Consider the following 60948-nt stretch of genomic DNA (forward strand, 5'->3'; position numbering starts at 1 on the left):
CGGCCCCCGCGGCCCCCGCGGTGACCTGGTCCACAGCGGCGGATGCAGACGTGCCCGCTCGGTCGGGCTTCTATCAGATCTGCAGTTCAGAAATCAAACCAGGTCTTGTTAAATCGCCGCGCAGGCGTTCAGGGTGTAGACGGGTGTAGATACTAGCGGGAGCCAGGTGCCAGGTGCTGAAATAGAACGACGGCCCGCCATGAATACTCGCACTCACACCTACGGGCCGTGGGTGGGAGGAGGAGCGCTCGCAGGGAGCGCAGACGGCATGAAAGGAACATAAAAACCGGCTCGGAACTGAACTCAGGACCTCTCCATAACCTGATGCAGAACACGGACAGAACAGCACAGATACCTCCAGAGCATCCTGGCAGCCATTTTCTTTTTTTTAGTGGTTGTTGTTAATCGTCAGGAAGCTTCCAGCAGTTGAACTTTGATTATCATTGGTGAGTAAAGACAGATCTGCACCTCCCTGACAGCAGATTATTGCCAGCCCTGGTACCTGCTTCAGCACCAAATTGGCTTAGCCACTAAATGAAGGATCTGAATAATGCTAACATCTATCTGCCTGCTTCCTGGCTCCGCCCAGACGACCTGCACTTTATTTAATGACACCAAAATCTTTTCATTTGTAACATTTACTCATAATTTACACGAGGCATAGCCAGCACCCTCAGCTGCCGCGTTCATTCATGATTGAGAGTATAAACTCCATGTGTTCCTGTACATATAGGACCGTATAGGACCTGTCACATGGGTGGTGGGAGCTTTTCTCCGTGCTGTTTCTCATGTTTGTTAAAGTAATCAGGGTTATTGTGGAACACACGCACACCCAGGTGATAATAAAGCGGCGAAGCCCTCGAGGCCATTTCATCTGAAAGGCCTCATTATGGAAGCCCGTCACATCTGCTCCATTAACAAAGGTGAGACAAATGCACAGACTGGAAAAACATTCGAATGTCGGCGCAAGCGTGGAGCGGCGAAGGTGATGCTCAGCACAAATGTGACATTGACCCGTCTTCCTTCATTCTGCGCCTGGGGGTCCCGATATCGCTTCAAAAGGCCTGTTTTTAATGTTGTTATCATTATTTTCCATACAAGGTGGCGCGTGGTAGCAGCGCCAGGCGCCACAGCACGTGTGTGCGGGGTCATGTGACTCCTGCCTGGAGGGGGTTGAGAGGATATTAGGCAGCCTGATATAGTGCGACTGTCATTCCCACTGCTGTGGCTTCCTGGGCAGGGCCACATCTCTCAGCTCCAGAGCGGCTGCTGCACCAGACAGGACGGCTTGTCCAGCGTCTGTGCCGAGTCCTCACGCCCTTCCTCCCTGAGACGAGGGCCCAGCAGCCCCGCTCCAGAAGCGCTCGGGCCCACCTATCCGGTTTCCATACCCGCCGTAGCTACGTGGAAGCAGGGGACATCTGTTAACCCCCACCGAGGTCATTAATCCCATGAAAAATGACACTGGGATCATCTCAACCATGATCCATACATCTTTATTAATATCACCATTTGTTTCCCAAACATGCCGGCAGGTGGGACCGACTCCGGCCTCTGCAACTTCCTGCATCCGACCATTTATCAGCGGTATATATACATATTGATTTGCTGTCGCTGGGGCCGAAGCTTAACCTCTTCAGTGAAGTATGGCTTCTTTCAAAAGCTGCCCTGGCTCCTTCCTTCCATTTAACCCTGGAATTTACAGACCGGTGCCATCTGAATGTGCCCATCCTTCACTTGTCTGAGGGGATTCCTTAATGGCTTCATCCTCCATCAGCACGCCCATGCACGTGTCATAACACAGCAGCCTGTGGCTAATCGAGGGTCCAAGGACAATGGCTGCTATGTGCCGCGCATACGAGGCTGCAGGGAGTCCAGATGGGACACAAATATTAGTTATACGGTAAAAAGCGTGTTTATTCGTCCCTGGGTCGCGTTGCTTCCACATGGCCGCATGAAACATTAAAAACCAAACTTTTAAAAGCTCCATCCTATTATTCGGGCTATTGGTCAAATCAAGCAGGTTTAATCATCATAAATATAACACACGGGTCCGCGGGTGCAAAATGCCGGAGGCGATTGGGAACCTTTACTCCGGTTTTAAGTCAAACTCACCACGCGGTGAGTTAAATGAGAGACGGTTATGAAAGGGCCCCCTGCCGGTGGGAGCGGGGGGGGGGGGGCTTTCTCCTGGAAATACAGCGGCCTTTCATGCGGGAAGAAATGAGACACAGCCCCAGCTAGGTTGTGAAATTGAGCGATACAAATCCACGCCCCGGCGCCGCGGTGCGGGCAGCGCGCACGCACGCACGTACGCACGCACGGGAGGGGAAACAAGAAAAGTTTGCCGTAGAATTAATGACTCGACACTAACCGGATGACGTCGCCGAGTCTTAATTAACTTCACTTTTCAGCAGCGACTATACAAGTTGCCAATAACCCTTTAGAGGATCCGCGATGAACCCGTCACCATTTATAGCCTCACGGTGACAAACAATCTTATTATGAGATTTAAACTTTGCCTCGGCTGCAGGAGGATCAGCGCACGCTCCTCTCGCACTCGGTGTTGAGCGCGTCCGCCCCCCCCCCCCCCCCCCCCCCCCCAACGCGACTGTGGTTCAACTCCGCTGTCAGATCTCAGTGGAAGAGGAGAAGCCAGGCAGGGCGGTGAAAGGAGCTCAGCCCTGAACCGAATCACTCAGCGCTCCGTGGATCTTTGAGACTCTCCTGACGCAGCCCGACGCAGTTCCGCGCGCCTCTCGCACGGAACCAGAAATCTGGAATTCTTTTGTTTGTTCCCCCCCCCGCTTGCTTTAATCTCGCCCATAGCTGCAATGATTCATGTGAAAATGACCCGTGTTCGCGACCTACAGTGAGCAGCCAGCGTCGCACCAGGACGAGGCTCCTGCTCCGCGAGCTCCAGGCAGGTAAGCGGCTTCTGCTCCATCTTACATGTTCACATGGGGGGGACTTTCTTTACATTTGCAGTTACGTGGAGCAGCGTCTGCTTCTAATCTCTTGAAATGACATTTGGGTTGTCGGGACGGGGAAGAGAAAATTCCAACTCTCGCGTCCCCCCGTCACGCCGGTGCCTGCGCACCTTTGCAAAAACGCGCTGGCGAACATGAGCTGAATATATCAGAGGAGAAGAAACTCGAAAAAGGTGCGAAGTCTTTGGGAATCGGCGCGGAGTGCGGCGCGCGCGGGACGCGGGGGCCACTTTTCTTTGCTTTGACTGCGCTTTATCGTGTGACGCACGCACGGATTTGAAGTTTTTCCCACCCCGGAGGTCCGCTTCCTCCCACTGCGTGTTTGCTTTTGCCTTTAACTTCCTCAGCAGAGGACCGAGGGGACACTTTGGACATTGTGAAGCTCGAGGAGGGCTGAGCCGCAGGAGCCGCTTCAGCACCGCGGACAGCTCCACACGCACCTTTTAGTCCAAAGCCAAGTTGATCTCATCCCATCTCCTCACAGTCTGATGTAAGGACACCCAAGACCTTCCTCGGAGGGACGTTGGGAGGATTCTCTGCCCAGAAGTGTGAGAATTTGCAGCATGGAGGGTGTTTTATCATGCACATGCACAGGCTGGTGCGGTAGCCTGCTCATAGTGGAGTAGCCTTGTCCTGCCTCATTCAGATTAGGAGGATTTTAGCGTGTCTGTGCCATCTGTCTGGGAAACACACACACACACACACACACACACACAGACACACACAGAGACACACACACACTAGCTGGGTAGTGTGATTTTTCTTGATCAGATGAATATTTGAATCGCGGTTCTGCTGCATCATCTGGGTTTGGCTGAATTTTACTCTCCAGCTCATACAAAAAAATAAGAAGGGGACAATAATCGAGGCAGCCTGAGCAGCCTGATTTACCCCACTGAACTTTTGCCACCGTATTAATTGTTCCGGCCATTTGCCTCAGCAGCTCGGCCTCAGAGGAGCTTTTCCAATCAGCTTGAATTATTCCACAACTTTTCTTTCTTTTTTCTCTTTTTTTTTTAACTGCAAAAGTTCCGAGCGTTCGTAAACCTCGGCGCTGTTGCTGAGGCTGTCTTTCACATTAGCCTCCCCGTCTTCCTCTTCCTGTCCCCGTCTCCCTTATCTTGATTATGCAGCTGGATGTTTGAGTCAGCTATTTTGTATGCAAGTTGCCTTAGCTCGCTTCTTTGTGGGGAAGAGAGGGAGGGAGATCGTGCCAAGGATACTGAGAGAGAATTACAGCTTCTCATGACGGTGAGGGGTGGGAAAGATGAGGCTGCCCAGTTCAATAAATTGCTGTTTGAGAGAGACGGATACCCCCGGGGGACAGCAGTTTTGGAAATGTGACCAACCCTTTCTAAATGGAAATGGAAGCTCACGTTGCATTTGATACATTAGAGCGTCAAAAATTCTTTGTCACCAGGTCCGACAGACCTGGATCTCCATCTGTTATGCGTTATGTGGCTGGTGTGATGCTTGCTGCACCCACTGTTTGCATTTTTATGCGCGCACGTCGTGGTCGTACAGACGCCGTAGAGGAAAAAAGAGATTCATTAGAAGCACGGCCCCTGTTTGTGATGTCCTGTTGTTTGAAAAGTTGCACCTAAACACACTGGTTGCGTAGTTAACTGTGTGTGAAGTGTAATCAAAGCCAGTCGTTAATGATGATAGAAAGAAGCGGGGGACATATGGCACAGCAGCGTGGCGGCGCCCCGCTCCACATCGCCACAGCAGAGCTGTAAAAGTCCAACGGCAGCTTCTGGTGCTGCATGGTCGGAGCTTGGATTCACACGCGCTGTCACTCGTTGCTCATGTATTTAATAAACCGTCTAATCTTCACAGAGCAAAGCCGCAGAGGCCGAACCTGTGATGTTCTCTCTGTGTAGTAAAAGTCAGGGTCATCAACGCCGCAACCCGGGAAAGGAAACGCTATCAACTTAAAGGGTTTGAGCGGGGGAGGAAGTCGCTGAGTATTTCCAATCGCCAATGAAGGCTGTAGCTACCAGATAAGACTTACAATGCAGAACCCGCCGACCCGTCGGAGCCGTTGCCGTGCTTCTACCTGGCGCCGGGGGCCACTCTGATGACCAAGAACGATACATTTGTGCTTAGCGGTTAGCCTAACTGGCAGTGGTGGATTCCAGGGCACACTTGGAGAATAAGCCAACATCTTTGTTTTTGCCTGCTAGCATCTTTGCTACATTTCAGAGGAACGTCGGCAGATGACTTTTGGGGGATTCTTTTCATATTCCCCACCAACTGATTAGACCACAGGAGTATTGTAGCTCCTGTCCGTGCACGCGCTCACTCGCACGCGCAGCCAGGGTACAGTTGACAGATTGCGGGGATCAAAAAAGAGATCTGGGGATTCAAGCGCTGGCATAATTAATAAAGAAATAAACAAAACTGAACCCACCCGGGGCTGCTAGCAACATTTCTGCGTCGTTTCCCCAGTTACCTGCCGACTGCCTTATGATAGATGAATCCCTTCAGTAAACAAGCATCACGGAGTGGCAGCGAGTGCCGCTCTGCCTCTTCCTCTTCCTCTTCCTCGCCAACTCCTCCGCACAGTAATTACATGCTGGGATGCAAAGCGTGGCGGAAACATGCAGGCACCTGCTCTTCATGATGAATCTCCTGTATGAGAGAGGCCATTAAAGCTGATCCGTGACAGTCGCCTTAATGATCAGAAAGAGCGCGCTGGCCGCCCATTTCCACTGTATCAATGTCAGCTCGCTTAACCATTCAACATTTTCTGTATTTACAGACTCGAAGGGTCCTGATATAGAACATCATATATCAGCGCTGTTGTTATTTATCACCATTCTCCAACAGTCAGGCACCATTGAGGGATTCCATTGTGTGATTAAGGCGTTACCAGGCGGTAATATCTGACTCTTCCACATTTCTAAACGTGTTTAGGCCTTTATAGAGAGCAAGATTAGCATACGAGGCTATTTGGGTTAATATCCGAGCATCGCTGTGGATATAAATGTGGAAAGTGACAACTACTCCTTTAAGAAAGTCTGAGTGATGACATATACTCTCTCTCTTTCCCTCAGATACACACACACACACACACACAGACACACACACACACACACGCATCTCACTGAAAAGATAGGACACCAATCACATTAATTGGATCCTTGGGGAAATACAAAGCTCAGAGAGTATGTCTGTAAAGTCCGAGGCAGTCAAAGTCCACAAAATAAGAAAATGCATTTAAAATTGGATCCTGTCACTCTTTCAAATTAAAGACAATTTAAACAGACACCATTTTTTTTTCTTATTTCCCCTCCTCTTTTGCGCAGATGCTTCTATCAGGTTTTAGTGGGGCTGCAGATTATCTGAGAATCTCAGCATGACAGGACGATTCGCCTCCTCAAACCCGCTAGGACATTTAAAGCAGCGGCCTTTAAAGTGGACATTCTCCACAGATAAAGCCCCAAACCTCTATTTCACTTTAATAGCGCAGCGTGCGTGTTTCATTAAGCACTGCAAGGGCGCATCATAATAATCAATATGCGGCCTTCGTCCCACTGAATAATAAGCCTGCGTCCTGCAACTCAAGCAATATTCGCCTGTAGCTTTAAATGTCTCCAGATGTCTGCGTCCCCTCCTGTTGTCCATCAGCAAGGCTGAGAGCTGGTGCTAGACTCAGTCCTCATGACAGCACCGTTGTGTTAGCATACCAACGGTAATTGGCTAATCAGTCAGGTGCTCTAAGACCCCCCCCAAAGAGAAAAGAGACAAATCAAAGAGTTGATCTCCCATTAGCTCAGTGCCGTTGGTGGACCGCAGATCTGACGATGATGATCAAAATGCTAATTCACGAGGCAGATCGGAATTAAAAAGCAGCCGTTTACACGCGACCTAATAAAAGACGTTCAGCGTTGCCTCAGATCTCCAGCCTGTCGAAGGACGTCCTGCCAATCAGCATCAGCAGAAGAGACTTGGATGATGCTATTGATTGATTAGACTAAATTAGTGCATAAACCTCGATGAAACCTGTTGATAATTGAGGAATTATGCGTATTTGTTATCAGAATCTTATTAAATTAACTAGACTGTGGCAGCAGCTCAGCATAGCGGCATCCCGCAGGGTTCTGTCCTTAGTTACATGCCTGTTTTCCAATCATTAAACTGTTTCCTCCTTATTTTTTATTTTCTTTTATTTTTTACTGGCCTCATTCCATTTAGAGCTGAATCAAGTGACCTGGAGATGCTCAGAATGACATCCACCCTTTTGTTTTGGGAAAATGATACATCTAGCCATGGAGATTGATGTTAGCTCCGTGCATCCGATCACCTGGGCCCAACAAACATTTCCTTAAGTGTACAATCAGCCATTGGAGGGTTCATCCACGCTTCGCTTCGATTCGCTGCTGTGGGAAGGTCGTTCTTTAATCGGCCTGTTGAGGCCTGACAGTCACAGTTCCACAAATGTCCGGTGGATCGGTGAAAGAGAGCCGATTGCTTCCTATTGAGGCAGATCCATAGAAGAGCCTGATGGCTGATGGGCGGCTTCTATAAATAGCAGGCCTAAATAACAAGGTTAGTTGGGTCAGCAGAGTAGAGCGGCCTCTGCCATTAGATTTATGAGCGAGACAATGTTCTGCCGCTTATTATTACCACTTTTCTTGGGTCCTCGGGCAAAATAGCTCTGGTAAACACATATTTAGTGATCTCATATATGTTCGGCCATGATATTTGCACTCGGGCATGTTGTACAGTTGACTCCGATTCACGATCCCCTCACGAGCGAGGAAATAGGCGATCATTTCCAACCGCCTCTCGAATCAGCGTGCAGCTGTTGCAACAGAAGGCTTTTCACTCCCCAAAATCCCCACATCTGTTTCAGCGCCGCCGTTCCCGCATCTCCTAACGCGCTTCTCATCCTCCACCTTTGCCAGTTTTAGGGAGCGGGAGCCTGCTTCACACACCGAGCCAGGTTGTAAGTAATCGGGTGACTGACTCATCAATTATTTGGACCGCCATATGCCGAGCCGCCCTAACCTCCAGCTGACCCGGTTTGCTCTGCTGTGGGGAACAAAGGTCAGCCTTGTGTGGAAATAATTAAGGAAAACCTCCTTTGATGTGTGTTGACTCCTAAAGTCGACAGGCTGCTAGCTTGAACGCATTTGAACGCTTACCTCAGCCCACAACGGCACTCAGAGGCTGAGTTATGAGGCTTCCGCTGGGTTCCATCGTTTTTTTAATTTTTCCACTAAATCAGTTTGTCACCGAGACAGTGGAGATGTGATAGCGTTGCCATAGAAACTGGTTCCAAACTTGGACCGAACGTGCTAGCGTCTACTTATAAAAATGTGCCAGCATTCACACCATTAGCAGGCCGCAGTGTACCATAACACTCCCGCCGGAGAGCGTGGCTGCACACTTGACTTATTGTTCTTCGGCGTTATCGGGCACCTTAATGTGATGCAAATGGCTCAAAGAGCCTGGCCTCCCCGCGGTGGCGTGCACGCCACGCTGAACTGTAAGTGCTTCACACGATGACCTGCACGAAGGGGGCCGAAGAGGCCGCCGTGATGAATTAATGAATCCACACGGTGTTTGTGAACAGTCCTTCTGAGTCAATTCTGGATCTTTGTGAGTGACTAAACAATGCAGTTGTTAGAAGGGCGAGAGAGAGTCAGAGAGAGAGAGAGAGAGAGAGAGAAGTGTCCTTTCGGGATACAATCAATTGCACAAAGAAACGGAGCCAGCCACATCAGCCGAAAAGTAATGTTCAGAGCGAGCGGAGGGCTGCGCCAAGCTTCCAGAGGGCTGCGGATCATGACTCAGATCAGTTTGCTGGACTTTTCTTGGCAGCATTCTGGCTGCTTACAGCAGCAAACAGGGGAACACTGATATTTACCTGAATTTCCGCCACTTCACCTGAACCGATGCGTCTGAGCAGCAGCCGCCACGTAAACCTCGACGCAAACACCCTTTATTTTTTAGTGACCATCACCCAGACGGCTGGAACGTGGTCCGTCCCCGGCTGCAGAGCATTAATCTGTCGCCCCACCTGTCGTCTCTGAACTCGCGCCCTGCGCTGCTCATTAAACAGCGCCGGCTTTCAGGCCGAATCATCTCAGCCTGGCGATCGCCCGCTGTGAGACCAGAGCGCCGTGAGAAAAAAGGATCTGGGTGCCAGATTGTCAGCCTTGTGAAGTGTTGTTCCTCAAATAAATATGAAGATTATGTGCAACGCCAGCACAGCCATTGATGCTCCTGGACGGAGCTTTGATGTGTGATGATGAACTCTTCATTGGTTAACTCTGAGCTTTGTGTCTCTCTGAAACAAAGTGCATCTGCGAGTCAGGAGCAAACTTCACCCACCGGGCAAACGGACCCACACCGAAGCCTCTCAAGACATCGATAATTATGGCGAGAATAAATCTCTGGGGCTTGACGGACATCCCAGCATTTATGACTGTCGGGCAGCTGAGGGTCTCGCTTCAACTGTAAATCAACAAACTTTTTGGAGACTTCTAGACTCCATTTTGTGCCGTTCGAACCGTTTTTCCCCCCACAAAGTAGAAAAAAGTGGAGATTGCCTTCCCGAGCTGCTGCTGCTGCTGGGAGAAGTGATAAATACTGAAGCCTCGTGGTGTCGAGACAGGAAGTAAAGCTGAAATAAGGGCTGGGATTTATCCGGCTCTCTGCTCACCTGGCTGCAGAGCTCGTGCTGTCGGACGCAGTTGGAAATCTGCTCATGTTGTCCACAAACGATCAGGGACGCCAACCTTTGCTGTTCCATTAAAGGAGGCGTTCCCCGCTCACGTCCTTCAGCACCTTCAGACTGTTCAGAAGTAGTTTTTGAATGAAAACTTTCTTTTCTGCTGTGCAGTTTATGGCAGGACCGGTTTTGACCGGTGGGCCGAAGTGCCCATGAGCCCGCGCAGGCTCCACTCCCGTTGGAGTCCCACCTCCAGGGAGGATGTCCAAGAGTTACACCTGCTCAGAATCATCCCCCTCACGATATCATCGTTCTGTCTTTTATCCCAGCATATGAGAAGAATCCTCTTTAATCTGCCACCTACATAAATGAATCTATTAAAAATCTATAGGCTCGTTTTCTCGACAGGAAGTTCCACGCAGTGGAAATCTGATTAATTTAACACAACACATACAAGAGGGACACATTTCAATTAGGCTTTTTTTTTTTTTTTCGCCAGAGTCGTGTGAAGTGAGCCAGATCTAAAGGTTTAATGCGTCTTGACCAGCGTGGAAATCCACATCAGACGGAGCGGATATATCTGCGTAGGAGTGCAGAGCGGCTGGTTGCACGGCCGGTTAATGGAGGCTCGGGCTTGACTAAACGCATCCTTTTCTGTCTAATGTGATTTACACAGTTAAAGGCAAACGCCTGCTGCTGCTGCTGCGCGCCAGGCCCAGCAGCTTTAATTAAAAATGCTAGCGCCCTCATTTATTCTCACTGTTTAAGGGCTTTTCAATGTTCCCCTTTGGTTGTTCTAATCTGATGGCCGAGGCACGGCGGGGGAGACACCGATTCCTGCACCCGTTACCCAGATACAATCATAGCTCCCTAAATTAGAAGCACGTTAACGGCAGCCACAATGGCGTCGCTCTTTGTTTATCTCTTTGTCTGAAAGTTGAGGAGAAAGTTGCAGCTTGTGCCAACAGATGAAAACTGTATCAATCCCTTCCAGACCCCGGGATGTGCGCTTGATGGGAATGATTAAATAAAAATTACAAAAAAAATATCAGGCATGAATGTTTCATTGAGGGAGCGTTCAAAGGGACGACAGGACTGTCGACAGGACGTTTCAGTTGTGGGAAAATAAATGCAACCGAACCCAAAGTGTCAAAGCTTTTCCGGGTTTCAATCTGAACACAGCCAGATCTGAGAGATACGGGCCGGCTTCTGCTTGGCCGCGGCTCTAAAGCTCCGACGGGCAACAGGAGAGGGACTTTGGGTCGGTCACGGATGGACCGCCAGCGTGTTGCTGTTGTCTGTGGCCAGTTAAGCTTGAAACGTAGCACCAGGAGCGGTCACCAGTGGGGCGCTTTGAGCGCGTGCTCCATAAAACCTCTCCAGTGCTGAAGTGAACCAGTTCACGGAACCAAAGCCCGGGCCGCAGCCTCGTCCTGCGAGATGTGTCCATTTTGTGAGCAGGAAAGCATTAGAGAATGAATATTTCATGGCCCGTTTCCACAATCTCAGCTCAGTCGTTTTAATACCGCAGAGCAGCGCGCTCAATATTTATCCAGCACGTACGTGTGACTTCATTCTTCACACACATTCCGCTTGTTTTTCCACCAGAACCTGCGTTTCCGTGAGCCGACAGCTGGAAAGGAACAGAGCGAGTGCTTTCAGAAAGCTTGAGAGATGCCAGCACCTGTCTGGAGGGCTCAGCTGGTCCTGGACGGCTCTGCCATCCCTCAGACACGCGTTATTTTGGTTTTATGTCCTTTGGAGTTGGCTCGCCGATCCCCCCTATAGTGTCTGAAGCCCCGGCGACGGGTTTAAGTGCTGTAGCTGGAGTTCCACTCGCCCTCTCATATCGCTGGTATTGACTCAGACAGTTTGACGGAGCGAGCGAGTGACTCAGTAAAACACAGCGCGGGAGGCAGTTTAGCCAGAACTGCGGGTCAGAACGGGCCAACCGCTGCGCTTCATTAAAGACAGAGAAAAAACAATATTCTCGATTAATCAGTCCTGATGATCCAAGAGGTGGAACAGAGGAGATGTGACCCGACACAAAGACTTCTTTATCCCTGAGAAAGGTCCCAAAAAGAAGCCTTTCGACGTGAGATCCTGTCGATTTTGTCTGGGTTCTTCTCTAATAACTCCGGCCTCTCCTGCGAACTCTGATGTATAAGCTCAGCAAACACTCCGGAGCTCAACTCTGTCAACTTCACACCTCCATTTCTTATCCATTCGTCACCATCAGGACCGCGTTGCCTCGCAAAAACATGCTAAATATTACAGCTGTCAGGCGCTTTGATTGGGTGTAGCAGGGCCACACGGGCGCTCCGCGGCTCTGGGTGGCTGTAAGCTCCCTCGTGGACTTCTCTGAATTACCTGTCAGCATTGATTACGGGGCCTGAGTGGGGATAGGATCCTGGATATTCTCTCTCAGAATTAAGATAAGCTCCTGCCTGCCTGTGCGAGATGCCCCTTATTGACCCACCTGTTGGGAGCGATGCGAGGTGTGCGTTCAAACGCCCGGGCCGTATTATCCTCCGGAGAGACATGCATGCAGAGCAGGCAGCACCCACTGTCCTCATCTGTTCACTCCTCCCCATCGACTCCCCATTCCGCGGACTCGCTCACCTTTGTTTTCAGCTCTTGTTTTTCATCTGGCTCACGCTCACCTCCATTGCTAAGCTATCCGCCTGCTTTCATTCAGCCTCGTCGCTCGCTCTCTCCACACCTCTCTCACGGCATATTTCCGAAGAGAATGTCCCGTTTCTGCTCTTATCCAAGCAGAAGTAAAGCAGTCAGCTCAATTAGCTGGTGAAAATGAAAACATGCATTTGAATAAACAGTTTCCCCCAAATGGTTAAGAGTGCAGAGTCGCTAGTCACGTTGCTAAATATCCGCAAAGAAAAAACACATTTGATGTCATTTCTAACTTTGAAGCTGTCCATTTTTTCATGAATAAATGAAGCTAATAAAGGGTGTTTTGCTAGCATACGATGGAAACACCATGTTTAGCTAGATTTCAGCTAATAACTGCACTGATGGTTGTAACGTCTTTGCTGGGGTAAAACTGAGGAACCGGTGATGGATGGTCGCGTCTGAGTGACCTTAGCGGTGAGTTTTTTCCCACCCACTGTTGTGTCACTTCTCCATTACCACCAGAATGATTGTTTCCCCTCAATCACCGCAGACCATAATTAATCAGTATTTATTTCGAGGAGATTTTTTTTTGAGTGGGGGGACGACTGCGATTAATTAATCAAAATGAATGTTTTCTTCTGACAAGCCTAATTTAAATATGAACTGACTCCCCAGTAATGATCCCATTACTTAGCTATTCAATGGCTCCACAAATCACTTTTTTCGGGGGTATTTTTACTTAAATGTGTCCTCAACAGCCACATATAGTGACAACCATTGGCGGGACACGAAGTCTACATTAAACTTCCTCCTTGTGAGCTGCTGATAGCTGTAAAATTCTCTGACTTCAATAATATTTACACGCCCGGTGACATTTGAAACCTCAGCCCTTCAGAGCTTTGACCTGACTACACTGTTATTATTATTAATTATTCATGTTAGAATAATAGCTTTCCCTGACCTCTGGTCTCATGAAAACGTGACTGCGGCACCAGAGTCGAGCGGGTTGTCGTATTAATGGACTGCTTTTTGATTACAACTTGAAGCTAATTGACCAGCGGAGGCACAGTTTGGAGGCTTCTCCTCGCTTCCACGCAGCAGAGCAGGGCTGCGTCTGCGAGGAGGTTTTACCTCGAAAACAGATGTAGGTAACGTTGTCACGTTCTCTCAGCCATCTGCTTCATCGGGGGGGGGGGGGGGGGGGAGGGTCCTTAGACCGTGGCTGCTATAATTTGCACAGCTTCGCGTCTGATGTTCCGTTGATGAGAGTCTCGTGGCTCCGAGTCTGGAATCTAATGTAATTCCGTCAGAGGCCTGATTACACTCTAAATGCTGGGCAGACTTTTCAATATGTTGGGTTAAGTAGATACCGGGAAGATATATTTTCTGCCTTTTTTTTTTTTTTCCTCGGGGATTTCAATTACAAATAGTGATGGGTTTTTCAGCAGGAGGAAAGAAAAAAAAAACTCTGTGACTTTGCGGTGATCCTCCTAAACTCTTAATGCAATTTTCAGGTGCAAAGAAGGCAATTTTTAAAAAAACAAAACAAAATATCGGCTAGAGCCTAACAAATGCATGTTGGAAATGAGAACCCAGGAGCATTAAAAACACACTAAAAACCAAAACGCAACCGCTGATCCCAGGTCTGTATGTTTTGTTACCACGTCTTGATCTGCAGTAATAAATGAAATAAAAGATGAGAGTGGATGCCTTCATAATGGGAGTCCTTATCGTGTTCGCTGCAACGCGGCAGTAGTAATTGTGCCCTCGCCATGGCATTTTGTTATTGTACTTACAGTTCCTAATCCGGCAGCTAATCCCCCTCCACTTCGCCACAGCGCCCTGAATTATCCCCGCCCGCCGCACTTTCCTGGGCAGCTGTCATCTGCTCGTATTTACCTGTGCGAGATGTGTGTTTAATAGGGAGCTATGGCGCCGTCAGCAACATTTTATTGGCTTTTATCCGGCTGAATAATTGTGCCTGTGACGCCACAGAGCCTGATGAGGCGTGAGAATAACAGCCTCCTAATTGGATTCATTTGCGGATGATCATTGTCTCCATTATTGCTATTTGTGTACAATGATGTGGACGCAAGCTTTCATTGGGCCCCTCGGAAATGAGAAATTAGCGGGCGTAAATTGTTTCGAGACCATTCAAAGCACACCTTTGCCTCCCCGGGGTCGCGTGCGCGCCGAGCCGCGGCTAGCCTCGCGTGCGCTAGTCAGCGCTCCCCTGATTTATTACCCGCCACCCACAGAACATGTTTGTGGACGTCGTGAAGGGAGCTCAAGGACGGGGAGCTGCGGCGTTATCGCCCGACAGTCGACTCAGCCTTGGGCACATCCCACCCCGAGGTTGACACCGTTTCCATGCCGCTATCGCTGATCGAGTGTGCCCAGACTCCCTCGGCGAGCCAGGCGTACCAGCCATGTGTTCAGAGAGGATTTTATGGCACAGTTGCAAATCCTCCAGGCTAAAGAGCCCAACATAACAACATACTCGAGGCCGCAGCTCCGCAGATCTCAGGGAGAGCGAAGCATAGCAGCAGGAAACGTCGGCAACCATCACTGACGTGTTCGGTGAAACGTCTCTACTCTTCAGAGCATTTTTTTCTGAATCTTTATCCTCTTGTCATCTCCGGTTAATTACTCATTTCATCGAGCGGCTTTAGCATGTACCACAAAAACAGAGTCGGGAAAAGTTTCCTGCTTTCAATCCTATCGATCTTTCCATTCCTGACCCTACCTGAAAACACGGATCTTGGGATTTTGCAGCTTTTTGGTTTTTATCAAAAATAATTTGTACCCTCAAAGGAGCCAAACACCAAAGTTGTGTGGCAGATCTGCTTTGCTTCGCCTTACAGCCTCGCGTTGAGGATTAGAGACAAAATCCACAACAAAGCAGAGAACAATCTTTGTTTTATGTCTTCATAATCTTGAGCAGCTTGGCGGCAGCAGCAGAGGCAGAACTTTATCAACCAAAGTGCGTTTAAATTCGTGGTCGGAGCGGTTGCCAAGAGCCCAGAGATGCTCCAGCAGTACGCTGAGGTCTGCAGCCAGAGGCGGATGGAGCTCCCTGAAAGCTCAACGGGAGCTGCTGAAGATGGAGTTTAAGGCCTCCATCTCTGCAGCGCTGCTGCCTTCGGGCTGTCTAGCCTCAGTCCTACAACACAGACGTCGGCTCTCACAGTTTGTTTATCCCCTCTGCCTCCGAGGATTCCCACCGCACTGAGCCGGAGCGCTGACCACCACCGACTGAGAGAATGTTTAATAGTCTGTAAGAAGCAGCGAGCCGGAGTCTCCAAAGGAAAACAGTTGTCTCCATCTTGTCAAGTTTGTTTCCGCATCTTGACAATGCGTTAAGGTTTTTCCTGTTCCGCCGTTTCCACGGGAGCGGGAAGCAGATCGTGACACGGCATTTATACGGTGTGCGCAGCGAGAATATGGCAGATAACGTTAGCCTGCTCGTACCTACGGACGCTTGACGTTGGGCAAGTTGGAGACCGCGATGAGGAAAATGGCCGCCATCAGAAGCAATCTGTCCTCCCGTCCTGAGGACTGAGGCTGGAGCCCATCACCACCCTGGAGTGTGTGTGCGTCCTTTGATAGATTTCAGTGACGGATGCGTATCCGTGGACGGGAAAGGATGGAGTCGATGTTTGCTGCCTCACCTCTTGGCAGCCAGATGGGCCCATGTAAAGGACAAGACAGGCAGTGACGCAGTTCTTCCCACAAGTTACCGCGTTGACCACGTTAACGGGAGGCCGATGTAAACGCGCGAAATGAGCCGTTTGCGCTCCGAAAGGTGTGTCGATCCGTTAGCCCCTCACGTCACAAGTGCCGGCTTCACTTTGGTCCTCGCTCGGCAGAAGACGGATGGAAAAGCTACACATGCAGAAAACGGGACACTCACGGCGATGCCTGCAAGATGCTGCTGACATTGTAGCAACGTGAGATATGCGTTTAATATTACACACCACGCTTTGTCTTGAAGAAATAAGCACGCCATCTGTTAGTCATACTGCTGATTCATCGGCTATGAATCAATAATGTATTGATAAAGTGAACCAGCCCGTAGATCCACAGCAGGCTTGTGTGTTGACGCCATTTAAAGCTGCCACTGGATGAATTAGTGCTCATATTGAACTCGGTAGATAAATTTCAGGTTTATTTACTGATTGCGCCAATGATAAATAAAGCCAGCAAATTGACAGTCATTAGGGAGCCGGGCCATTTGTAGAACTGTGCAGCGCGCTCGCTTTTATAGCTCTAGACTGGCAAATTAATGTTCTGAGGTATCCATTAAGTACAGCCGCATAGATTGGCCAGACTTTTTAAGAGTGAGGCGGAGTGATGACGCGCACAAACGGCAAGCGCCGCTTATTTAATGGGCCGTCCTGTCATTTACCTCTGAGCATGAAACTTAAATGGTGCCCGCACGTTAAATGAGTCCCGCCTTTCCCACGAGGAGCCGCTACGTAATCCTTGATGCAGAGTGCAATTAGTGCACGTCCCCGCCCCGACGCGGACACGGAAACAACAGAAACGTAATTACCTCTGAGGCCATCCCGCCGCGGCTCTCCCGTTTTAACCCTCGCCACGTGAAGAGGGAGGGCTCCACACACGCCGCACACACGCACGCGTGTGTGTGTGTTTTGTTGAGCCCAGCACCTTGGGTAGTTCAGAAACAGAGCGCACGGCTTGTGCTGAGCCGAGCAGAATGAAAATTACATGAAAACAACATTAAAGTTGTTATGATGGGTCTCCGTTTGGTACCTAAAGTAAACATTTGCTAATCCCTCCCATCCCGACGCCGAATCTGCTTACGCTTTAAGATCGAGGTCGCTCAGGAGCGTTTTCACCATCCGGCCATGCTTGGGGAATTTTTTGCCCAGATTTTCTTGCTGACATAAGGTCGCGGGTTCCTTTTTCCGGGACGCGGACGCAGCCGTCAGGAGCTTTTGTTACCACATATAAAATGGATGCGAGAAAAATGGCGAACATCTGCTCTCAGTCGGACGATGATGTACGCGCCTGGGCTTTTAGGTGGCTGGGGTGCAGCCAGGTAGAATGACATATGGCAAAGGGGCGCGAGCGGCGTACAGCAAATCACACTTAGGTGAACACAATCTCTGCCTCCACTTTCGGGTTTCATAAATAATGCAGCGGGAAACATTTGGATTCCCCAGGAGCCAAGACAAATACCTTTTAGCGTGACTTCAAGTGCAGCTGTTTGGGGTTTTTTTTGTTTTTTTAAAAGGCAAATAAGCTAGAAATTCTACGTCACCGTACAACCGTTACTTAAAAAGAAAGGGAACGGGAGAGGAAAGGAAGGCAACATCTATTTTGAGGCGTTCCACTTCAGGATCTACGCATCAGCTGATTTTTCTTTTCTTTTTTAATAATCCCAGACAGTATTTAGTCTATGCTGATTTTATGGCTACTATAAGAGTAATGTTCACTTTTAAGGAGCAGTAAAGTGTGTCAAATATACAGTGTGGGTTTAACTGAGAAATACGGACATTATATTTGACTTTCCTTAATGTCGGAGGCTGGTTGATGCAGTGTAAGTGGACTATTGCACCGTCCCGCTGAGGTTTAGGGTGTTAGGAATGTACATAAATGAGGGGAAAAGTGAAAATGAGGCATGGGAGATTAGTGAGGAGCTCAGAAGAAGAGAGACTTTTCTGACTAGGAGGCTCTGAGAAGATAAGGTTTACTAATGGGCTGTTCAGGAGAATGTTTCATTTGTTATCATACTTTGCTAATGCAGCCGTGCAGCCGTAATCAGCCCCGGCACCATTCATGCAGCCTCGGAGGTTCGCTTTGAGAGGGGCTTCCAGGGTGGAGGAGGGCTGATGTGAAGTTGTGCAGCCATCATAGGAAGGTTCCGCACAGCCGGGAGCGACTCCGGCCTCATTTTGGCTACAATGCGGGGACGTTTAAACTTTCGGATGGTGCTCGGCGCCACCATATCTGGCCTCATCACAATTCATCAGAGCTGAGATATTCGCTCAGCTACTGCATACAAAATGAGCTTTTGAATGAGAGATTTAACCGTCGCAGCAAGTTAGGATCACTTAATGGAGCAATTTCAAAGATGCTGAGTCTTATTTTATTAAATATAAACATTATGGATCAGTTTCTTGGGACAAAGAAACACTTTGGCTATATCCAGCATGAAAAGGCTCAGGCCTGGCAGATGGTGGGACATGGACTTCACCAGATTACACTTTTAAACACTCCAGCAGGATGACTTTAAACAGCTTGAACATTTCCAAACGTAAACACGCCCGTGTTCGTGTTTCGCGACGGAATTCGGCAAAGGAACCCAGTCATGTTCGGAAAAACCCTCTCGGAAAAAGGCCAGCCGCGCTAGGAAAACAATGGGCCGTTCTTCACTATGGTGCAGAAATCACAATTCAAAGGCTCCTGGGCCCACGTCGTAGCTTCATCAGGCTCTAGAGTGCATTAGCAGCTCCATGCAAACACGTTAATGAATCAGCTCTGGCACCAACCATCAATATGAAGACTGAATAATGTCCATGGCTCGTTACCCTCTCCCTTCTAGAAGTGCTGAGTGAGTAAGCAGGGAAAATAGCTGCAGTGCACAGGTTGTTCTCCTTTCTGTATTAGTCTAAAGTGCATTTATGCTTAATAAAATCACCGTCTTTCACCCGATCTTTTTCTTTTCCAAAGCACGGATGGAGCATTTTCCAGCTCATTCATCATTAATCTACCTTCCTGTTTCAAAGGGGGAATTGTGCCTCTTTGTCTCAATTCATTTTAACCTGTGTTTTACATATTCTTCCTGGAGTTGTACAAACAGAAAGCGGGACCCCCCCCCCCAATCCTGACTTTGCTGAGTCATGACAAGTCATCCTCGGCCACGAACATTGGGGTCCAAGAGGCTGCAGAGCATCACACTGTGATTTATTGTGTGTCGTGGCTGCGGAGGTAAGCTGGGGGGATAAAGTGCTCTCACCTGGCGAGAGAGGCTCGCCGGGGACGGCCAAAGTTTCGCCATTCACAGTGGCGTCGAAAAGAGCCAAACGGTTCCATATTCATGAGTGGATTAATGAGAGGTTAAAGCGAATGTGGCTGCAGGGCCAAATAGATTTTTGCATCTATCAGTGTTGAATCTATAAAGGGACAAGTGTGCCTTAGTGCTGCGCTGCCCACTTGCTTTAAATATTGAAGAAAATGTGTACGGTATCTCTGTCCTGCTCGTGCACGGATGCGGCTGGGACATGCTCCAGTAAACTGCGCGAGTGCATTCTTGGTGTGAGTGCACTCTGAATTCTGCCCTGGCCTCCCCGGTTTCAGTGTTAACATGTGTTCTGTGCGGTCCCGTGGGTCTGGCGTTCTCCCTCTCCCCACCGTGTGCACCAAGCGCGGGGGGAGGAAATAACCTGTGTCATTTTTCACGTCCCTGATATGGATCACCGAGTAAATCTTTGACATACTGCAGGCAGTGAATGGTTCTGCATATTGGAAATTTCAATCTGAGCCGGTCACAGGCTCCACTCTAATAAACCTTTACAGCACAATGGTGAAACATCTCAGCGGCCCTCTCACAGGGGTCCGACTCGCCTCGGATGCCGTCATTTACAGTGCACTTTTGTCCCTTTTTTAAAGAGATGTGGTCTGTTTACATTCGACTCAGTCTTAAAAGCCCCGAGCGAACGTTGGGAGGCAGCATGGGCGTCCTCCGCATCACAGTTTGAACTTGCTAATGACACTGATGGCAGACCCGTTTTGATCTGTTAGGAGACGGATTCCTCTCTTCCTCTGGAGAATCCTTGACAGAATTCTCTGAATTCTTCTGATGATCTAGGCTGAGGGTGTCATGAAGATCATCTTCAGCGTGTACAGCAGCTTTAAGAATGCCCGTTGTTGTCTCCTCAAACACATATCCACCGCTTATCTGGATGGATGCGACTGCAAATCCACCCAAGAAATAAATTTAGATCAGGATTGTTGTTGTAGAGGGATGGGAGGGTTCTCAAGAGGTTCTTCCATAATATCCTAGTTGAGCTGAACTTGAATCAACATTTTAAAATATAGTGTACATTCCCAGTCAAATATAGGCATACACTATAATTCCAGCATGAATAATGCGCCAAGTGTACTCTACATGACTCGATTCATCTCCACAATGAAAGCGCACAATCAAGCATGAATCTATTCTGTTCCTGAAAAGAGCCGGCACGCACTAATGTTTTCAACGCTTGTTCTCCCGCGCAGCCCACAAAAGCCCTCTTTCATCTGGTTCCTCCTGGCAGACGACCTGTTAAATAAAGCAGCGAAGTAAAGCCCGTGTTTTACTTGTCGTCATCATTCTACCCCACTTATTTAATATAATAGCAAATCGCTGCACGTGTCACTCAGGAGATCTGACCGCCACCGTGACTGAACGTCGTTACGGTGCCTCAGTAGATGCCCCTGAAGAATAACCACGGGAAAACAGAGGGGAAAAAAACATGCAGCATTAAAGCAAAGAATAAGAAATGATTCCAAACCCAAACCAGCTCAGGATTTGTGTCCCGCTGCCCCGGCAGCCGTCGTGTGTGTGTACAAAAGATCAAGAAGGCACCTCTGAAATTGAGTGTCGAACGGCGTAGGTCTGCGGCAGGGCAGAGGTTAAATGCCCAAGATTTACATGTTAATAAAACGCCACCTCTGCGGCTTTCAAAGTGTTTGGCCAGATTAAATAAGAAGATCCTGAAAGGAGGCAGCGAACCGGAGGCGAAGACACACACAGCTTAGGAGAATGTTGACTGCGGCGGCGTCTCGGCGCTCAGGGGTCGTTACTACGGCGCGGCGAAGTTAAATATTGCATAAAAAAAATCTCAAAGTTGGACTCTCCAGAAGGTTAGGTGCTAAGATGGGATCCTGTCGCTGGCACCGCCGAGGAGAGCCGGTCCAAGAGCGCGCCTGTTGTCTGCCTACGTTGTCTCACGTAGCAGCAGCCGCTACGGTCCGATGCTGCCAAGTGTGTGGTTGTGTTCCTCCCCAGGATTGTTCTCGCACACATTCACTTCACTCTGCTGCTAATATTGCTACTTTATCTGCTACCATTCAAAGGAAGATCTCCCAGATTCCAGCCCGAACAAAAAGAGTTAATAAATATTTAAAGCTGAATTCAGTTGTACGCTAGATAAGAAATCCACTTTGGGCTGCTCTGGTCATCCAAAGGGGACACGATTGGGGGCATGAGGGGGGAAAGTTACTCTAATTTGATTTCTGCATAAAAGGGGGAGACAATGTAATCGCCAACTTTTGTGCTGGCGTCTTTTTTTTGGGGGGGATGGCAGAGTGAGAATGCTGCTGCAAACAAGCCCTTCAGCGCAGAGCTTTATGTTAATGACTATTTGTTATGAAAATAATAATACCGGGAGTTTTGCCAAAGCATTAATGCAGTTCCTTTATTTCTCCCAAATCAACACGCGCGCTCACACACCCTTTGTAGAAAACTTTTTTTATTCTATTTTTCCGTGGAGTCATTACAGCACCATTACACGTGCTCTAGAAAGCATGCTATGCTCCTTTAATATTGAATGAGCGAAGGCGCAGCTCCCTGGAAGCCGGCTCGCCACCATCATGGAAACCTCTCGGTCTTGAGATGCCTTTTATTTATTTAGTTTAAGTCTCGACGGCGTTTGCCGCAGTTGAGGGTACAGTAAGTATTGCGGCGCGTCTATTTTTAGAAAGGCAATTTCAAAGTTTGCCGCGCGCGTGTACACAGGCTTGTTTGTGTGCGAGGGCGTGCTGTTTGGGGGTTCAACAGGCTGCATGTATGATGGGAAAATGTCCCTCCGCCTCCTTCCAGCTCTGATGTAACTCTCAGCCAATCATGTCGCTGATACCACCTTTCTGACCTGGCTCCTTCAACGCCATTCATCACAATTCATGGAGTTGGTCAGCTCACACTCCCGCTCCACGCTCTCTCCTCCGGCCACGTAGAGGAGCCTGCGTTCGGCGGCGGCGTCCGTGCAGCACGACGGCGTGATTACTTCTGTTTCCACAAGCACTCCTCCAACCCGGCTGCCGCGGAGCGAGGGGCTCTTTGATTGGCAGCTCCAGACGAGCGTGTCAGCAGATGGATGTAACAGTTCCTGTCGTCCTGTGAAAGCCAAATGCTGAGGGTTAACACAAATAAGCGACTCAAGTTCTGCGCCTGATTATTCCTGTCAGCACGAGACGGTTCGTCTGCAGAAATTTCCATGCAATTTCTGAATTCTGCTTTCTGGGTCATCTTACTGACGGCAGCAAAACCGAGCCCCCCTGACGGACGATGGCACGGGAAAGAAGATGTCACCCTGAAATGGACCACTGAAAGCTATTTTGGGCTTCGTATTCATGTGCACAGCAGCGGATCAGTCGGTCGGATCCACTCCGATCGGCTCTGAGTCGGCATCCTGGAGATGTTGGAGAAGTTCCAGCGCCTTTTGATATGATCCAGACGAGGTGTGATTCTCCTCAGCTCCCCACCCCTGCACCGTGACCCCCCCTCCCCCACAAACGTCATCTCTTGTGAAAAGCAATACAAAGGCTGCGAGATGGCAGCGAGCCGAGGCCGTGAGCGATGGAGGCTCCGTCACTTCTCCATATATCACCGACAATATCATCCAGAGATGGAATTTGCTGCTCGTTGATATTCACCCTCAGCACCTCCCAATTCCACGAGAGGACACGCCGGTGATGAGCTCGTGAAACATAAGAGAACGGACTCTATCAATTACTCCATCAGAAAGAGCAGCATAATACTCGCAGAGTCCTTTGATACACACATTAGAATATCCTCCCGTTTCCCCCCATATAATTAGCATCTCGAGTGTGTGACGCGCTGCCGAATTTTGAGGGCTTCCCGGGTGTGTTTCTTCTAACATGCTCTTCTCGATCCATATTCAGATTTAGGCCCTACTGGGAATGCTTATAACACTAAACTGGAGTTACCAGCAAAGCTACTGTGGGGTGAATTAAAGGTGGGCAGCCAGTGTAACATGCTAAACTTAATGATCCAACACAACAGTGCTGAACACATTAGCCGCTAGTGTGCGTATTTAAGTTTACATTCTACTGGCAAAGTGGGGACATTTTAGCAAAGTGGGGTCACTTTGGCTTGTCCCACCAATTTGAGGGATGTGAGGTTAAAGGGTTTAGGTTAAGGTTTGGGTAGTTAGGGTTAGGATAGTTATCTGGGTAATGTGTTATGTCTATGAAAGTGCCCACAAAGATGGAAATGCAGGGACGTGTGTGTGTGTGTGTGTGTGTGTGTGTGTGTGTGTGTGTGTGTGTGTGTGTGTGTGGGTGTGTGGGTGTGTGTGTGTGGGTGTGTGTGTGTGTGTGTGTGTGCAGGGACCAGCTGCAGGACTGACTCTGCCAAGGACAGCGAGCTTCTTATGGCTGATCAATGCCATAAAATGGGTCATTGACGAGCTAAATGGACTCATTATGACAAGTAATTAAAAGAATATCACTGAAATCTCCCCTTTACTCTCGGTTCCCTCATTTTTGATTTTTGATTTGCTTTGTTTTGGTAATCTTTCGGCGAAAGGCAACATTGGTCAGCCCATACGGCAGAATGTGGCTTCAGCAGCTAATTGGATCGCCTTATCTATTGTCCTCTCATTTACAGAAAATCAGCCATTTTGCCGATTCTATTACTGATTGCTGGGGATTGAGTTCTGCCTGTGTTCCATCTGATACCGCATGTCATACATTCTGAATCACAAGGGATGAGAACACACTTAATTGTTTCATTAAAGCATGCGGAGCAATATGAATAGCGATTGCTCCCTAATCTGGAGCTTGTCTTGTGTGGATATTAATATGTATGTAGGTAGGGAAATTGCCTCCGTGCATCACTGCACTGATAAAGAGACACAGTAAACAATCACAAAAGCAGGGATGAAGAATGGGAAAAAAGATTAGGATGGAAATTCTTGTAGGGAACATAAATAAAAAAAACCTCCAAAACACCAATTTCAATTTATTTCAAAGTCTAGCCTCCCCTTTATGTTGGCTTTTAATAAAAATGCATGAAAGCGTGAGCGCGCAGGTTTCTGCTGCTGGTGTGCGCAGCTCATTCTCCTCTCATTTTCAGGGAGTCGTTACAATAACGGGGGTGGTGTTTGATTAATTAGGAAAACTAACTTTTGCACGACCAGAAACAGGGAATTTCATTACCTCCCGCTACTTAGATAAGGTTAATGAAGTGGGTCCCATTCGAGGAGGGGTGGGGGGGATGGCCATGAATTCATTTTGGAGCATGGATTAGCAAAAGAAGGTTTTCCTCTGAATATTCTGCTATTCATTACAAACTCTGCAAATAGCAGATATCAACCTCATTATCCTCTTCGGATTTTACCGAAAAACGGACGAATGGATAATCGATAGTATCCTTTTCTTCTCCGCAGAGGTCAAGATGGGAAATCACTGAGGATCTGCTCACCTGAAGGACACCAGGCATGGTCTCTCCCACCGAGAGCTGCAACCTAGATTACAGCAGTAAGTGGAGCTATTTAGTGCAGCTGCATGCAACTGAGTCAACTGTAGGTCTGCATGAGCAAAAGCCCCTTAAGAGGATCAGAGAGAATCCATTGCTAATCTTCTAGTCAATATACAAGACAGGTACAGAGCCAAAGAGAAGACACTCAAAGGACATGTCAACTGCATGGAGGGTATACACGACACTGGCAGGCTTCCTGCTGCCTTTTCATACATTTACTTGCCATAAATCAATGTTTATTGTAGTAATAATACTTTTGCGTTGGTACAAAGAGACTAGACTTGCTGCTCAGCTGCTCTGTCATGGAAAACAGGACAGATGGGGGACGCTCGAAGGCTCCGTCAAACACAGGACCGCGGCAGCAGAGCTGAAAATAACACTTTTCTCTTCCTTGCTTTTCACCTGATGGCTGGATCATGATTCCATGTCGTCCACCTTTGTGACTGATGGCATGATTGCTGTAGAATACGTGCACTTAAAGTTCTTGTTGCCACGGGGGGGGGGGGGGCGCTTCAGACAGGTGCTTTAAAGTTGACAAAGATTCCTCGTCGTCGCCGTCAACCTCGTCCGATCGCGAGGGGTTGAAAAGGAAATCTGAAATTCAATTTGGTTTGAGTAAGAACGTTTCCTCCTAACGCGCCTCAGCCGTGGAGCCATTTGGTTGGAGCAGGAGCGAGCGTCCCCCGACCAGAAGAAGAAGATGCAAAGCTGAAAAGGAGAGCGGGGGAGACACAGGGGTGCAGATAAAGACCATCATCCTGCAGAAAACTTGTTTAAGAGCACGCATCAGTGGCTCATGATGAGTCCCACGTGAGGAACACTTAACAAGAGCGGCATCAAACCTGCGCTTCAAGATCAACGCTACAGAAAGCAAACTGCGGTTCCCGTAGCTTTCGGTGTGCGATCGTAATTTGCTTTGGGCCTTTGTTTTTCCTGCATAATGATTCGTCTGTTTCGGCTCTCTGAGTATTTTTTATTAAGAAACAAATAGTGCATGTGATCTGAGGGATTATTTCCTGCCAGGCGTGTGTGTATATATGTCTGGATGGACTCCAAGCCTCAAATCTCCGTTGGACACATGTGCTGGATCGGGCTTTTACTTTCATTCATGCTGCCTTTTAAACGCCGCCAAGGTTTTCCTGGTGTCCAGAAACATAATGTCGATATTACAGCACCGCGCTGCACAACCAGCACGGCAAACCATTGTACGGTTATCCCATTCATTGTTATTCTAAATCAGATTTTGGCATCTTATGAAAGGATGGTGCAGCTCAGGTTTCGGCGCTGTCATTAAAATTGAAGTGCTTCTGCTAGTGAGGCTAAAGTGACAAGCCAGTGAGTCCAGAGCTGAAAGGGGACCAGAAAAATCCCAGTTTAATTACTTTATTTTTAAAGAGACTGTCCAGAGCAATATTCTTTAAGGGAACCCATGTTTCCCGTAGCTTCCCAGTGGAGATAAATCATTTCACAGGCTTCTCTGTGATTTGTATGAAGGGAAAGTCGCGGCGAGCTCACAAGGCTACCTCCATCGCGGGGCAAGTTTCTCTCACAAAAACGCCATCAAAGAGAATTAAGCTCGGTAAAGTTTCAGGTCCGGCTGTCAGAGGGTATGACGAGAGCGGGGCGCCGTTAGTAGTGGCATCACAGAGGGGTCCCACTGCAAAGAGGTGGGGGGAAAAAGGGGGGAACAAAAAGAAAATTAAGTTAGATGTTCAAAGACATGGCTGGAAGAGAAAAAGAAACAGAGAGATGGTCAAAGGGCTGTGACAGTCACAGAGAATCTTATAGCCTGCCGTTGGTGATGATGCACTGCTGGGCGCACGAGGAGGCGGCGCTGGGCAGCAACTTGCAAAACAAGCCCCGAGGTAACGGCTGAGCCGACCTGAGCTTCTGTCCCACAACGCAAAAATAAAAATGATCAGATCTACAAAACAGGGCAGTAAATTATTCACTCACTTCTTCATCCTTTGGCTCCTGACAGCCAGTCCTGCCTTTTAGCGTTAGCTTTAGCCTTGGCTGCGGCTCTGTATGCCAGTTTCCTAATTGATGGCACTAGAGGAGAGTTATTTGAATGGATTACCGTAAAGAGCCTCGTGGATTAGCCTGTGAGAGGCATTGATCCCAAGAGAGCCTTCAATTGGTCACATAAAGTGATAGTAAACCATCCATATGGTTAACAATTACTGGCCTCCCTCCTCATCACAGGAATTTAGCCCTTCCTCGCAGATTACTGAAGGTATCAGTGCCACATTGGCAGTGAGACCCTCACGCTGGCTGCAGGCTGCATGTTGGCTGCAATGTGTGCTGCTGTCCAAATGATCAATGCACTTCAGTAATGATGCAAATGGTTATGAATATTTTGCCACCTTATTGGTGCAATGCAGAGAGAAGACGAAGCTCGACAGCCAGGGTGTCGAGCGCTTATTTTGGTCACGATGCTTGCTGCATAAGCAGCCTGATATGGGTATATTTAAAAAAGATATGTTTTAAATACACAGTTTCCAGAACCGAAGACGTGCTTAACTCCTCAGTGGTTTGGCGATGCCGCATTTCCCCAAAATTGAGCCTGTTCCAACCTTTTATTGGTCCAAACCTGCTGAACCTCACTCCACTGACTCGCTGAGAACTCTGCTATCATATATATAGATTTCTATATAAATCTATATAATGAATCTTAACTCAACATCTTTGAGTATGTAAATGTGCCGGTATCTGCAGTACTAATTAACACTCATTTCAAGTGTATTTTAGAGAGTACTTTAATGAGGTATTTGGTAAGATCGAGCCGTTGTTGTCGTCATCATCCAACTGCTTGGCTGGGTTTGGGTCGTGGCGGTAGCCTCCTCAGCAGGGGGGTCCAGACGCTTCCCCACCCAGCCCCTTCCACCTGACCTTCCCAGGTGAAGCCCAGTGTTCCTGGACCAGCTGAGAGCTATAATTTAGGTCTGTCCAGGGGTCCCCTCCCAGGTGGACATGCCTGAAACATCCCACCCCATCTTTGAGCCCTGCCAGCCTATGAAGGAAACACATTTCTGGAGCTCAAGTCTGTATTCCTGCTCTTTCAGCCCCTGGACCCTGGTGAAAACCTCACAATGATGGGACTGTTTCTAAATGTGGAAATCACACAGGTGTCATCCCAGATACGCCCCTAAACAAGTGATTTTCCTCATAACGCACATTTTCTCTTCATCACTAACCCATAATGAGGCTTTCAGCTGCCAAATCTCTTCAGTCTTTTATCTTGTTGGTCTCCCTCATCGTCTCTGAATTGACCCAAAATTTTTTAGGAAAGGTGAAAAGCTGAACATCTCACCATACGACTTCCCAATAAGTACGGAACTCATGGAGTAAATGAACGACAGCCAAACCGCAGTTATACATTCCTGACTGAGAGCTGTCAGCCATTCATTAGAGACTCCTTAATGATTTCGCCTCAACGCGGCCGATAAAGTGCTCAGCATCTTTCTATCCCATCAGGACATATTTCAGAAAGTGTGACACCTCAATTCTTCCCTCTTATTACCTGCCACTCAGCCAGTCCGACAACAGGAGACGGAGGCTGCGGTTGACATTACAATCGCACGGGTGCAATAAAACAATGAATGGCTGAGGCTAATGGAGAAGCTTGTTTAAAACGGATAATAAGGATTCACGTGTGTTCTTGTGTGAGGAAAGTGGAGATAATTGAGGCTTTGGTTTAACGTCTACAGAGGTGGATTAAAAACCACAGGCTGCTCACATTTAAAGACCCTGGGGGTTTTAAGCCATCCGCCTTTATGTTTACTCTTGTGAAAAGTGGTCCATTTTTTTTGTCTCTTCACATTTTTGTTACTTCTTTGGTGCCTCTCTCCCTCCAAAAAAAAACCCAGCACCAAAGCTGGAAATTGCATCCGAGATGGATCCTCGATTTGTTTCTGGCTGTCCAACTTGGGCGGGAACGTGTCAGGATGGTGCCACAGCCCTGACAACAAAGCCTTCATTTATTCTACTAACGTACTGGAAGATGTAATAAATCACGGATCAAGCTGAGCGCATTAGTCAATAAGAGTGTCTGCATTTATCCACATCACCGACAGAGGCTGTCTCCACTGTGAAACGACAAGATAGATAATTCAATTAAATTATTAAATCGACAACAACACGCAACTTTTATGAATGAAAGCCTTCTGTGTGAGAGTTAAGAGCGTTATCTTCCTTTTACGTTGCTATTTTCCAACAGCACAATGGCGGATTTGCCAAAAATTCCGTTTTTTTCGGTTTATGGTGCGCGTTTGTGGGTGATTGTGTGTTCCTCTCGATGAGACTTGACATAAGGATCTATTTGTTTTCATGTGCAATTACTAACCGGATCGCGTGTGTTCGCTCTGTAACAAATGTTGTCGTTTGACCTTTCCACCTTGTTTGAAAATCACCCCCGCCTCATCTAATTAGGGGGTTATGACTCAGATGACATTTATTGATTTATTGCTCTATTTTCTACAAGTGCTCAGCGGCGTATGTACGACGTTGTTGTACAGCATCTCTTCCGTAATGAGCACAAAAACAAGCCATTTGTAAACGGAACTATTTCTATTTGCCTTGTTTTTCTCTTTTTTGTTAAAGATTAGCAAAGTTCTCTCCCGTGTGTGTTAGACTGGAATGGACATCAATAAAAATGGAAATGTGGACATTTTCAAAGTCTTTATGTTCCTTTGTCTGCCCTGATGTCCACTGCAGTTTAAAGCACGCTATGTGTTGCATCCTGCAGCCTGGCTGGGATGGAGGTCCTCCCTGCGGTCTCCCTGTCACCTCATGTTCAGGTCTCCTTCCAGTCAGACTCTCCCGGGTTTCTGTCTTGCACCTGTAGACCTTCTGCTCCTGCCATAGTCAAACCCCAGTTGCCCGCTGCATCCTGAGCATGTCTCCTGTCAGACACAATAACTTTCCTTTCAAGCCAGAGACAGTTTGATTTGTCCGCCGTCACTGCATTATTGCTTCCATTTACCACCCCTATGCTTCCTGTCATTCCTTCATAGATCCTTTCTTTGCTTTTGTCCATTGATTTCCTTTCCTCAATGCTTCTTTTGGGATCGGTGAAAAAGACAAAGGTTCGGGACGGCACGCGAGGTGATTATGGTGAGGATACTCCTTTCACTCCAGCCACACGCCCACGTGCCCCTTCACGTGACGATAAAATCCGTGGTTACTACTTCCTCTCATGTTACTGGCCTCCTGGTTAAATGGGGGGAGTCAATAAATCTTTTGGAGTAACAGCGAATGCCACCATAGAGTTCTGATAACCTGATTATGTGTGTAATCTGTATTGGCTCTAAGTTCCTCCAACCAAACAAGCTGTTGAGTTGCCGCGGATAAAGAGTCAAAACAAGTATTTTTCTAATGTTTGAAATGAGTCATGATTTTGAGTACCGGTATATGTGACTAACCACTCTAAAAATAGGACGCAGAAGGCAGCCTATATTCCAGCAGAAACTCAAAGGCATTATGAAACAAAAGGCCGATGTTGCCGACACCCTGACAGTGAAAGTTCCGCGGGGTTCTTACACAACGGCGCAACAATTTTGTCATTTGAGAGTGGAGAAGATGCAAATGCATGAAGGCGGAGGGGAAACGTATCCTGAAAAAAAAGGATTGGCGATTACACAACGGCGTGGAAACGGAGGCCTGTTGGGTGAAAGACGGGCTTCTTTATTCTCAGGTCATTTTCTTCGTGCTTTCTATTTCTGTCTGCGGCAAACAAATAAACAAAAAAAGTCACGAGCGAGCCAGAGCCTCACTTCTTCAGGCATCCAATTCATTTTATAGTTACGTCCTCCATTCCACATCAACAGCCTGCTGTATCTCCAACAAAAAGCCATCCAGATTAACATTCGCTGCTCACTCCCTCACCTCTCCGCTCGGCTGCTGTCTGCCATCAACATCTGAACTCCCTCTCCCTCCCTGCCTAGTTGCCTTGCATTGACATTCCACAGGGCAGAAATCTTCAATGTTTGTCGTGGGTTCATTAAAACGTGCATATTTCACATGTTCTCCCGGGGGAACGAGGCCACAGTCTCCAGGTTGGTCGAGGCCTTAACAAGAAATTGTATAACTACCTGGAAAACCAACCTGCCTCTTCAGGAGACGGACAAGAGAGTTAATCTTGTTTCACCGCCCTCTAATCTCAAAGTGATAATGCACTCGTCCTATGTCATGTGGCTGTTGACAGGATTAGTCCCAGTATCAACACTGGGGAGGGAAGGCCAAAGGTGGCCCGGCGTGTCCATCAGAAGGGAGAAGCAGGCTCACCTGTCATAAGCAAATTAGCTGGAGTCACTACGTGAAGGTCAGTTGATGAAGTACCCTTGGCTCAGCTAGCAGAAGGTACCTGACCAAGGCTGAGACCATTTGTCAGCATAAACTCGTCAATTTTCTATTTCTATTTCTATTGTATTTCTATTTTCTCAGCCGTGCTCGCAGATCACCGTAATTGCGAATCTTTATAAACTTCCTCTTAGACGCCGTCGAGTAGCTGCAAGTTTATGCCTGAAGAGATGCTGCTGTGAGATATTTCAGCGGGGAGGCTAATACAATGTGGCGTGATGATGGTCAGTCGATGGCCTGGAAAATTGCATTTACACCTTCAGGTGTTATGCCAAATGATGTCTTAACCCCCCGAATGTAGAGGATTAAATTAAACTCCACTTTTCTCCTGTCCACTTGATAAATGCTCTCTGTAGTCCACTTCTCTGGTTAGTATGCATCACGCAGAGCTGAGCCCTTCTGGTTTTGGGACAGAGGGCCGCTGCAGAACCCAGTATGGAAAGTTGAGGAGGAGGGGGAGGAACGTTTTTGTTTCAGGGCTGCTTTAATTGTCCTGCAGGGGATCACCTGTTTTCATCGGTGCTGTGTGATTCTCTGTCAACTAAACTACAGCTTTTGTAATGAGATTTTTTTTTTTACGTTGTTGTTGTTTTGCAGTCATCTTAAGCTGGAAGCGTACTTGGTCGAGTCTACCGAAGGACACTTGATATATGGTAGAACAATAGAGTAAGATATTGGGAATCTACAAGAGGTGGCAGGGCAGTGAGTCATTTAAAGTTTTACCAAGCCTGACCCATGAGGAGAATAACAAGTAGCCAGTGTGCTTCGTGTACAGTAACTTTCCAATAGGCCAGCAAAACAGCCTCTAATTTGGCTGTTTGTGCGCATCTCTCCCAACCTTTGCCCCCGGTGCCCTAATTACCTAAAACGAATCTGTCATTTGGTTTCAACACTAATGGATCATCAGAACTAATTGGCATCATCTCACACTTTAGCAACACTTCATCATTCCGCTGCTAATTCACAGCTAATTAGCAGGCACCAGTGCTAACTGATATCAAGATGATCAGGTTATTGTTATTTGAAGGTAATTTTCAGATGGTTCAAAATCGTACATACGCGCTGTGTATTAATTAATATTCACATGATACAATGAGTGCTGTAACTGTAGTATGTTATCACTTTATTTCAGCTGCAGGAGGATGCTGTAATCTTCCTCGGGCCCCAATTTATCTGAGCAAGCAAGTTCGATTGTCAAATGAGAATAATAGACTTTGCCCAGAAAACAAATGAATTCAGTACACGGAGGTGGAACACAATACTCCCCACTTATAAGAGACATTAGGTTGTGCAAAATAAAAACCCATCTGCTGTATGCGAATGATGCAACGAATCCAGCAAGTATATCGCCAAGTTTGTAAAAACTGCCGCAGAGCTTTCAGCAAAACAGAACTGTCGATTCCTTACTGGCCGCATTCCCCAAGTAATTAATGTATGAGTTGAATATCCCTGATTTAAAGCACATGTGTCCTCCTCTCCCCTCTCTCGTCTAAAGCAATTCAGCGACTCAATAAGCACACTGTTTGCTTTCCCCACGGAGAGGTAGTTCCATTTCAACTCAATTGATTTGCCACATCTGCTTTCCCATCTTTGCTTTTCCCCCCTTTCTTCCCAGCAGGAAGTGCATGCATTTTCAATGGCCTCAAATAAAGGCCAGTCGTTGGTATGGATGAGGAGAGTCTTCAGAGATTGAGGCACCTTCGATGTTACAAAGCACAAGATAGGAAGCACAGGCAGAAAGAACAAAAAGAGATGCTTTGACATTCTGCTTTTGTAGACACTTAGAGATAGAGCAGGAAAATACCGTTTTAGTATGCACACTGACACTGTGTCAACGAGGGCCTGAGAGGCAGCGATAGCCAGGAATAGAGAGGATGACTTTGGTTCCTATACAGCGTGTGATTGTTTGTATGGAGGGAGATTCTTTGAGAAACTTTCTAACCTCTGCGCGGCATTGTGGCGTCTGCCTCGAAGCACGGAAGGCTCTCGAGGGGGCCAGAACAGCCCTCCAGAGCCACTTCTGCATCTTGTTTGGAAACTTGCGCCAGACACCAACACACAAAGCGACTCAAAGCAAACCACACGACGACGGCGGTAGTTTGGAGGTTGTCCTGTGAGGAAACCACATGTCCTCGCTGTGCTGTGGTTTATTACCAGTCAAGCTATGGAAACGGCCCCTCTACCAATCAAACTATCATATGAAAACAAGCTTCTTTTTTTTTTTAAAAATGAATGTTGATTCAAAAAGAGACTCAAATGGATCCTCACATTGAAAGTGGCCTCAAAAGAAAGTCATTTTCCAGCTTTGTTTGCTGGCGGGTTTCTGAGGAAAACCGAACCAAGCATCCACTGAGCATCAGTACGATTATGAAGAGGCCCTCGAGCAAGTGGAAGAGAAATGTACAGACTGTTTTTGACTCATTCTTCAACAGCAGGGTTTCAATAGGTTATCCACAGAACAGGAAAGAAAGAAGCCTTCATTACCCAGTGCATAAAACCTAAATGGGAAAGAGAGTGTGGAATGGCTGCGTGAGCCTGATAGGGGAATATACTCGGCTCTGATGCCTTGGGTGTTCTGGCCTGCTGCACTCAGGGCTAGCACTGGACCACACAGATTGCTGTCATTATGGAAAGTGGGTCTGGGGTGGCAAATAGACCAAAGCGCTCATGAGGAAACACGCACAAGCGTCCATGAGGAAACACACTTCCGCCTACGGCTCCCTCTTAAGATCCGCATGTTCGGTGCGATGTGGTTCGCATACAAACAGCAGACAGTAAAATCATTTTTCATGTAGACGATTGCTTTGTTTATTCCAGGACAACTAAGCACCGCGGGCTCTGTTTTTGTTGGCGTGAGATTATTTCGGGACACCTAACGCTGCGCTTGAATGCAAAATGTGCATTGTGTTTTTGAAGAATGTGTCACTTATCAAAGTTGGAATGAGGCTGTATCTGAGTTTACCGGCAGAACGGCAACGAGGCCGCCTGTAATTTATGCAGAGTTTCCTGTGATGTGACAGCAAATCAGCTCACCGGAGTCACTAATGAAACTCAATATAGCCGCTGCATTCTGAAAATCAAGAGACGCCCCAGCATTAAGTTAAAGCTGCATTTAGCCACTAAAGGATCAGCTCCAGCGTCACACTGTGGAGTTGGGGTCAAATGAGCCCCGGCTCTGCCAGGCAATATCTGAGGTAAAGGTCAGAGACTGGGGAATAATAACAAAAAAACATTTTTTTTCCCCCTGAGAGATCCAAAGCCTTGTCAGATATTTCACAGAGCTGTGTTTTCCATATTTATTTCACGGAACATTTGACTCGGTAGCTTCTTCCTTTCAGCGAGTTTTCCCCGATGTTTCGTTGCGTTGCTCTTTTCATGAAAGATGGGCCCGTAATGGCAGCCTTTGGCATTCTGTTGCTGCCTCCACCTGAACATTTACTGCTTCACACTGCAGCAGCAGACCGATGCCTTTATTAGACGATGGACAATTGCATCATTTCTGGGAGAATCTGCAAAAAATTCAACTTTTCCCTTCAAAATAAGTTGTTAATATTGCTGCCTGATGTTGCTGATGATGCGGGTGCACCAAAGCTAAGTATTTTTGGGTTATTTTGAACTGTTTTCCAATGGGGATCTGTTTTGAAAAGCCCAGTAGTCAGTCTTTAGAAGTGATGTGATGCCTTTTAAGAGGATTCATTTGCAGATAAACCATTTTTATAAGACGTGATACGTAATTCAAAATTTCACAAAAGCATGGAGAGCCTTTACTGCCCTGGTGGCAGGTGGGGCTTCCATTTGAAGAATATCCCTTCTGGCATGCACCTGCCACATTTATTCTAGTTATTTGAGCAGTGATTATCCCCGTTGAGTAAAACCATTTTCTCTCAAGCAGGCGAAAGTGCTTTCTCACCTCATGCGACTCTCCCATAAAAGACAGCACTTTTTTTCCTTGTGTCTGGAACAAGTGGAGAGCGTTAAGAAGAAAAACACCAATTTTCAGGACATTGTGATAGATATAGGGTGTATAGTAGAAACATTTCCCCAGATTTTTGACAGAAAAACAGGATGTTCAGATTTGTTGAAGCAAACCTACAAACACATTTGCTGTGTGTGGAATAAAGAACTGTTCTTGCATATCAAATACGACTGCATACCTGGACTGGAGCCAACAGGATGTTTTTTTTCATCCTGTCTGACTCCTGAAAAAATAATTAATAACTATAATCAAGGCTGTAATAATAAGTCATTTGTTATGTAGTTCTAACGGAGGTTGCGCATTAAACCCACCCACTGTAACGTGTAAAATTCCTTCACTTTAAATCCATATTTAACTTTTGAAAAACACATCAGCTCATTAACTCTTAAGCAAATGGGACGTTAAAGTGTCAACGTTGCCCAGCTCATTTTAGATGCAGTACTTTGTTTTGCTCATTTTTATGGTTATCTGTTTAAGTTTATCCAGACAGTGTTGCTTAGGGCTGTTTTCAAACTGTAGGCCACTCCTTGAAGGTTGTCTGAATTCAGGCTTTAAGTATTGGTTATGCAGCTGCCAGGTCATCAGCATATTGAAGGAGCAGTTGATGCAGATTACATTGCACCTGCACATGGTTCAAAACAAATGTGGCCACTAGGGGCGCTAATTCGGGAATTGAAAGAGCTGAGAAACGTGCAGAACATAACTAACATTTTCATGGAGCTTTTTAAATCTGAAAATTAATCTTATAGTCATATTTGGGTGACTCATATATATATCAAGATACTCAAAAGGTTAGCATTTGGAATTTTAACATCAAGTAATTTTTCTTCTTAAATGTGGTTTTGGCAGTGGTTGGTTTTCAATTAAGAGTTCCTTCTAAATGTAATCATATTTGTATGGGATTTGATGACAATTACTATGAAATAACACGTCTTTTTTCTGACTAAAATCAAAAAAAGCTGACACAGAGGCTGATCCAAAACAAGAACAAAAAAAAGTATTATGTTCCTACTGCAGCAGGTAGCTTTGCTTAGTGCATGTTGAATCAAACACACGGCATGAATTATGGAAGGTACGTGCAAGCACCTGATATGTGGATCCCACTGTGTGCCAAGAACGCAGGGGGTGAGGGCCTGAGGCGCCAGCAGCATCGGAGGATTAGGACACCTCTTGAATATAAAATTAACCCCTGTGTTTTGTGTCAACTTGTGTCGGAAGAGCGTGAGAGTGCTAAGAAGCAAGAGCAAATATAACCATAAAACCAGAGTTATAGCAGGAAAAAAAGAAAAATGTAAAAAGATTTCCAAGATTTTTTTTTACCTACTCCCATTTTTACACAACCAGCTTGCTTCACCGCCCTAATTTAATTTGGGAAGATCCAGCATCCGCACTCAACGCGCAAGTTTCCTCTATTCCCAAGCCTCCAACGATGTTTAATTTATGCATGAAAAGGAAAATCGTGTGGTGTTGGATAATTGATTTAACGCTGCTTCTTAACACTGGCCTTTCTCAGCTGCCTCTGACAGTTCTCAGGTTAACAGTGTGAAAACAGGGACCTTGCTTTTCCCAGCCTGTCAAGTGGTAATTGGTCAACAGTTTCCATAAATTGCACCCTGCTACATGGACTGCAAACACCTTCTAAACTGCACGCATATAATTAAAGGGGGGCATGCAGTTGCCATTAGGATTGGACTTTACATCATCTATAACAGCATGCAATGATTTCCCGTCCTGATTAAATGTAATTAATGTCAAAGGTGTGTTCTTGTGTTTATATTGCAGATTATTCTTTAACGGCCCGAGAGCAGCAGAGCGGAAGACACTGGCAGACACAATAAGATGAGAATCTTTAATGATGGTAACCTTTAAGAAGAAAAGCACAAGTCAGCCCAAAGTGGTGAACTCTCTTAAGAATCACCTGAAGCCTGTTGAACCCAAATGAACGTTAAAGGAAGAACCTTTATTTTCTAATTGGTACATGTGGACAATACCATCCGTCCATGATCATGATAATGAAGTAAAAGGCTTCTGCTTCTGAGCCTGAAACATCCAGCTGACTTTCCAACAGGAAGCTGAAGAATCCAGTCCTTCCTTTGTCTTTTTCTCCTTTTGGCCCTGCACATGACTCTCAGAGAAGCACCGATGGCCTGCAGCACAGGCACGGTGATGAGTGCCTTGTTTTGGTCTGTAGCCATTGTTTATTTGACTCAGATTGGCAGAGTGAGTGCAGACTGCTGGTTAATCGAGGGTGAAAAGGGCTTTGTATGGCTTGCAATCTGTAGCCAAAACCAACCACCTTACGAGGCCATCCCTCAGCATATCAACAGCACCATTGTGGACCTTCGTCTGAATGAAAACAAAATCAAAAGTATTCACTATTCTGCCCTTAGCCGCTTTGCCAACTTAACCTACCTAAACCTGACGAAGAATGAAATCTCCTACATCGAGGACGGGGCCTTTTCTGCTCAGTTTAACCTACAAGTCCTTCAAATGGGCTTCAACAAGTTGAGAAACTTGACCGAAGGCATCCTCAGGGGTTTGGGAAAGCTGCAGTACCTCTACCTCCAGGCAAATTTGATTGAGACTGTGACACCTAATGCCTTTTGGGAATGCCCCAACATTGAGAACATTGACCTCTCCATGAACCGAATCCAGCAGTTAGATGGGTCCACATTCACCAGTTTGGCCAAACTGACCACCTGCGAGCTGTACACCAATCCTTTTAACTGCTCCTGCGAGCTACTTGGATTTGTCAAATGGCTGTCGGTCTTCCCCAACAGAACAAACGAGCGGATGGTGTGCGACTCCCCATCTGGTGTCTCTGGTTATAGTTTACTCAGCCAGAATCCAAACAACCCAACATACAAAAATGCTCTTTATATGCTCACCACCGTGTGTACTGATGACTACGTCACACCGTACACGCCAATCCCCACTGAGTCCATCACGCCCCCGCCAGACTCAACACTGTGCGGTCTGGAGGATTGTCCCTCGGGGACAGAGCCGGAGGAGATCATCATCAGTACAACATATAACGATGTGGAGGTAAACCCTGTCTTGAAGCTGAAACAGGTTACAAATACAGGCGCTACTATTACAGTTCAGATTCCGTATCCCTTCAAGAAGATGTACATCCTGGTTCTGTACAACAACAGCTTTTTCACGGACATTCAAAACCTGAACAAAATAAAGGATGACATTGAGCTGAAAAATCTCAATCCCCACACTAACTACACGTACTGTGTGGCTTCCATACGCAACTCCCTTCGCCATAATCACACTTGTCTGACAATCACCACTGGCACCCGGAATGGGAAGGAAAGAAGCGTAAACAATGCAACTGCTACCCACTACATCATGACCATTTTAGGCTGCCTCTTCAGCATGGTCATCTTCCTCGGAGTTGTCTACTATTGTTTGCGAAGAAAGCGGCAACAAGATGAAAAGCACAAAAAGTCAGGTAGCTTAAAGAAGAACATAATGGAGCTGAAATATGGACAGGAACTTGAAGGGGGGAATATTTCTCGCATGTCACAGAAGCAGTTGTTGGCTGGGGACAGCATGGCACGCATGCCATACCTACCACCTGCTGCCGAGATGGAGCAGTACAAATTTCAAGAGATAGGTGACACCCCTAAAATGATGAAAGGGAACTACATGGAGGTGCGGAGCATGGACCACCACGACCGCAGGGAGTGTGAAATGGGAATGGCGGGGAATAGCCAGGGGTCGGTGGCCGAGATTTCCACCATAGCAAAAGAGGTGGATAAAGTAAATCAGATTATTAACAACTGCATAGATGCGCTGAAGTCTGAATCCACCTCTTTTCAGGGCATGAAATCTGGAGCGGTGTCCACTGCAGAGCCTCAGCTGGTGCTGATATCAGAGCACCCACAAGGTAAACCTGGCCTTCTGTCCCCCGCATATCAGGACAGCTACCACCACTCTCTGCAGAGGCATCGCTCGTCTGACATCTCGCCAAAGAGGCCCAGCACTGCCACAGGAGGTCCAATGCGAAGCCCCAGGCCTTACCGCTCTGAATCCAAGTACATCGAGAAAACCTCCCCGACGGGAGAGACCATCGTCACTGTAACGCCCACTGCAGCCATCCTGAGGGCTGAGGCGGACAAGATCCGCCAGTACAGCGACCATCGACACTCGTATCCCGACGCTCAGATTGAGGAGCTTGAAGGACCTGATGGCCACAAGTCATCCTTGTTAGAGCCTCTCACCCATTCCCGTTCCAGAGACTTAGCGTACTCCCAACTGCCTTCCCAGTATCAAAATCTGAGCTACTCCTCCAGCCCCGAGTACTACTGCAAACCGCCACAGAGCATCTGGGGGCGATTCAAACTGCACCGGAAGCGGCACAAAGACGACGAGTACATGGCTGCCGGCCACGCGCTGCGGAAGAAGGTCCAGTTTGCGAAGGACGAGGATCTGCACGACATTTTAGACTACTGGAAAGGTGTTTCAGCCCAGCATAAATCATAACCTCCTTAAGCGTTTTTAAAACGGACCACACACACACTCGCAGAAATGACACACCTCCTCGGACAGCTGAAGAAACGGATACTTCCATACTATAGGCTAATCAGCTACTCATGTGCATCTCCTGTTTTGACTGTGATGGGATAGATATACATTCAATTCATCATATTCTGTGAAACATTCATCCGGAAAACTTTGAGTGTTGACGAGAAAATATACTGCAAATTAACAATATATATGTTACACCGGATTATAGGTTTTTGGGTATCGCATGGCCAAGTCCTGTAACAGTGGATTTGCTGTTGTGTACTATGAAACTACTACTATGAAGTTATGTCTACTGAAAAATGTTTGAGGATCTACCTGAACCCTTCCTCCGAAGCGGATTCATTTTGTTTTCTTCCCCTCCTGAATATATTTGATTCAACAACTCTATGTACAGATATGAGTTTCTATATTTGCGACGTCTGCTGTGTCAATTGAAAAGTGTTAGTGGATGAATCAGGTTTTCTTAAACAGCATGCTGTTTATCCAGTACGACCTGTTGCCGAGGGACAAGGCCGGCGCCACTTTCAACCTGGCTGAGCTCCTCAGCCGCCGGATGTTTGCTCCTTTTCTCTTTTTCAAAACGTTTAAATGCATTTACGAAAACACAGAGGGATTCAGTTTTGATATCCCGCTCCTTGATCACTCAATGCAGTATTCCCTGGACTCATTGCAGGAAGGCTGCTGTATTTTAGGTTTCTGGCATCAGTTTCATCGACTCTCATTTGTAACTTTAGTACCAAAGTAGAAAATACTGAAATGTTTACAATATTTCTGCGTTGTCTGGAAACTGTACGAACATGTCGCAGTGACTTTCCGTGTTTTCTTTTCTTGTGTTTTTGTTTTGAGTGGCAGAAATATTCACATTCGGGTTAAGATGTGTTGTGGCGACGGAGACAGTTGTTCTTCCCTAGAGAGGAGCCCGATGGATGAATGTAACAGATACCTGTTCTGGTCTGTCTATGGCAGCTTTTATGTAAAGAAAAAGGTTTATTTCATGCTATTGATGACTGTTTTCTTTTCAGTTGCTTCAGTATTCCTTGGTGTGTATTATACTGCATCACGTGACCTGATCAGTGCAGGCGTGTAGTGTGTAACCCAGGTGGGAATTCCCGTTGCTTCCTGAGAGGTTTCCGTTGGTTTTTATTTGCTACGCTGTTGCATTTTTATATCTATATTTATGGAAATTAGCTACCAGATGATATCAACACGCTAGAGTAAAATTTGAGAATGTGAAACTGAATCCTCAGACTTAATGGCTGTGAATTTGTATCAGGACCTTTCGGTTGTTTTGGAGTTTTGGGTTTTTTTCTTCGGTAATTACACTTTTCTTTCCTAAAATTTTTTTATATAACTTCTTTGACGGGCTTATGGTGATTCATTACAAATTGATGAATAAGCAATAAATGTGCGTTTCAACCTGTTTTAAGTATTTACGACACCGATGTGTTATATTGTGATTGTTGATGGCTACGTAAAAGTGATTTGAAAACATGTTTTACTAAATTTGGCCTTTTTTGCACCTTCTATACGACTAAAATTCCTTCCAGTTTTGGTTTTGCGGGTAGTCTCACAGAAGTATCAACCTGATATCTCCGGATGACTGGTGGTCTACTTTTGGGAACTTCAATATTTTATGATTTTTTTTTCTCAGTAACACAGGGAACAGGGATATTGTTTTGGTTTTTTTTTTCAAAAACATCATTTTTGGTTGATGGAATTTTTCACAAACTCCAAAAACATGAACCCCTTGAGAGCAAATTAATAATGACTATTTTAGTATCTCTGAATAAAAAAACAAGAAAGATGGTAGACGCACATGCAAAGTGGTGTGTGTTGAGGTGAGGACCTGAGGGAATGTTTCTTTCTTTCTTTCTTTCTTTCTTTCTTTCTTTCTTTCTTTCTTTCTTTCTTTCTTTCTTTCTTTCTTCCCACAAAATTGATATTTAGGTATAACTGCAGGCACCGATTAGCCCATTTTTAATATTTCTGTGTCAAAAAACAGCATCCATTTCCTGTAAGTGTGTCATGACACTGTAATGATTCATTAATGTGAAATGAAGCATTCATGAGCCTGACGTGTTATGTAAGCACTTGGTTATCTGACTTAATATTTCAACCGCCTTAAGATTTTGGGATCTCTGTGTACAACTGTAAATTTCCTTTTTCTTTGATTTCACTGTTGATACTGTTCCAATTGCGGTTCTTATATATATATATATATATATATATATATATATATATATATATATATATATATATATATATATATATATAAGAAATAAGCATTTCTTCTGAGAGCTATCATGATTCTAGTTCATTTAGCTGTTTAGCGAGATGGTTTTATACTGCATATTGTAGCACTTCTGTGACTAATAAGAGTTTAATGTGTTGATGAAACCTTTAGAAGGATCAACAGTTGTTCAAAGTGCAAAACAAACAAGAGCACAAAAATGTGTGTTTTTTTATTTCAACTAATTTATTTCTTAATAATATGTTATCTGCTTTCAGACAAAGTACTGTGAAATAAAGTTAAGGGTGCACCTACAGTTCAGCATCTTTCTCTGGCTGTTGTTTATTCGCAGTAAACATCTTGTTACGTCCCACACAAACCTCTGTGAACTAGTCAGTTGTTAGTTTGCTCGTTCTTTTCAGCGAATACTGAAAGAAATGCTCGTGACATGATGAAGAGATTCTGCAAATTTGAAGTAGGACACCGTCTGTTTGGTGATTTCCACATATTAACATCTCCCAGATTTGACATGACCTCCACAGGAGACCTTTAGTTCACGTGAACAATGTTCAAATGTCTGTTTTTCCTCCCAACTCTGAATAAGTCTCAGAATCCAAATGAAACTATTGACGATTCTGTGGGTCTCCCCTTCACTTTTTCTGCTTTCTGGAGGCATCATATGGGCAGTGAGCAGACACAGGGCGCGCTGATTAATGGAAGCGGGTAAACAAACCAGAGGACCTGTGCAGACTGCATTTAAAGCGCGATGAGGTGAGGTGTTTAAGGTCTACCGATCAAAATTCCTGGAACATGCGCTGCCCTCGGTCTGATTCAAAAGTCGAAGAGTCTGTTAATTTTACATAATCGATCGGACTTTGTGTTGCACATTTCAAACAAACCCCTGGAATCCTCCAAGTATAAAATAACAATCATTAGACTCGGTGCAGCCTGTTAGCTTTATTTATTTTCCTAAAATGTAATGAACTTCACAAAGCAATTACTATATTGCTTTCCTGTGTTTGACTCAGTGTCGCCATCAATACTGCGTTTATGCTGGAGCCTTTGCTGCATTGAAATTTTCCCTGCCTGGAGCCGAAGCCGCCGACTATGATTTGTTGTTATTATTCACATCAGTGAACAACAATGGTTCAAAAATACAGCAGAAAATACGCCCAGACTCACCTTCAGTCCCTCGCTTCATCTACCGATGCCGCACACACTCCTGGCCCGACATCCAAGGCTGAAAAGGGGTTTTAATTTGTAGATGATTAAATATTTTGTTCAAAGAAAAACAAGAAAAGAAAATTCGCCTTTGATATGTTGGAGAAGGAAAGAGCTGTTCTGTGAAAACAGATTGATCGTTTTAAAGATGATGAAAAAAGACAGGTTGTGTGAAAGATCCCTCCCTGCAGTCTTTTAGCCGCCTGCCATTCTAAACGTTGAGTATGTAAATTTATTCATCATGCACTCCATATCCTGACTTTTGTCTCTCGGAAAACCCTTCGAAGAAGGCAATAGCTGGCAGCTCCTCTTCCAGGTTTCATCCATCAAGAAAACAAGCTTTTTGTTTAGCGTCATCATGATTTCTTTGCATTTAGACGCAAGTTTATCATGGTCAAAACTCCAACCACATGCACATTTATAACAATTTCTCTTTCTTTTGAGGGCATTTGTGAACGAGTGAAAAGAAGGTGATGTGAGGCTGCTGCATGTCTGCTAGACTGGACAGTTTCCCACTGAGACTTCCCAGGTTTTAGGGAAGATCCTGACTCATGAATCAGTAAATGACAGAGCAAGGCCTCGTTCAGCACCCACGCTGACCACTGACCATTGGTTTGGAGCTTATTTGCAGGGTTCATTTATAAAAGACACAAAAAGCAGCTTCTGGGAGTTCACACTGCTCAATGTTTATAATGTCTGCTATTATTCATGTCGAGTAAATAATTTCGAGCTCAGCAGACTGAATTCTAGATTACAGTGGACCGTGCACAGGGGTTTTCACCAATGCCCAAACAAATATTTTACAAGCTAGCTCCCTATAGCGAGTAACTCCCCCCAAAAAAAACAACTAAGCCGGTTTATGTCGTTTGGGGTTTTCTTCTCTGAACAGCCAACAAGACCAGATGAATGATGAAAAGACGACCTGAAAAATTAAACTGCAGTTAAAAGTCAGGAAAGACTTTACAGAGCGCATTAATCAGCTGTCAGCGAGTGTTTGAGAGGAACCATCAGAGGGTCCAGAGCTCCTGTCCAAGTCCACTTCTAATTGGATGTGGGTGATCGGCCGTGAAGAGCAGAGTCGCTACTATGGACTCTAAACTCTGATCTGCACTGAGATTACACAAAAGGAATTTAGAATTATTGACAGACGGAGCCGCTCTGATGATCATTTGCAGCGTGGTTGAGTAGAACCGTCAGAATCCAGTAGGAGTGATGGCCAATGATGCCGATGAGGGAAATTCCAGCATTAAATAGGAAAAATTAGTGTTAATCTTTCAAATTAGCACCAACTTTCACACCCATTATTCCGGGTTGTTCTGAAAGAAACGTATTCCGGCTCAATATTTCATGGATTTGCCAGTAGGTGCTGAAGCCTGTGATCTGGCAGCACCCTGCAGCCGATTGGTTGAAACTCTTCACTCGTGTTACAGGAGATTTATGTGGATGGATGATTCCAAAGAGCCGAGCAGAGCCCGGGCTGGCTCATTAATAGCGGGCGCAGAAGCGGCAGAGATCGTCGAGCAGAACAAGCGAATGAATAATCCTTCAAATGAACAGCGCGAGCAGGCAGGTCACAGAGACCACCTGTCAACAGCTCTGACAAGGAGGAGTAGAAGAAGAAGTGCTGAGTACACTCCATGTTGGAGCGGGGAGACCGAAAGGCTCATTATGATATGAAAGCCAAAGCAAATCAAAGAGTCTCCTCACACTAGAAAATAAAAGACGTTTGCCCACAGAGGTCATGTGACTTTTGTTCCCAGAACTTTTGTTCCCAGAGATAATGAGCCTTCTTCTTTCTACCCTACATCTTTGGTTCCCTTCACTCCCCCCCCATCCTCAAAAACAAAGACTCCTCTGATCATAGTGGACTACAAATGAGAGACGGCTGAGTTACACACAACAACAACAAAAAAAAAATCAATGGTTGGATTCTGGAAGAAGATGAAAGCTTTATAGACTTCAATTATGTGCCCATCCGCCGCATGAATAAAGGTGCTTACCGCTCATTTCCAGCTTTGTCTACGCCCACAGCTTGTGGTGGACTAGTGTTTAAATACTTTATGATGTTCCTGTGTAAAGGCCAGACCTGCAGAACAGAGGATCCATACATGAAGCATAGTCAAGCATGCCGACATTAAAAAAACATACATCGGCTGCTATTACTGCCAGGCTGCTGACCACGCCCCTCCGCGCCAGTGGCCACGCCCACCAGCTATATTCATTCATTAAGAGGTGGGACTATTTACTAATTTACTGGAACATCAAGAACGTGTCGCTTCAACATCGCCGTGGGGGAGGCGTGTTCTACATTTCCTTTATGTCCTTCCAATCTGTCGTTGCGATGTGTCGTGGTTGTAATTAAAAAATACACGCTCGCGCTGAAGCATCGGGCTGTAAAGCCTGAGCAGGGGAGCGTCCACCTGAAGGTGTGGTGATAAATGCTGACAAAGTAAATCAACGTGCATATGCGATCATATTTGTTGTGACTGAACACATTCATCCAAACCTCTACGGGCCAAGTGGGAACTTGGAGGCGAAGCGGCGCTGAGCTTATCCAACAGCCTGTGCGAGCAGGAATTAAAGCCAAAAGCTGGGCTTGTTTTTTTTGGCTATATGCACACACTCCTGATAAGATTCATTTGATTCCTTCTTTGCTCGCGTGTACTTTACTAGGAGAAACGTGTGTGAAGAAACAAATGCTGAAAAGCTCCAGCATCTGCTGTGTATCGATATTAGTGATAGAGACAGGCCTTTATTTAAAGTTTGACTATAAAATCCTTTTCTAGCCAGTAATAAATCATTTATGATGAAACAAAGCCAGCTTCTTACATGTTTTGATGCCATCCAATTTGATTCTTTAACTTTCTTTTTGTGCGGGCTGAGAATTCCACATTGTTGCCAGCGTGATCTCTGTAAATGCTGCAATCAGGGGGCCCTTTTTTTCTTTTTACTTCCCCCCTTTCATGGCCGATGCGTTTGTGATTGCCGGGCCACTTGTTATTTCTTTGGAGAGGCTCTAATGCATACGATAGCCCTGTAATCTGTCCACCAATCACAGAGTCTCCAGAAGCTGCCACTGATTGCCCTCATGAGGACACACTTCAGGAGATGCATAACCCCCCCCCCCCCCCCCCCAATATTTCATGTCAGTGATAGACACTTGATGCAGACCCACCGTCAACGTTAGGCTCAATGCCACCTTCTGTGTTGGTAAACACAATTAGCTGAACGCTGTTGTTAACCGTCTCAGTCTGGGATTTTTCCTCCCCATCACCACCATCACCATCACCTCTAACATGCTGCAATATCTGACTCCAGAGATCTAAATTAGCCTCAGGATTCAGTCATTTAAATAGCTCGAAAAGCTAAAAGAAAGAAACAAGGTGTCCAATGAATTTGGTGAAAAGGTTACACTTTTCATTATTTCATTATTTTCTTGTATTTCACATTTTAAAAAGGAAGAAGCTCGACGGTTTCTATTCCAGCATAATCTCTGCGACCTGTTTATCTTGCTCTCTTCCTGACTCACAGCCTCAGTCTCAGTGTGACGGCACCAAATACGGTGACACCAGGAAGGGAAGGAGCTTTATGAACATGAATAGAACATCTGCACGGAACTCAAAAGACGACTTACAGCTCGTATCTGATAAGATGCTCAGTTGTTTGGGATTGAAATTCACATTTTCAGTGATTCGGTGATCAAATGGAAGTCAGGGTCTTCATCGCATCGCGCTCAACAGAGGGCTCAGAGATCTGGGACGGGTTTAATCCCACGTCAGACCGTTGTTTACAGACAGATACGAGAGCGCCGCATTTGGGAAAATGGCTTTAAAGCATGGAAAAGTGACCCCAGGAAGGGGAAAAATAAACCTTCTTTCTTACCTACAACATAAGTAAATATTCAAAAGTGCCTCCATCAAGGACTCCACATCAGGCATAAAGTGCACGGCGGGCAAGGACACGACATTGGAGATGTAGCTAATAATGCAAAAGCATTCAAACGACAACAGAAGAAATTGCAGAAAGTAATATGATTTTGATGAGCCTCAGCCTTCCTGTGTTTTCCTGCTAATAAGGAGCCATGAGCAGGGCCGTTGAACTATCACCTCCTCTGGTCCAAGGAACCGTTAGACAGGAGGCTAATTGGTTTGCATGTTATCTTCAGTAGCTATCTCATTTATTACGGGACAAAAGCAAACGTTTCCCAGCACAACCGAGGCTGGCTTTGAATTCTAACGAGTGAAGACAATAAATTTGGACAGAATCTCTTCAGCCTAATACCCACACCAGAGCTGAATAGGGAATGAGATGCACCAGACCGGGGATTGGTCTGTTAGCATGCACTGTGATGTCAAATTAAGCTTTGTTTTGTGGGGGGGGGGGGGGGGTTCTTTTGGTTCACGCAGCACATTATTGCTCCTGTGCATGAAATATTTAACCAGTTAGAGTCCTAATCGGAGCTCCCCAACGAGTTTGGGTGGACGATCTGGATTCTGTCCACCAGAAGAACTTCAGTTCAGCCACGGCTACGCGTGTCACGCCGTTTGTTTTTCCTTGTGTTTTCGTACGTTTCATACGAGGCAGGAGAAGCGCTCTAATGTGTGTTGTAGAGTCTCATCAGACAGGTGACTCCCGCCTCCCCCCTCACCAAAGGCATGCTGGGACAGGCGAGTGCCCGGAGAGCATTTCTTCATTTGCTGTTTTCCACTGATTCCACAGACAGATTGGTTGTAGTCCACTTTTAAAGTAACCGTTTTACCACAGTGAAGGCGGAGATGCTGTTTTTATTGCATTTTCCTTGAATAAGACCTTTATGTCAGATCAAATCCAGGTTAATCCCACTGACCGACTGACTGATGCAACTCAGGTCAATCTGCTGCAGATAGAGCAGCGGCTCAAACGTCAGGTTAAAGCAGGAAAACAAGCGTCCCAAAGAGGGGCAGAGCAGCGCTAGCGGCATGCTGGGCCTGAGAGGACTGATTGATCTTGATTTGGCTTCAGTTCCACAAAGCTGGACAGGGCAGGAATCCTGTCAGAGGGGGAGCTGCAGGTAGGGTTCCGTGGTGGGGGGTGGGGGTCTGCGTTATTCCATTGAAACAGACCCAGAGGATGTTTTCAAACTGCCAACTTCCTGTGGATTTTCCTAAGTGCATTGGAAATGTAACCTGAGATCACCCCCCCCCCAACTCCTTTTCCTTATCTGCACAGTTACAAATAAATGCTGTGGCACAGATCGAGAGGATTTACTCACTCACTTGTCTGGACGCTTATTCATAAATTTGTGAATTTCACTCAAATCGAAGTCCGCCAATGGGTATTTATTTTTGTTGCTGCAGTTGCCATAGTAACAGTCATGCTCTGAAGGGATGCAACGCTTTGAATGCGGCAAAGGGACTGAGGACACAACGGAAAACTCCAAAACGGGAAACGTTGATGCTGGTGCAGGCGATGAGGGGCAGATGTGTGAAAGCCCAAGGTCAGGCAGAAGGTCAGAGGGTCACCTTCAAGATTCAAGATTCAAGATTCAAGAGTACTTTATTGATCCCTTTAGGGGGTGTCCATCAGGGAAATTAGCATCTCCAAAGAAACATACAGCACTGTACAAAATTTCCCACCACCATTACACCCCATTGAACCTATTAAAGATAATAAAAATATAATAAAATAAGAAATAAAATAGAATAAATTAAAAATAGAATATGAATATAAATATAAAACTATAAAAATGTTCCAGTTCTCCTGTTGGCCCTCCTCCCCCCCTGTGAGGAATTGAACAGCCTGATGGCTCGGGGGATGAATGAGTTCCCCAGTCTGTTGGTCCTGTACTTGGGGAGGCGCAGCCTCTGGCTGATCAGGCTTCTCTGGCTGTGGATGACAGTGTGCAGAGGGTGGCGGTCATTGTCCATGATGCTCCGCAGCTTGTCAATAGTTCGCCAGAGGTTTCAGCTTCATCCCCACCACCGAGCTGGCCCGCCTGATCAGCTTCTCCAGCCTGGAGAGGTCCACTTTTGTCGCACTCCCCCCCAGCACACCACAGCGTAGGACAGGACGCTGGCGACCACAGACTGGTAGAACATCCAGAGGAATTTCCTGCAGATGTTGAAAGATCTGAGTCTCCTCAGGTACATCCAGGAAGTACTTCAGAGGGTGAGGAGCGATGGCTCCTCTTCCACTGCCACCGGGGGGGTTGTTGAAATGAGATGTAAATGAAGCAACAATAGGAGGGTGAATCTGAGGTGGATCAAACAAGAACGGAGCATTTTTCTTCCCCAGAGGAGTTCCTGAAACCCCAGGATGATGTTTTAGCCGCAATAGCTGTGGAGAAGCTACAAACCTCCTCTATGAACGCCGATCGATAGTTTCTGGAACAACAGGTGTTGTGAAGGTTGTACTAGGAAACACCAGGACCTGTGTTCATTGTAAAGCGGAGCACACAGATAATCGGGCTGTTTTTGACTGACTTAAAATGCCCGATTTTACCCTGGGGCTTATAAGGTTGTCCTGCAAGGTTTTTGTGCGGGATTTTTCCGTTTGAAATAGTCCCAGGGGCACCATAATTCCCTCATGCAGGTCTTCCATGCAGTGTTTTCTGTTTTTTGTCAGATCAGTCTAGATTTGTCTGCCCTGTGCTCCCTGCCTCTGTCTGTCTCGTCACCCTCATGTGTCTCACCTGTGTCTAATGGTCCCCCCCCCCCCTCCTCCTGGTGCATTAAACTCACTCCTTCTGTCCTCCTGGGCTGCACCATCTCAGCTAAAAGCGTCCAGCCGGCTCCTCATGTCTTGTCTGTTCAGATAACTATTGTTTGGATTCCTGACCTGGTTCTCAGTGTCTTTTTCTGGATTTGACTGTCTTCTGGTGGGAGCTTATAATGAATGTTTGAAAGTTACCGAGACGAGCGATGAGAACGGGAAGTGGTGAGAATGGAAAAGCACCAGGGCCTCACGTGGAGCTCTGCAAACTTCCTTCAAAAGTCCAACTAGTTTAGACGCAGCGTGTGGCGCCGCTTTCCTTTTATTAATCACACCAAACTCGGCACTCTCCATACAATTTAACACATCAGCGACATTTGGGAAAGCATTTTACTCTCAATCGCAGCCCAAAATCAGCGGCGAAAAACTCATCCACAGCCTATTTCTGCTAACACTGGCCCCTCCCGCCTTCATCCACACACACCTCGAAACGTTTGCAGAACCTTCTGAGAAACAATACACTGAATTGTTTAAACAGGAGGGCGTAATTGTACCTGGCTCATTAAAAAATCCCGGGTGCAGCGGCGAGCAGAATTTTTAAAACTGTCCGGCGTTTCAATCACAGGAACGTGCATGAAATTCAATAACGGCGGCGCTATTGTGGCAGGGTCACATCCCGGTTTAGATCTAATGAAGTTCATTACGTTTCTGTAGCACGCGCGCCTCGAATACTCAATTACGAACCGCCTCGAGGGGTGCTGATTAATTTCAGATAACGGCGCGGCGCTTTGATCAGGTGGTTCCATCACAACGGCTACATGTCAGTGAAGTAACTAGGATCTGCCAGAACAATGATCTTTCCTGTGGGACGACAAAAGCACCTGCGAACGTTACAAAACACAAGATAATCTGCGCGTCTATAGGTCGGCGGTGATGAAATATTCCCTGTTCCGAGGCACAGGTTCAAGCAATATTGAAGTAATTTGCTGTAATAGACTTACAGCCCCACTTAATCTGCACGCGCAAGTGATGAAATATCCAGATGAGCGACGACAGTGTGTCGGCCAAGCTGTGACGCTGGATCAAATGACAGCAAGTCTTGCACGCTGACACCTCATCTGAAGAAAAAGAACAATCGCAAAGCCTCATTCGAACTGGAAATGGGAATATAATTACGTGAAGATGCATCACGTCGTTTGCCAGCCAGAGAGAGACGAGACGGAGCTTAATATGTGACGCAGCACGTCGCCTGACATGATGTTCAAAGGGCTGATGTTTTCATAATGAAAGGCCATTAGGAACATACAGAAGCGGGGAAAATAAACCCCCAACGCTCGATATTCCTCTTGTGGGGAATCACACTGTTACTGACCTAAAAGATGTTTGAGGGTAACTATCGAAAATGGTGGAGAACTGACATGATTTCCCCCCACGGATGAACGTAAAGATGTGCAGCTGTTCTACGACAGGCGTGGACGACTGGAGGCTGAGATCCATCCCCGTTTTCAGCAGATTGGGAACTCATTTTTGCCTTGCGGGCACTTCCCACGTCCCCATTATGGCTCTTGTGCCATCATCTAACACCCACTATAATAAAAGCCTGGGACATGGAATTGCAGGGTATGAGAGTGATGATGGGCGGGTTGTGAACGCAGCTTACTGTGGCACAAGTACTTGAGTAGATCTGTGACATGAAAGTGGAAGCTGTCGACTGATTCCATGACCAAGGCTGTAGACGTTGAAGGTTAAAGTTTCTTTCTTTGTGTTTCTCCTTGCTATAGCTTAACTCTCCTGGATTGTCAAAGCCTCTATGAGGGGGTGCTCCCTGTGGTTCTATCCTACCCCTTAAGGGTAGGGTAAGACTCTCGGTCATCAGGGAGGGGCTTAGTGTAGAGCCCTGTTGGGAGGAGGCTCCAGGGAAGGACATGCTGGAGCGAGTACGTCTCTCAGCTGGACTGGGAACTCCTCAGGATGCCCCAGAAGAGCTGGATGAAGTGTGTGGAGAGGGGGAAGTCTGGGCCCCTCTGCCTAGGCTACAGCCCCCCGTGGCCTGACTCGGATGGATGGATCTATGGATTTGGGGCCCATTCCTTCTTCTCCCTTAAAAGTGACAGTTTAATTGTACACAAATGTAACGCGGCACCATCTGGTGGGGAGATCTGAGCGGCGTTTGTCAGTGACAACTGTCAATGTGTCCTTGAGCAGATCATTACAGTAACATCCCTCCCACTAGCTGCTCCAGTGAAGCTGCTAATTGGAGAGAGAAAAACGTGTTTGTCTCGGGCAGCTCCCAGATGTGAACGCTCGCATGTGTGCAAACATCACGCTCGTTTCCAGGCGGACCAGTTTAGCCAAGCTAAGGTTTCGATTTGCATCCGAACTGAAACTATGCAGCGACTGACGTGGTCACAGAATATAAATGAAATAATAATCAGGGTTTGCAGCCATATTCATTAATAATAGAATCATTTAAGAATAAAAAGCAAAAGTAACCATCAAAATATTCTCTATCAAAATATTCTATTCCATTTTTTTAACCTTTTTTCCCCCCATGGCAATAAAAGACAGAGCAATAGAACTACATGGTGACACTGCGGAAGACATTTCTCATTTTTCTCGTTTCTCACTGGGACCTTTTAAGTCTTCTGAGTTCACGAGGATCGTTTCAGATCTGCCGTTGCAATTATGTTTACCTTCTGAACATTCAAAATGTCTCCCAGGATGCTGCCACTCTTGGTTGTTTCAACATCACACGGCTGACCCACATTTTCAGCGCGCTGACCTTTTCAGCTCTCATGAAAACCATTTATATTATATTCCCTCAAGCGCGTTGGCATTAATTCTTGCTCTAACTCTCTTCGAAGATCTTGATCTGAACTCGATGGCACTTGTCAGAAACCCCTCACCTCCTTGTTGTTTTTATTTTTTGTTGGGTTTTTTTTCTAAATACTATTTCTGCAACAGTTCATCTGAGTGACAGAAGCTCTTTTTATTCCTCCAAGCGTTCGGCGCTGACATGTACGAGGCTGGGAAAAAAACAAACGTGTCGGCGTAAATGGAGACTGTGGCGGCCTGGCAACTACAACAGCTTTGGCATTAAATCTTTGAATATTTCCATCCCTCTCTGGAGAGGTTGAGTGTAATGTTGTTTCTGTCACAGGACGCCTGTAATGTTAATGGACAGATAACATTAGCTAACATGTCCCTCTTCGCTCTCTTGAATTACAGAGTTGGGACTGTCTGCTCCATTTCCAGAGGCTTCTAATCTATTTTAATCGCTGGTTATTTATGGGAAGGTAGCCACCAGGAGCGTTTGATACAGAGGATGTCGGGGCAACCGTTGGGATGTAGCATTTAAGCTAGTGCTGAAGTTCAAGGTGAAAGCCCAGACAAAGTTTGAAACGCATGACTAACAAGTTACAGGCAGCGGAACGTCTCTGTGTGAATGATGGGAAGTGAGCATTTTGGTCCACCTCCCCCTCTTTGTGCTGTTCAGAGTGAACAGCATCTTAAGCACAAACTCATTTATTCCGAACTGTCCTCAACAGGGGGGATTTAAATGGATTTGAACTGAACAACACTTGGGGTAGGAACTCATTGTCAGTCCTCGATGAATAAAATCAGAAAATTCACGGCGTTTCAAAGATGCCCAGCAAAGGATTTCGGATAAGTGGACTTGTGATAATAACATTCAAGAGGATCTCTTCATGCACAGAATGAAATGGATCCCCCATTTTCTCAGCTTGTGTGTGTGTGTGTTGTCGTGTGTAACGCACACTAATCAGATCATTTACCATCTTACTGGTCTCCATTCTGAGCTGCCTACTTTCAGAGGGGAGCTGTTTGTGTGTTCTAGCACTAAAGGCCAGCAGCTGTTAGCCACCAGCAGCAACCATATTTCAATATGGCCACCCACCCCTCTGCTCCTAATAAATAACCCGGTGTCATTTAAACTACAGGCCCTGGTTCCTGCCTGCTTGCTCTGATAATAGATTCAGAGATAAATCACAGAGCTTTGTTTGGTGACTAATGCGGGGCGGACAGGACACAAGAATCCTCCTCTCCAGAACCTCCGCTATTTGTAAGGCGCTAACAAGACACAGCTGGATGTTTCTTGCAACAGCGTGTTACACAGGAGACTGTGGATTGAATTTCTGCGCCTCTAAATCCACAAGAGCCAGAGACAGAACCGACCGTCGGCGGTCGGCCGAAGTCCAACAAACACCGACACGCGGCGGCCAGAGTCATTCCGGGAGAAGCCCACTCCTCTCAAATGACATGTTCTTTTTCTTTGATTAACAATTTCACAAAGGACGGGCTGCCGGCAGCTCTCATCGATTCTGTGTCATTAGGAGTCCCGGTGCCGTCCAGTCAGGCCCACGCCGCCGCCGCCGCCTGCTGTCTGCTCTTCTAATTTGGGAGGTTTGCTATGGGTATTGATCCAATCTGGATATTCCCTTCTGTGTGTGAGGTTCCCGATGTAAATCATCGAGCAGCCACGTCGCGCAACGCTCGGCGTTTTATGCTCAGGAGATCGTTAAAAAAAAATCATTAAAATACAGAAATTGCGTAGCAGGTGGGGGCTAAAGTGTGGAATTGAGATTGAACCTCTGGCGTCTGCTTTAAAGTTCAGACTTTCGTAGCCGCGACTTCCAGAAGTTTGAGCGCTTTACAAAATGAGAGCTTCTGTTATTAATAGGGGTCGAGGGGTCAATAGGTCAAGGGGACAGCAGACCGCTCTGCTGATTTACCCGGAGAAAAAAACTAATTAGGAGTCGTTGACATTAAATGTTGAGGCTCCAGAAATCAACAGCATCTTCATGTTTCGGTACATATAAGGTCATATTTTAGCTGGCACAGCCTGGGAATGAAGCTCTCCCTTCTCCAACATCAAGACCTGCGTTACCGACGTGCGTGGGTGGAAGCCGTCATTAATACAATTAAGCCTGATGAGCTATTAACGAGTGTCAATGGGAATGATTGCTGAGATGCACATTTCCTCGCCACCTGCTGCACTTGATTATCAGGGGCTGAAAAGCAGCGGCGCCATCTTCCCGAAAAGTCTGAAAACTTTTCACGCCGCCGTCGGCGACGCTCCATCAAACAGAGATAACGTCAGAACGGGCCCGTCTCGTCTGGAGACAACGTTTTCACGGTGTTTGTGGCCGACTTTGTTTTGCCGGGAAGGGGAAGGTTCTTAAAATTTAATGAGGGCAATTTGGACACATCCAATATTATTGTGAAACCGCGGGGGAGGTGTGTGTGTGTGTGTGTGTGGGGGGGGGGGGGTGCGATTTTCCTCTTTGCAGCCACGTTCGAGGCGAGAGATGTCAGTTTCATTTTCGGAACCTGAAAAACGGCCTTATTAGAGCTCATCATGAGCGGGGAGATACAATGGGATGACAGAAACAGAGGGGTCGCAGAAGGCAGAGACTCAGATGAAATAAAATAAGAGCAAAGTATTCCTTAAAAGCACCCTGCTCCTCTGTGTGATGTGCAGGAGAGGACAGAAGAGCGATCCTTAGATGGCAGCGCTGAATGGGTTGGTGGGAACAGGAAGAGCGAGAGCTCTCTGTTCTGAGTCCCCCTAATGGCGTTTCAACCGGCCCCCATCATTACTGCATATAGCTCTGCCTCTATTCTATAACAGTGAACGCGCGTCAGTCACGGGTTCATCGTGGCAACAACTTTATATATATAAACTTTATATATATATTTATAAAGGAAGTAGGAGAGTAAAAGGAAATGAGCCACTGTGTCGTCAGATCTCAAATGACACATTTCTCATCATCAGTGCTTCCTCATAATTAAATTCTAAACATTAAATTCAGCCTCTGTATGATGTCCAAGTTGTGTGGGGGGGGGAGCACTTGTTAAAATGACGACATCCCTCTCTGCACCATCGGCATTGATTGGAGGTCATCAGCATGTGTAGAGAGAGCGAGCCAGCGGCTCCGAGGGGGGTTGAAGGTGACGATGATGGCGGCGGATGGTCCGAGGAGCGGACCGCTGTGCCATTGATCTACCGCGACACATCAGGCCGGCTCCATTTACAGAAGCAATCACATCCCCCGCTGATTGATGTGGGGATAATTGAGCTGTCACCGCGGTTTCCATGTTTCTCCTCCAGCCTGATTCGGACGCCAGTTATTCTATCGTATTTTGCTTTAACACCATTTACAACAAAGGACGTCCTGACGTGTATTTATGTCAATATCCTTCCAGACGGCTGTCAGCGTGATCGAGGGGCGCCGCGTTGGCCAGGATTGACCGCCGGCCTGTCCGGGTTAATTAACCTCAGGAGCCGGGCCTCGCGCCTCGCATTTCCTCGTCCACCTCTAACTGCGTGTCTGCATGGGGCTGTTGAGAGCTTCCTTGCTCATTTTATGATAATCGCTTCTCATCTTTCTCATCTTCTTAAAGGCACGAGTTGAAAAAAAACATCCCTTTAATCCCTTTTAGATTCCCTCCACAGTCACACCTCCTTCGCTGTTATTACAAACGCACAACACTTCTCAGCAAATGCACACAGCATGTTTAGGCGCTCCTCATGCAGAGACATTTCTAGTAATTACAACGTCACATTCAGTGGCACGAGCTCATTAGCTGGCAAACATGTCCGGATGGAGACCAGACACGTCCTGAAAGAAGAGCCGAGGCCCCATTTACCTCAGGAATTCCAAAGGTTTCCCTCCCCGATGTGTAGATACTGATGTCACACTCAGCAGATGACAAACTGACAGCAAAAGCCCCCCCAGCAGCTGCCTGGCATCACCTTTGGAAACTCCGGTGTCATTAGTTCCATCAGAAACCATCAGCAAATGTAAATACTCTAAGGGACGTTCTAGTTTTGCCTGTTCTTTTCTTCCCAGTGAAAATTCCCATCATGCTGGATGTCAGCAAGCTTCTGCTATGTAAATATGTTTATTACTATGTAAATGCGTCCACTTGGAGAGACGTCAAAGGCCTTAAAGCAAGACTGTGGAGCAGCACAACAGAAGAGGACAACAATTCCAGATGATGGTTTTAGGCTTTGTGCTGCAGACGGGCCAGATGGTGGTTTATGTGTCTGGAGCGGTCCTGCCATGATGAAAATGGCCCTTTTTTTCCGTGGTTCTCAAAGTGCCACTTTGCGGCGCATGTTAGTCCACAAGAACCTCCCATTGTGTCTCGCTGTCCATTAATGGCGGAGCAGCGGGTCAACGCTGTCCACATGGAAAAAGGCTGCTGCCAGCGTGTTAATAATTAAAGACTCTCGCTCTCTCCGCGCATTGTTCCCTCTCATGATGGTTATAAGCGAGTTGATTATCCTTTGCAGGCGCCGTCTCGGTGAGATTATCATCTGCTGCCCGCTGATACGGCGGCCGTCACATAAAAGCTTGCTTTCCAGCAAACTGCATCATTGCTCTGAGGCAACGGCCGCTTCAGCGGGACATTCAGCCATGTCCTGAGATAATGCTCCCGCCCAGCAGGGCTCGCCGAACGGAGCTACAGTAGCCTTGGCAGCTCGCCGCCTCCCTTCAACATCACCCTCATTAGCTTCATTAGCATGCTGTAAATAGTCCCGGGGCACATCAGGTGCAATATTTATCAATATGGTAACGATACCAGAGTTTTGACCTTGGCATACCAAAAAAAAGCCTGTTACTTTTAAGGGTATGTTGTGCTTCAGTGAACGTCGGTTACTTTCGCCGGGTGAACCCGAGACTCGACCCAGCGGTGGCAGCCAGCCGGTTGTGAAGAGGGGACCCCGATGGGTCACTGAACATCGGCAGCGCCGCGGCGCCACGGCAGGTGAAAGCTGAAAATAACACAGTCTCTCCGAGGGTCAGGGCCAACGCGTCGCGTCTTCCTTTGGAAGCACCGAATAATGCAGCTGTACGGGTCCAACAGTCGCTCCCAACGGCAGCAAAACCTAATCGTTGACACCCTTTTTTCCCCGTCCACCATCAAACCGCGTTATCCTGATATGTGAACTGCTAGGAGAGGAAACATGCCATGTTTCTGTTGAGCTGTATCCTATAACGCTATAATAAGGAGCTGAGAGGGTCCTCTGGGAAGAATGATATGCTTGCACATTTTTATCCAAGCCAGAATTCCCTGAAGGGAGAGAGACGGCTCCTTTCATCTATCTGCATGGCTCGATTGGGATTCAAGAAACATGCTAGGCTGGTTACATCTGGGCACTTTGTTCTTTACGCATCCCTTTAATTTCTGTGCCCGGCCTGCCTCGGAACGTAGCGACCACTAAAGAAGACCGGCAGCGCTCCGAAGGATGACATTTGTTTCTGGTGTTGTCCCATTTTTGGCACGGATCAGCGTCCTCCACCCATTCATTTCACATGAGTTCGATCCAAAGACAAACGCAGCCCGAGGGTTTAAGGCTGCCGTTGGCTGGACTTTTTCTGGGCCCACAGCTTGAATAAACAACATATGCTGGCCGGCTCATCGTTCCAGCGCTCGTCCTCTGCCGCCCTGGCAGGTTTATGGCCAAACGCTGCTCAGATGATGGTGCTTTCAATTGTATACGGCAGATTTCAGCTCCACCGGAACCAATATTCCTTAAATGCTGAGAGCTGCATTCAGATAAACACCTACCCAAGAGGCCCTCAGGGAGACGGGGGCCGTGCGCAGCGAACTTTATTCCCTCACATGTGATCTAAAGTTTAATAGATCTACTCCAGACAATTAATTGAATGAATCAAAGCCAAACACCTCTTTAGATATTTATAAGCATTTAATAAGACCATTACTCTTGTTGACGCCGCATTTATTGGTTGTATCCTTATGGTATGAAGAAAAAAAGGTCTAGAATTCACATTAAGACAGCACACAAGAGCGCGCGCTTTGCAATTTGCCGCTCCCTGGACGCACGTTATAAAGCCGAGGCTGAAAGCACAGCTCGGATATGTTTGCTGCAGCAGGGAAGGACGGTGCTCAGAGGGATGGAAAGAAATAACGCAAGCACCAGTTTGGCAGCGGGTTGGAGTGTTATAAATTAAAGGGAGCGCATGATCCTCAAGTGAAACAACAAGTCTGGTGGAGCGCATGGATGAGCAGGAGGAGACCGTTTCAGAGAGGCTCTGAAGACATTTGGCATCACTTTGGCCACTTTTTTGACCCGTGTGTTAAAGAATCACCTCTATTCCACCATCATCACTCTTTTTGCTTGTTGAATTGATTGTTGCTCAAGTAGGAATTGTTTTATTTCATGTTTGTGCTTGTTCGGCCGCCGTTCTTCCCTGTAAAAAATGCACCCTGACATGAATATTGGAATATTGGATATTTCCTCTGACTACAGCAAACTGAGTTTTAGCGGTAATGCAGCAGTTGTTGCTGCTGTTCTCTTGGCAGTTTTGTGTAAATATACAGCTCAGCTCAGAGGACGTGGCAGAGGCAGAGATATTGTCTTTTTTTATTTAATGTATTTGTCTTTCTTGTCAAAAACAGTGGCTGCAGGCATCTTGTGCAACTCTGTGCAATATTTGGATTTAGGCTGCAAAAACTGACAGAACCTGCTGTTTTCTATTGAATCTGAGACCCCGCACAGGCTGTGGTGTGTCGGCATGGCATGGAGCATGTCCCAGGGCTGCTTGATTGCATGGCGAATGGGTGAGAGGGGGGTGGGCAGGAGGCAGATCTGGCATACAGCCCCCAATTGAGAACTTCTGCTTTTGTCAGTTGGGGTAGGAGGGCACATGAGAGGCCTTCTGGAGGCCATTTTCTCTCACTGATTCTCCTTATTTTGCACAAAGGAGCAGATGGTGATGCTGCTGCCGGTTTGTTGCCCTTTAACGGCTGGCTCCACCTCTGCTTGTGTACTGCCTGTCTCCTGGTGAACTCCTCTATGAGTGTGACTCTCAAAATAGTCTGGCTAGAGCAGATAATTAGCCGAGAATCAAGCAGAAAGGTGGCTGGGGGGGTGATTGGTCTGTGGCCTCCAGCCACAAAACTGACCCTTAACAGGGGCTGACTTGGTAGTTGCAGGTGGAATTGAGTCCTTATTGCCTCCCAGCTTGAGAGGTTAGGGATATTAATCTTGACTTGGAGACGTTTATTGTTTTAATATTGTGTGTTTATTGCTGATTATTCATTTATTCCAATAGATAATCTGCTGAACATTATGCGGATTGAAGGACAATACCTGAGCTGGTTGAGAATATACTCTAAATATAGTTTGGGGTGTGTTTAATGGAATTTTATTCAAATAAAATTGTATTGAAATAAAGCTGATCACATTTAATAATAAGGCAAGTGCGGTTTCCACCAAAGACATAAAGCGTTTGGAGTTTAAACTCCATTTTCCTCCTACAGAGTATAACATTAAATTTACATTTCTGCTGACTCCTTTCTCATAAATGAAAGACCACTTACACTAGATTACTTTAGTGATGCTCATGGGGAAATTGCTGCTCTGCAGTTCAGCCAGCCTGACTGGTTCCACTCCGTGAGCGTGATGTCACAGCCTCCGTCGGCTCCAGATCAAAGAAATATACCAACAAAGTCATCAGAACTCCCGTCTGGACGTCATTACACTTATCGTCTTAATGCCAGCGTCCTTTGTGGGTGAGATTAAATCGATAAAAGTGACCAACAACAGGTCCCGCTTGTGTCAGTGGGCCCGATTTAATGGGAAGAGACGGAGAATAATCTCTGCAGCCGGGTCGCAGGTGCACACTCCCGGCTACAGTTAGCTCCTCAATCTGACAAACATTGATCAGAGGTGCACCGGATCAGCCGAGCGTGGCACCGATCCCGTGCGACGCCATTGCTCTGGGGGGGCATTTCTCACCGGCTTGTTCGAGCGAGGAAGAAATCTTTAAGAGAAACCAATGCTGCCGTTTAAAGATTCAGCCTGACCCTTTCAGGCGGGTTTTTCCTGGTTTTTGCACCGACGTGATGGGAAGAATTGAGAAGACAGCAGGAGTCTTGAGCAGAGCTTAAGATATCCTGTTGATGAAGGGGTTTATTGCTTAACCTTTAAGCTCAATTAAATGAAATCATTAGGTTTAATGAAATACTGAAGTGCCGGTCTATTTCTTCAAAGGATCTGCTTCATATATCCGAGTCTGCTCAGGTCATCATGTGTGTTAGACCGTTTTCATTAGACAG

General features: G+C 46.6%; 1 protein-coding gene and 1 long non-coding RNA gene across 3 annotated transcripts; one reads left to right on the top strand and one right to left on the bottom strand.

Annotated features, from left to right (window-relative positions):
- Positions 1–2650: 2650 nt before the first annotated feature.
- On the top strand, positions 2651–41894 carry elfn1a (extracellular leucine-rich repeat and fibronectin type III domain containing 1a). Of its 2 annotated transcripts, none has more exons than XM_029836833.1 (3): positions 2651–2927; positions 24729–24819; positions 36939–41894. In XM_029836833.1, exon 3 carries the CDS (start codon positions 37278–37280, stop codon positions 39648–39650), a length of 2373 nt encoding a protein of 790 aa, XP_029692693.1. In that variant the 5' UTR covers positions 2651–2927; positions 24729–24819; positions 36939–37277; the 3' UTR covers positions 39651–41894. The 2 variants fall into 2 exon arrangements, with proteins under 2 accessions (XP_029692693.1, XP_029692694.1); XM_029836834.1 differs by lacking the exon at positions 2651–2927 and adding an exon at positions 3151–3538.
- On the bottom strand, positions 25275–43243 carry LOC115250007 (uncharacterized). The gene is made up of 3 exons (XR_003888586.1): positions 43108–43243; positions 26344–26477; positions 25275–25528 (listed from the first exon to the last, which is right to left on the bottom strand). It is a non-coding gene; the product is annotated as an uncharacterized lncRNA (long non-coding RNA).
- Positions 43244–60948: the final 17705 nt, after the last annotated feature.

The sequence above is a fragment of the Takifugu rubripes genome, chromosome 5, assembly GCF_901000725.2.
Source record: "Takifugu rubripes chromosome 5, fTakRub1.2, whole genome shotgun sequence".
Classification (NCBI taxonomy): Eukaryota; Metazoa; Chordata; class Actinopteri; order Tetraodontiformes; family Tetraodontidae; genus Takifugu; species Takifugu rubripes.

What these genes read in the sequence shown, in the direction of transcription:
- elfn1a (XM_029836833.1), top strand. Translation starts at nt 37,278, where the DNA reads ATGACTCTCAGAGAAGCACCGATGGCCTGCAGCACAGGCACGGTGATG.